The sequence below is a fragment of the Quercus lobata genome, chromosome 10 (assembly GCF_001633185.2).
Source record: "Quercus lobata isolate SW786 chromosome 10, ValleyOak3.0 Primary Assembly, whole genome shotgun sequence".
In the NCBI taxonomy this organism is placed as follows: Eukaryota; Viridiplantae; Streptophyta; class Magnoliopsida; order Fagales; family Fagaceae; genus Quercus; species Quercus lobata.
The window spans coordinates 16,757,976-16,830,064 of record NC_044913.1 but is presented as its reverse complement, the minus strand read 5'-3'; the positions used below and the strand labels follow the sequence as shown (position 1 = coordinate 16,830,064).

Below are 72,089 nucleotides of genomic sequence, written 5' to 3'. Positions count from 1 at the left end.
CATATTAGGATGAAAGATATATTAAAAAAAGAAAGAAAAAAGAAAGAAAGAAAGAAAGCAAAGAACAAAAGAAATTACATATATTTATTTTGATTGATGGTATAATGACTTAAAAATGAATGAAAATATGTAATTTAATTCAAAGTAAAACTGAATCGATCATTCCCCTAATTATGTCGTGCAAACCTAATCCCTAAATATTCCTGATTCTTCGTAATCACATTAACATCCACTCCTTTTCTTCCAAGTGAAGGAACACATTACACAACTCTCTCCAGTCTCCAATATGGAGTATAAATGGACTGTACCATTTACATTATTGGCATTTATATTAGTGCTAGTGAATTGTGACAAACCTTCATTCGATGGAAAAAACCTTCCTTATGGTTTCCAACTTCCATATGTTCGGAATTCTTGTCCTAGCTGCAACACAAAGAAAAGTCGATGCTATATATTGATGAAGGAAGGCGAAGGAATATGCTGCAACGGGAATGTTAGTTAGAACATCCAGAATACCCAGTTTGACCGTATGAGTCTGTATGATCGTGCTAGGAAAACTTATAAGCCGTCATCTTGGTCAAAAGAAAAAATCATCAACCCAAAATAACTTATAATTGTAATAATGACTTCAAGAGTACATGGAGGCCCCAATAATTGATTGGCTGAATGAAAATAATGTCTTTAACATCAAAATAACAAAACCAACCCTCGTTAACAAGTGACAATCCCTCATTTTTAAAAGTTTAAGGACTGTCAATTCTCATTGTGAAATTATAGTTTCAAATACGTGATTAGGTTCAGCTTGACAAAAAAAAAAGCATTAACGTCCATAACATGCATGCGCATCTGGAATTCGTACATTTTGATCTTTTCATGGTGTCTAATAGTTTTGGATTCTTAAATGCTACGGACCCAAAGTTAGATTTCTGTTCTAACTAAACAGCTACATATGGACCATAGGGCATTGTGAAATGTTTGCCAATGCACATTCTTCACAAGAATCGTGAAAGATTTATATGGACCAATATTGTGTGTCAAATCAAACAGAAAATGTGTTTAATTTGTGTATTTCCGAGGAACACGAATGACAATGCATCTTATCAACACTGTATCATACTCTTTCTGTCCTACTTTTTTTGTCCTATTTGAAAAATCAATTTTTTTAAGAAAATATCATTTATTGTCTTGTCTACCTTCTAAAAATGTATAAGTTTCCAAAATTACCCTTAAAAAAATTGATCAAAAAATTAAATTAGTAAATTAATAGGGGTATAATAGAAATATTAGTAAATTAATGACTTTTATTTTTAGAAACAGGACAATATTTTGGGACATCTCAAAATGGAATAGGGGACAAAAAAAAGTGAGATAGAGGGAGTACTTTATTTTAGTTGTAGATCTAAATCGCTTTACTTGTGCTGATGAGATCATTGCTCTATGGTCATTCATTGGTACAACCATGAAGGTCAGTGTTATGGGTCGTGGTCGCTTTAACGGTTTAACCTGAAAACGATAATGTTATCCATAGTTGTCAAAACGTGAATCGTATCGTGAATCGATTTTTGATTTTTCCGTATCGTGTATCGTATCGTATCGTGTATCGTAAGATACACAAACACTTAATAAAATTTATAAAAAACTATAGATATACATTTATAAATGGTATATTCATTATAAATTTTAAATATATTCAACTTATGACTAATTTATTCATCACTTATGTAATAATATTTAACAAACTAACTAAATAAATCAACCTAACATGTGTTTATAACATACACATTCAAATGGTTTAAATTTAAAAGTAATAATATATTACAAATGATCAAAAAATAATAATTTATTTTCATCATATTGCCTAATAAACCACATCTAAGTCAATGCTATCATCATATTTATCATTTTGCAAACTAATTTCTTCATTAAAATTTTCTTCATCGTCATTTACATTTACTATCTCTCCTTGTTCTTTTTATTTTAATAATTAAAAAAAAATCTTCTTGGTGTTTAGTTTCTTGGATTTATAACAATAATGACAAAAATAAAAAAATAATTATATTGTCAATTAATATCTTATTCATAGTACAAAAAATAAATTTGCAAATATTAAAGTGAAGTGTAAGTGCGTACTGTGTAGTCTAAATTTTATAGGAAAAAAAGAGGGGAAAAAAACTTATGAATATATTATTTTATTAGGCCAAATTAAGTAAACTAATAATTTTGTGTTAAAAACAAGTCTAACAACTTGTTAGATTCAAATAAAAGTACAAATTTTAACAAAAAATTCTTATTTTAAAGCATTTTTCTATGTATCGTACGATACGTATGATTTTACGATACGATACGATTCATACGATATGCACACTGTATCATACGATTCATGAGCACTTACGATACGCCGATACAATAAAAAACTTTTTACACACGATACGATACGTATCGTACGATACTGACAACTATGATGTTACCTTTTTATTATTTCCTTTTTCCTTTGATAAACATCAATCAAAAGCCTTGTGTAAAGAGATAAATTATTACCATATTCACATACTAAATGATGGTAAGATGAATTATTAAAATTGAATTTGTCATACAAATCTTTGCCTAGACGTTTAAGCATCTCTCCAATTGATTTTTTAGGGATATTATGATTGATCCCTCATAATTAATCTGGAACTAAGTCTTTGTTTCTACAATGCTACTATTGTTGTTGTATTGGGATTTGATCAGGGGGTTTCACTTTTTCATTGGAATTTAAAGTTTAAACTCCCTTAATTTTATATATTTATTGTAATTTACCAATTTCAAAAGTTGGGACTTACCTTTTATTTTAAAATACGTGTTTATTACACATGAACTATTTGTTTTAAAGGAGTACCTAATGAGTATTCATATTTGACAAAAGAATATTGTGAATTTAATTTGTGCAAAGAAAAAAATTCATACATGAAAAAAACAAAAACAAAAAAAGAAAAGGAAAAGGATATGTAAGGATGATGGGAATCGAGAAGTATGTTCGGCCCCATTTTTAGAGAGCAAAAATACAATTTTAACCAAAAATGTAAAAAATGTTGTGTTTGGGTCCACTAGATTTTACTATTTTAGAGAAACTGCATCTTCAAAACACCCCAAAATTACATTTTAAAATAGGGAAGTATTTGTTGCACACAAACTATTTTACATAATTTTACACAACTAAAAAAACAACTAAAGTCACAATTTCCAATTAGTTTCCTATCTCTCACATTTCTGGTAAATTTCACTAATTAAATTCATGGTAGGGTTTATCATAAATATAAGAGAAAGGAATACCATGTTACCATACTTCAAGAGTATCTAACAATTTTCCATTAAACACCTACCACATTTAAGAAGTAATACTTCTAACGCACAAATTTCCCTTTTATGCATTTGCGCAACATTATATTCTATCATTTACGGGTGCTAGAGGTAGATTTTGTAGTGTTTTTTTTCATAGTGCATATTTTTATATTGTCTTGCTTTTCCTTAAGCACTATTATGAGGCATCCCTTTTGTGGTTCAATTTCTTAAATTGACATCATGTCTAGTTTTATTTCAAGTAATCTTCCAGCCCCAGTAATCTTTTGTGATAATAAGATACCTAAAACAATAAATATTACTAATAGAACTTTCAACTTCCATTTTATAGTCCTTTCAACTTCCATTCCATATATAGAGAGCTTTCCTTAAAATTTGCGTATTGCGTTTCAATTCTGATGGAAACATTACTTGGGAGTTGGGAGTTAGGAGAATATATAGGACAAGGGTTGGTTTTATTTTGGTTTTAAAATAAAAACTACTCGGAAACCCGTGCAACGCACGGGATCTTACCTATTTATAATAGACTAAAATAATTTTATAAAATTTTAAATTGATTATGAAACTATACTACTGCGTGAATTGCTCCTATTTTTTTGAGTTACAATTTGATGAATAAGTCATTGTTTGAATATGCAATGGGTTGCAAAAAATCTAGCTAACAAATTTAGATATTGAAAAAAAATAACTAAAAAATTCTAATGTTAAAACGTCCGAAAGGGAAAAAAAAAAATATATATATATATATATTTATGACTACCAAATAGAGAAAATATAAGAAAAAGATAGGTTACCTTCAAGAGAATAATCCATAGTTATAACAGTTGAAATTTGCTAAACTGTTTCAAATATTGCAAAAAATTAAACCCAAAAATTTAGATGGTCAAACTTTTAAAAGAAAATAAAATTTAAAATCAAAAGATTCAGAACCTACAAATTATAAAAACAAAACAAAAACAAAAAGTCATTATTGCGAGACAATTTCAGTAAGGATGGAAAGTTTTTCTAAGTTTTTTTTATTCAATTCTTCCTAATTGATGAAAAATTTGGTTCAAACATTGTCAAACACTTTGAAGGTGCAAATAATATAGGCTTCCAACATAATCTTTAATTTATAAACAAAGAAGCATGACACCATAAGAGAAAACATAAGATAACATATAGTGCGTATACCTTACTCCATAGCTGTGAAAAAATATCAACTCAAAAGGAATTGAAAACTTGTACAACAAATGCAATAAGCTACTTTTGATGTGAGACAACCTAACATACGTCTCTATAAGGTAAAGCTTAAGGTTATATAATCTAAAATAATATAGAATATAGCATCTTTGAACCACACAAAAAGTTAGCAAACTTACCACAATACTTGCAGTTATACTATATATTGTAAAGTACTACTCCATCGCCAATGAAAGTTATGTAAAATCTCATGGGGCCTAGAAGAACAGACAGCCGCAAGATCACCTCCACCAAACACAAAACAAAAGCAAAAAAAACTTATTTACAAAAAAGAGAAAAAGCAATAGCAAGCATACCAAAGAAATTGAAGTTTAGGGTTTTCTCTCTTAGTGGAGACGAATAGAGGATATTGCTTTAGGGTTTTCAAAGATTTTGTCTCTTTTATATATATATATATATATATATATATATATATATATATAAGAGACTCCTGTTAGGACTCTCTCACTATTTAGTTTTAAAAATTAAAATTTTTTTAAATTAAAATGATGATGTGAAAAATTATGGGAGTTTCAAAGGTTTCGATTATATAAATATATATATATATATATATATTAGCGGACTCATCAATTGGATTGGGGTTTCCTTTAATCTATATATATATATATATATATAGATTAAAGGAAACCCCAATCCAATTGATGAGTCCGCTAACACACACCACATCTTTCATATTGGTATGGAAACCAATTCATGATGGAGACATTTTCTTTCATTTTATTTATTTTTTTAATCTTTCTCGTTTTCCTTCCTTTTTTGATTGTTAGTAGCATTCTTGGCTGAAACTCTTCACATTCCTTCCTCTTTCCAACTGTTTTAGCTTAATTGTTTGATAGACTGATGTCTCTCCCTTTTTATTGTGTGTGGAAGAAGTAGTTCAGATTAGATTTTTTTTTTTTCTCTTTTTTTGTATGGATAATTCAATAATTGAGGAAGAAAAATTTAAATCCTATGATAGGCCAAAAATGAATTGACCCCTTGTGAATAATTAATTGATTAGTTAGTCAAGTTTATTAATTAATCAAATTAATATGTAATTATATGTGGCAGCACAAACAAATCACCAATTAACTAAAGTATATATGCAGTGGAAAATAAATTGACATGGTGATTTGTTTACGAATGGGGAAAACTTACACAGCAAAAACCCCACCGAGTGATTTTAAGGTCACCACTCCCGAGAATCCACTATGATCAAAACAAGCGGTTACAAGTAAAGGAATCTCAGTACCTTATATCAATCTACAGTTGAACCCTTACCCCAATATCCAATTGGACTTGTTCTGTAGTGACAATTTCTCTGATAGGCCAAAAACGAATTGACCCCTTGTGATAAATTAATTGATTAATTAGCCAAGTTTGTTAATTAATCAAATTAACATGCAAGATGCGTGATGGCACAAACAAATCACCAATTAAACCAAGTATGCAATGGAAAATAAATTGACACGGTAATTTGTTTACGAATGGGGAAAACCTATATAGCAAAAACCCCACTGGGTGATTTTAAGGTCACCACTCTCGAGAATCCACTATTATCAAAACAAGCAGTTACAAGTAAAGGAATCTCAGTACCTTATACCAACCTACAGTTGAACCATTACCCCAATACCCAATTGGACTTGTTCTATAATGATAATCTCTCATTTTAATGCACGACTCGTAGTACATGACTAACTAATTGCGCGGATCCCAGTACGCAACTTCAATCACCAAATAGAAAAGGTTGTTGGTTGTAAAGTTCTTTAGTTCATCAAACGATGAAGATTGAGAAGTTTCTTGGTTACAAAACCCTATGGTGCACAAACATAGTAGCTTCTTCACAAGAAAGATGAACTAGGGCAAATTCTGTCTCCGGTCACTATTTGCTTGAACAAACTTTGCTCAAAACTTGTGCAACTTGTGTCACCTTTGACGGCCTTTAAAATAATCATTTTATATGTCTAGGGTTGTGAGAAAAGAAAACCCAAATATACAATCACGGATTAAATGAAAAACAGTCTTGAAAAACTGAACTTCATAAACCTCGATAGATACCAGTCTGTAAAGCAGCTGTCGAGCCACGGGCTAAAACAGCTCTTTAAGGCTCTATAGATGCTAGCTGTTGAGCTAGCTATCGAGCTTTAATGAATAACACTTTTCACACTTGAATCTTGGACAGACTAGCATAGCTTTAACACTTGAACTTGAAATCTTGTTTCTTGGAGTATTAAACACATCTTAGATCTGGCCAAATACAAGTAAAGTGCATTTTGTCAAAAGATTAGCCAATTACATAAAATATTGACATATGTTCCTGACATGTGAAACACATATGTCCTAACACTCTCCTTCTCAATGCACGGTTTCCAGTACGTGACTAACCATTGCGCGGATCCTAGTACGCAACTTCAATTACCAACTAGAGAAGGATGTTGGCTGCAAAGTTCTTCAGTTCATCCAGACGATGAAGATCATGAAGTTGCTTTGTCACAAAACCCTATGGTGTACAAACACAGTAGCTTCTTCAAGAATTAGGGTAAACTAGGTTTCCAATCACACTCTTCTTCACTCTTGTGAAATTTTCTCTTATACAACTTGTGTCACTTTTTACAGCCCTTAAAATAATCTTTATATATGTTTAGAGTTGTGAGAAAAGAAAGCCCAAACATACATTCACGGATTGAATGAAAAACAATCTTGAAAAACTGAACTTCATAAACCTCGACAGATACCTATATGTCGAGAAGCTGTCGAGCCATAGGATTCAGACTGCTCTCTAAGCCTCAATAGATGCTAACTGTCGAGATTTAATAAGCAGCACTTTCATACATGATTCTTGGATAGACTTGCATGGCTTTAACACTTGAACTTGAAACCTTATTTCTTGAAACATTAAACACATCCTAGATCTACCCAAATACAAGTAAAGTGCATTTTGTCAAAAGATTAGCCAATTACATAAAATATTGACATATGTTCCTGACATGTGAAACACATATGTCCTAACACTCTCCTTCTTAATGCACGGTTTCCAGTACGTGACTAACCAATTGCGCGGATCCTAGTACGCAACTTCAATCACCAACTAGAGAAGGATGTTGGCTGCAAAGTTTTTCAGTTCATCCAGACGATGAAGATCATGAAGTTGCTTGGTCACAAAACCCTATGGTGTACAAAGACAGTAGCTTCTTCAAGAATTAGGGTAAACTAGGTTTCCAATCACACTCTTCTTCACTCTTGTGAAATTTGCTCTTATACAACTTGTGTCACTTTTTACAGCCCTTAAAATAATCTTTATATATGTTTAGAGTTGTGAGAAAAGAAAGCCCAAACATACATTCACGGATTGAATGAAAAACAGTCTTGAAAAACTGAACTTCATAAACCTCGACAGATACCTATATGTCGAGAAGCTGTCAAGCCATAGGATTCAGACTACTCTCTAAGCCTCAATAGATGCTAGCTGTCGAGATTTAATAAGCAGCACTTTCATACATGATTCTTGGATAGACTTGCATGGCTTTAACACTTGAACTTGAAACCTTATTTCTTGAAACATTAAACACATTCTAGATCTACCAAAATACAAGTAAAGTGTATTTTGTCAAATGATTAGTCAATTACATAAAATAGTGACATATGTTCCTAACATGTGAAACACATATGTCTTAACAATCTCCCCCTTTAGTAATCCATGACAAAACCACTACAAACAAATGAACATATGAGAGAAGTCATAAATCACTCAACTCATACTCACTTGTTGAATACAATAAAATCTATCCTAACACAAACTCTTGAAAAATTTTGCAAGAAGAGAGTTTATGGTAAATAGACTTTGACAACTTGTATTTTTGAAACACTTTAAATAAAACTCATCACGGCATCTTAGTGTGAAACAGAAATAAAAGATTGCATACAATTAATAAGAAACTTGTGCATAAAGAGAAAAAAGAAACAACACATGTAAAGATAGGTGAAAGAACATACATCAATATATAAAGAATATAAGTACAATGTATGTCAAAATGGTCACAAGACCCATGTACAAGAGATAAATGTATCTAAAGTAGAAAAAAAAAAAAAAAAAAAAAGATACATGAAATCCTCACTACATCCCTCAAAATCAACACTCCCCCTAACAAAAATCTCCTATACTAACCATCCCTCTACAAGTATAACTACTCTCATATCCAAAACTATTTCCCCTTTTTGTCATGAGTGACAAAGGGTAAGAGTATCAAGTAGACATCTCGTCAACACTAGAAGAGCTAGCATCTCCAACCTCATCATCATCATTGTCGTCGGAGTCATCATCGTCCTCGGATGCCTTGTTGTCCTCGGGTGCCTCGAGAGGAGGAGAGGGAGACTCCACAAAGCCACCAAGGCGAGCCTACTGTTTGGTAAAATGGTCGACACGGGTGTTCACCTGATACATCTCAGTAGTGAGTGTATCAAGGCGAGCATCCATGCACTGAAGCTGTGCCATGATCACATCAAGAGTCACACCTCTTACAGAAGAAGAGGGAGCGGAGATGGATAGAGCTGAAGGAGTGGGAGAAGCTACCGATTTGGACCGCCTTGAACAAAATTGCACCTCTCTCCATTTCATGGTAGCGGCATCTATAGCACCCATAACATGGAAGTGGTCGGACATAGGAAAGGGAATAGAAAAAGGGCGTAAAATCCTCATGATAGCCGAGGGGAATATGAGCTTATCACGGGTCGCTAAATCCCTATGTACATCTATGATAGAAAGAAAGAAATGAGAGGAAAAATCTATAGAGAGATGCTCTAAAAGTGAAAGAAAAAATCGAGCACAAGGCTCTGTAATAGAGTTATAGTGAGATAAAGGATGTAAAACAAAAGTCATGACCATGTTAAGAAACCTAAGACCTTTAGTAAAGGCCGTACAAGAGGTGAACTGATGATCAACCCAATCAGAGGGACGCTCACAAAAGGAGGAAATGAGCTCGTCTTTGGACACAGTCCTCAGACGATCACAACTGAGATAGTCAGGATCTCTACCTTTGGGACACGGAGCACATCGGATACAATATCCGATGTGACCATAATGCGTGTACCTCGAACACGAGTAATAAAAAAAGGGTACTGAATAATCAAATCCATGCATGTTAGAGTAAAACTCCTAGATAAGCACAGATGGACAAGTGATCGGGACGTCACATAGTGATCCCCAACCCTTACTATGAATGACAGTGGGTAGGTCAGTGTCGAAGAAATCCGACAAAATGACTTGGCGTTCCAAATGAACGCCTCATCTAGAGAAGTTCTCAAAGAAGTCCGATTTGGCCTTCTCATCACTGAACCGAACAAAAAAGGTGTAGGATCAGAAGAAGTGGAAGCCCCGAAATGAAAAGGGTTCCAGGACGGAGTAGACTTGCGTTTGGGTGCCATAGAAGCAAACTAACGCAAATGGAAGAGAGAGAGGGAGAAAGAGACTATCAGAAAAGTCCCAAGCAGCAAAAATATATCAACATGTATTGAATAGAAAGTACGTATGCATGGGATTGCATGAACATGTGACATGCAAAAGTAATTGCATCATAGGCTCAGCCCAATCCAATCCTACCAGTACACAAGTTTGCAACAAGGTAAACACACATCTAAGAATGCATGAAACATTGTTATAATGCAAATGAAATGTAATGCATGAAGTTTTAAGATCAAAAATACAAAACCCATCCCAAAAATTTTGCAAAAACCTCTTTGATTTTGAAATACCCCAAAAGTTAGGTCATAAAAGATGAAATTCATGAAAAAGAAGGATTAGGACCCTTACCAAGTAAAGAAAAACTTGATCTAGGTCGAAAAATCCTTGAGGAAGAGGTTCGGAGTGAGTGAGAGAGGTTTTAGGAAGTGAAGAGTCAAGAGAGATCGAGCGAAATGAGTTTGAGATCATGAGGACCCTTTATATACAAGCTTAGTAATTCTTGACAGATTGAGAGGTGTTGAGCTTTAAAGGGTTCGACAGATGCAGCTATCGAGCAGGTGTCTAAGGCAAAAAGAAGTTCGATGGATCGAGGATCTGTTGAGGAGTTATCAAGGGGATATAAACTTTCTCGATCGATTGACCTAGCTATCGAGAGGTGTCGAGATTGAGATAAAAAGCAACTGAAGAGCTCGATAAATAAGCTAGGTATCGAGAGGTGTTGAGGAGCTGTCGAGATTGCTTAAAAACAGTTTTTCAAAGAAGAGAAAAAAACAGACATGAATGCAATCAAATATGCAACTCAACCAAGGGTCCAAACAACATTTTGAACTCTCAAAATCATCTTTCAACCAAAAAAAAAAAAATGTTAAGCACATAGATTTCAAAACACACACACACACACTAAACAAGTCTAACCAATTTTATATTTCAAAAACAAGACAAGACAGTTTAGTGAGCATACATTAACACAAGTATTCCTTGTGATGGCCAAATCACATTGCACCTGTACATGTATCAAAAGTAGCAGAGAATATTGCGTGTTGTGTGTGAAAAACATCGCAAGATTACATAAGCATCTACATGTTATGACGATTTGAGATATGAGAAAATCACTTTAACTCACACACAATCATAACTGTTTGATGGGGACTATCACCTTCGAGGTACATCCTATAACTCCCACATCTCCTAGAATACACGCTTGTAATCGTATATAAAGCATTTTTATTCTTTTTGCTTTTATTTTCTTTGCATATTTTTTCTTTTAAGCAAACCATGCATGGGCATATAAGAGAGAGAAAAAAAATACCCAATTATGTTAAGCATTTTGACATTCCACTTTTACTATGCCGAAACATACAAATTTCATTTCATGATTGGCGGGCAACAGTAATGAGATGGTTATTTATGCCTTTCTCTTAAGATTTTCTAGTCCTTCCTGTCAAAAAGAATGATACGAGTGTTAAGTAAAAGATATTACTTAATCTTACTCATTAAAAACACGAGCCACAAAACTCATTTGCTTAGTTGTGCGGGGAGATGCTCATCTAAACTAAAAAGTTACAAAATTTAAAAAACTTTGTTTCAATGGCCATCCAAGGTACACAAAACACACATTGTTTTTGTATTTTTCTGATTTTTCAATTTTTTAAAAATTTTTATATGAAAAAAAATAAACAAAATCGAAAACAAACAAAAACATATTAAACAAAGCAAAGCATAAAATTGGACTGACTCAAAACTTGAAAGCAAAACACGCAAATAATGCAAACACAAAAACAAGAAGAGAGAAAGAAAAGTGATAGAATCACTTGGAGCCATTTTCCTTCCACACCTTGGAAGAACCTTTTCTTTGAGTGAACCCTTGAACCGGCAATGAAGGGGAAGAATTGAAATCGTTCAAGTTCGAAAGGAACATGAGGGTTTTGAGAAGATCTCCAAGGGGAGCAAAAGAGGATGGAAGCTGATTCTGGTTTCCCGATGCTATCAAGTTGTTGCTTTGTTAAGTGGCTAACCACTTATAGCAATTAGGTCGAGTATGACTAGCTACTTCACAGTGATGACAGAGATGCTGCTTTTTCTGTTTAAGCTTTTGAGAGTTAGCCTTCTTAGCCCTAGGGTTTTTAATCTCTTTCTTATCAAGTTTAGGGGGTGCTCTTAAGATAATTTACCATTTTCTATGTTCTCACTAGCTAATTCATTTTTAACAACATTGTTTTCAGTTTCAATATTATTTGCAAGGGGAACAAAAATTGTAGCACTAGTAGAAGCAATACTAGGAGAAGAGAAATCATACCCTAAACTGATTCGATTGTAAGCAGATTTCTAAAGACTGAGCATCTCATTGAGCTTAGCACTTGAAGTTCTTTCCAGCTGAGCTCTGACTTGGAACAATTCTGCCTCAAGCTTCTTGATCTTCTCAGCCAAGAAATTATTCTCAAACCTTAATGCTCCAATAGTCTGATTTGCTTCATCAAACTTTGTAGATATTTCTTCTCGCTCAAGCTCCACATCACTAAACCTCTTGGTGGCCAACCTATACATCTTCTCATGCTTTTCTGAGACCTTGTATAACTTTGCATAGGCTGTGTGGATGTCATCTTGTTCATCCATCTTCTCAAACTTAGACTCCACCAATTCCTCTTCTTCATCCACATCTTCAACAATCCCCTTAGTAGGATTGACAGTCGCAGTAAAGGCATTTATGATTCCATTATCCTTATTATCAGAATCATCCTCAGGCTCAGTGTCACTCAACGTAGTTGCAAGTGCCTTGCTCTTCCAAATGGTCTTGAGATACGTAGGGAACTCTTGTTTCATATGTCCAAAGCCTTGGCACTCGAAGCACTTTGGTCCTGAGAGAACAGTGTACTGACTGCCATTCCTAACATCCTTCTTTCCTTTGTCTTGGCTCTTGAACTGTGAGGAGCTAGATTGCCTACGATCCTTGTCGAAGCTCTTCCCATTGGCATTCTTCATGAACTTCTTGAATTTCCTTATAATATAAGACTTCATCATAGAATATTCATCGTCTGAAGACTCATGATCAGTATCACTACTCTTGGCCTTCAATGCCATGTTCTTGCTCTTACTTGATTTCCTGATTCTTGTCAAACCCAACTCATAGGTTTGTAGATTTCCAACCAACTTTGTCAAAAGAATTTTGTCAATATCCTTTGATTCCTCAATCGCGGTGATCTTGGCATGGAATCTCTCGAGTAGAGATCTGAGCACTTTTCTCACAATCTTGGGTTCAGGAATGGTTTCCCCAATATTGAAAGTTGAGTTCACTATGTCCTTGAGCTTGGCATAGAACTCATCGAACGACTCATCCTCCTCCATTTTGATCTCTTCAAAGCTAGTAGTGAGCCTTTGAAGTTTCGAGTCCTTGACAGCCTTTGTTCCCTCGTAGGTTGTTTAGAGAATAGTCCATGCTTCCTTCGTAGTTTCAGTGGAGGATATCTTCTTGAATTCCTCATTTGTGACCGCACTGAATAAGGTATTCAATGCCCTGTTGTTAAAGTTTGCTGCCTTGATCTTAGCATCATCCCAATCGGCCGGCGCTTCTGTAGGCTTAGTTCAACCTATCTCCACAGCTTACCACACTTTCTCATCTAAAGACTACAAGAAAGTTCTCATGCGTACTTTCCAGGATGCATAGTTAGTACCATCAAATAGAGGAGGTATAATAAGAGACTATCCTCTATCCATGACAAATAGGGGTCAATAGATTGCATAGCAAATATTAATCCTAATCAGAGTGTGCCTGCTCTGATACCACTTGATAGGTTAAAAACGAATTGACCCCTTGTGATGAATTAATTGACTAATTAACCAAATTTATTAATTAATCAAATTAACATGCAATTATATGTAGCAGCACAAAAAAAAAAAAAAAAAAAAAATCACTAATTAACTAAAGTATGCAGTGGAAAATAAATTGACACGGTGATTTGTTTACGAATGGGAAAAACCTACACGGCAAAAACTCCATCGGGTGATTTTAAGGTCACCACTCTCAAGAATCCACTATTATCAAAACAAGCGGTTACAAGTAAAGGAATCCAAATACCTTATACCAACCTATAGTTGAACCCTTACCCCAATACCCAATTGGACTTGTTCTCTAATGACAATTTGTCATTTTCAATGCACGGCTCCTAGTACGTGACTAACCAATTGCGCAGATCCCAGTACGCGACTTCAATCACCAATTAGAGAAGGATGTTGGCTACAAAGTTCTTTAGCTCATCCAGACGATGAAGATCATGAAATTGCTTGGTCATAAAACCCTATGATGTACTAGGGTTTTCGGTCACACTCTTCTTCACTCTTGTGAAATTTGCTCTTATGCAACTTGTGTCACCTTTTACGGCCCTTAAAATAATCCTTATATATATATTTAGGGTTGTGAGAAAAGAAAGCTCAAACATACATTCACGGATTGGATGAAAAACAGTCCTGAAAAACTGAACTTCATAAACCTCGAAAGATACCTATCTGTCGAGAAGTTGTCGGGCCATGGGATTCAGATAGCTCTCTATGCCTCAATAGATGCTAGCTGTCGAGTTTTAATGAGCAACACTTTCACACTTGATTTTTGGACAAATTCGCATGGCTTTAACACTTGAACTTGAAACTTTATTTCTTAAAGCATTAAACACATCCTAGATCTACCCAAATACAAGTAAAGTGCGTTTTTTCAAAAGATTAGCCAATTACATAAAATAGTGATATATGTTCCTAACATGTGAAACACATATGTCCTAACATCCTGGATGTCTCTGTTGAATGTACCAAGAAATGTCAACCAGTTGAGTTACAACTAGTTAAAATCATTTATAAATAATTGCTAAAAAAAGAGAGAAAAGGGGAGGAAAAAGAATTGAGTGAATATAGGAAGAAAAGTGGGAAGAATAACAGGCAAACATGACAAAGATAGCTAGACAACTTCAAGTATGAGAATGATCAAGATTATTGTACAATATAATTGTTTTTATTGCTAAATTAGATTTATCATCAAAGTAAGTGCCTAAAATTTGTTATTTGGTGCATAAGAGAACAAGAAAGATCAATTGAAAATGAGTAATATTATATAGACAAATTAGAGGATAATATATATGTGTGTGTGTTCTACAATCCTGTGTAGTGAATCCAAAATAAGTAATTCTTGCTAGAAATATAAGCGCAATAAATTCAACTTTTGTAAGTGTTGACATTTATCTCTACATGAGAAAGATTATAATAACATGAAGAATTGAATGAATTAAGCACATATCATGTAAAAGCCAATTAGGCAATACGATATTCAACTCAAAATAAACTTACCATAAGAATCAATTAATCATCATGCCCATAAAATATCTTTCATCAACATGATTTGTTAACATAAAATCCATGTCAATATAGGATTCTAAAATTCTCACAAATATTTCTAGGCATGCATCATTATGATAATGAACAAATTAAATTGTGAAATTATAAATTCTTAGGGAGCAATTGAGTGAATGAGGAGTGTCACATGTAATAGTTGTTCATATTGAAGAGCAGAAGCACAACTTTTACTATTAACTTGTTGTAAAGTGAAAGAAATAGCTAGTATAGATAGAAAATTTCAAAGATACAGAAACTAGTTCTTTCATGTATTCTATATTATTCATTCCTTTTATGGGCATAGAGTTATAATGATTGTACTTTAAAGGTGAGAAATTTAACCTAGGAAAAGTTAATGGATGCCTTAAGGGTATCAATTTAAAAAGTATTTTTAGAAATTTTTATAAGAAAAGAAAAAGGTAATAAAAAAATTTTGATAATTTTTTGTATTTTTCATAAAACTGGTTTCAATGTTTTCTTAAAATGGTCAATTAACAAATACTCTAATAACATTTTTTAACCGAACCTTTTAACTAAAACCAAACCTAAGACAAGAGGTAGAAACTGAAGTGATGGAAACCAAAGCGATTGAAACTCAAATCGACGTTCACTACCATTATATTAATTGAAAGGTTGTCACCTATCAGTTGTCACCCAAGGTTGTTCTGGTTGGGCCACTCTGCTAAGAACCCACGTTTCATTCTTTCATCTTCCCTCTCCTTTATATTTTACTTGTTCATGGTAGAGAAGGGCTGGACCCTTAGTGATCTTCTTGATCCTAAAGTATTATTTAGCTTGAAAAGAAATGTAGGATTTTATTTTATTTTATTTTTTTAATTCAATAGTTAGAAATGAGAGATTTTGAACCCTCCTTTAGAAATATCAAAGAGTGCCATTTGAATTACAAAATTCTCAGTAGATTACAGAGTAAAAAACTTGGAAGACCCAATTATATTTTTCAGCCATTAATGCTACTCTCTATATGAGAAAGGAATATCACACAATATCTTGCAGAAGGTTGACAAAAACATGGTACAAGTTCATGAAAATTGCATTGCCATATTTTAGTTTGAATTTGGAGAAAGGAATTCAATTCACCTGTTAAAAGGTACAGAAATCACACTCCTAATGGATTACTTTTCTTTCTGCTTCACATTCTACCTACTTTCTTTCAATAAATTGTAAATTGCACAAAGTCAAAGCTTCAAGTAATATCTCATACCCACTTGAGAGATGACACAAGAAAGTGTACCATTGTTTTGCAGGCACCTCTTAAGATATCGTTTAATGTAACTATCTGGTTAGTGGTTGTATCAAGTCAGGTTGAACAAGTTAATCTCATTTACAGCTGACTAGTAATACTGACTAAGTCAGAAATTTTTTTTAGTCAAGGGTCGAGTTCAAGTTACCCTTAATGTAACTCTAAGTAATGTTATAATACTCAATGACTTGTTATAGAATTCATATTTTGAAAATCACACCATTAAATCACATTTTTTATATGTTCTTAACATTCATGCCAATTTTCATGTCAATTGGCAATTATTTATTATTAGATCCATAAACTCATCTTTTATGCATTATTTTAAACTATAGAAACTTGAATTTAAACAATTAATTGATGGCATGGCTATTAATTTTTGATCATCTTGAAATTTTGTAAACATGAAGAATATACAAAAATAATGTAATCTAACGGTAGATTGGCAAAATTCGCATCCAATTAAAAAGTATTGAATGGTATAACATTGATTAGAGTTACATCATGTGTAACTTGAACCCAACCCCCTCCTCCCCCTCCCCCCCACACACACACACACACACATAACACGCATATAGTGTGTGTATATATATGTATTATATATATTTTTTATAAGTATATTATATTTATTTATTGCTTGTACACAAGAATGTTTGTAATTTTCATTTATCATATGATATTTTCTTACATAAATAAAAATATTTACATCAAGTGAGTCTATCTTTGCGCACCAAAAAAAAAAAAGAGCAATTCTTGATATGTTTAAAAATATACAAGTCAATTTAATAAGAATAAAACACAATTAAATTATGTATGGTATACATTGAATACACTTTGATATATATATATATACACACACACTTTGATTTAATGAGCCATGTATGATATAGGAGTAATTAGGGGGAACAAAAATGCATTAGACAACTATATAAATGCATTACATGTTTTTAGTAAAAATACGGAGGGACATTATTTAAATTTCATGTCCAAATCATATATATATTTTTCCAAAAATACAAAAGAGATGGAGAATTTTTGAAAAGTGAAGGAGGCCATGGCCCCCCACAGCCCTACTTCCACTGCCGCTGGTAATACATATGCAGTGTTTAATATGGAGTATGGACACTCTTATACGGATGCCAAACTAGTGATGTTTGTTTCATAACCAGATTGACAACCTTGGCACTAGGGTGTTCCATAAATACAAATGGATGTGAATTCTACCATTGGCCAAGTTCTTAGTGACATTTCCTACTTCAAAAGAGTTCCCAGGAAAGACTTCATTCATTATCATTTGCACCTGGAGCAATGGAATGCACTAGCAGCTTAGAATATTATTATTCTTGTTTGTAGAGTTCTCAAAAAATACATCAAATCCATGACATCACATTAGAGAGGGTAATACATTGTTCATAATATGCACATTTGTGTACAAGCTTTTCGCTAGGAGTATAAAACTATAAATTGCGGCCCCACATAATTGTGAACCTTTTTGTCTTTGTTGTTGTGGTGGGGGGTTTGGGAGAGAGAGATTATACCAATTTTAAAAGTTGGATTTAAAATTCTCCTGCAAAAACTTGTAAAGCTCCTCAGCAACCATGGCAGGATACTCCTCTTGTGGAAGAAGAGCACCTGGAACCTCAACAAACTTGCTCACTCCTTTGGCTCCCTTTAAAGCTTCCATCTCCGCTTTTGACCTTTTTGGAGATCCTTTGGCGGACACAACCAGCACAGGTGTCTTTCCCTCCAAATTTGCAAAGAGTTCAAGAAACTCCTCCCGAGATTGGACAGAGTCAAGTACACCAGTTAAGAAAGCAGCAGGCAAATAACGAGCACCCTTCCGTTTTGTTAGTGCATATCTGCTTTCAATGATGCCTGGAGTAACATTGTCAGGATTGGCATAAACATGGGATTTGTACTGGGATTCAATCGCCTTTTCATTGCTGACAAGCATATTATACATCATCCATCCCACAGCAGGAGTCCTTAAGGTGCCCCTAAGCAACCCGTACCTGTTAAGTGAATAAGAAAGCGAGTTAAAAAAAGAAAGAAAAAAAGAGAGAGACCAAGTAGGTCACATTTTAATTAACAAAATTAATTAGATTTTCAAATTTTTGGTTTTGGTTTAACGTAAAATATTCTAAGGATTCAACATCATTTGGTGGATAACATTCAGAATACTCACTGCTATCTCCAAGTGATAGGACAAAAACACAGAGAAATGAGGCTGTACAACCTAGCACCAAATCCATTACCATCAATAGATTCAACAGCATTTGCTGGATAATATTCACACTACTATCAACAAGTGATGGGACAAAAAACACCTAGAAAGCACAGGTGCAGATTTGGGTTCGGGTGCGGGTGCAGGTGTGGGTGCAGTGTGGCTACTCGACCATTTTTGAAAAAGTAGAGAGCGGATGTGGCGGGATACATTTATTAATAAAATATTGAATATATTTATATTTATATTTTCTATATATTCCTAAACATATTTTTTCATATAATGGTAAACATATATTAAGAGTAATAGTAGATAATAAAATGAATACACAACAATAGAGAAATATTATGTCCACAATATTTTCACAACATATTCAAAGTGATAGGTTATTATGAGTTGATATTGATGGGCAAAAAATTAATTTCAGTGGTAGGTTCAAATTAGAACAAATAAAAATCTTCAACTTATAATTTGTTGTAAAAATATTATAAATAATTACCTCTCCTAATAATAATATTAATACCTCTTTTTTTAGTATAAATAAACATTAATATATATTATATACCATTGTACGTGCTACCTAGTCTGACACTTGCTTAGATATATATTTTTTAAATGTTTCTTTGTCATTTCCAAAGCTACTAAAGTGTGGTCTCAGTAAAAGACTAACAAAAGTTGAAACTTAAGAAGATTACTCTAAAAGACAGAAAGTCAGAAACATAAATTAAAGGAGGAAAAGACCGGTGCAAAACAAAGAAACGGAGAAGAAGATGAAATGGAGGAAAAAAAAGAAGAAGATGAAATGGAGAAAAAAAAAAGAAGAAGAATGGCGGCCGGCAACATGGTGGCTACTTGGGTTTGTAGTTTTTTTTTTTTTTTTTTTAGACGTATTTCGGCCTGTTTCAGCCTCTTTTGCCCCCCCCCCCCCCCAAAAAAAAAAAAAAAAAAAAGACAAAGACGAACGCACGGACACACGTGCAGTTGCATCGACGGCCACACGGCGCATCCATGCTTCCTAGACACGCACAGCCTGGGGCTGCACCCGTGCTTCCTAGAAAAACACACAAAAACTTTACCAAATCTAGCACTAAATCCTTTACTATCAATATCATGACTATGAGGAGGATCCACATATCTCAAGTTTTGCACTAAAAGAGATAGAATGACAGAGAGGCAAACAAGCAACTAAAATAGGGTGAGTTTTCCAGCAAATGTGTGGTTCTTCACTTCTGCTTTGTCTTTTCAGTGTTAGAAAATAAAAGGCATAAATGCACTTTTAGTCCCCCTACATTTTGCACTTTTTCCATTTTTGTTCCTACATTTTGTTTTTACCACTTTTAGTCCCTAAACCAATTAATGTCTGACATTTAGGTCATTTCCGTCACCCAACTAACGGTAAAAGCTAACGTGGCTGACGGTGGAATAAAAAAAATAATATAATCACACACATTTATTAATTAAATTAAAAACAAACATAAAAAAATAAAAAAAAAATAAAAAAAAAATCATTAGTTTTGGGGAAAAACATGGCTGTTTATATTCTTCATCTTCTTCCCTAAACATATTTGATTGTCCAGAAATTTAAAATATCGAAGATTTAAAATAACTCTCCACCATTTAAAAAAACCTACTTTGTATAAATTTCTGATTTTTCATTTTCTTCTTCCATTTCAATTCCAGATCCTCTCTCTTTCTCTTTCTCACGGTGCATGTTTGTGTTTGTATCTTTCTTTTTCTTCTTCCTTTGTTCAAGCTCTCGATCCCTCACTCTCTCTTAAATTTTAATCTCTGACTTTCTCTCTCTCTCTCTCTCTCTAAACCCGACTCTCTCTCCCTCTTTGTTGTTTGATCGATGATGGTGGTATATGTTTGATCGGCAATGGTGGAGTGGGTTTGATCGGGTTTTTCTGGATTTTCATGGGGTTGGGTTTTTCCAGCTTGATCGGTGATGGTTGTGTGGGTTTGATCTGGTTGTTCTGGGTTTCCGTGGGGCTGGGTATTTCCAGCTTGATCTGCGATGGTGGTGTGGGTTTGGTCTGGTTTTTCTAGGTTTCCGGGGCTGGGTTTGATCAGGTTTTTCTGGGTTTTTGGGGTTGGGTTTGATCGACAATAATGGTGTGGGTTTGATCAGTTTTTTATGGGTTTCCATAGGGCTGGGTTTTTCGGGTGACGGTGGTGGTGTTTGCTGCTTTGGGAAATGGGTTTGATCAGCAGGGTGGTGTTGTTGACGGTGGATTTGGGTCAAGGATGGTGAGTTTGGTTTTGTATTTACAAGTTGTGGGTCTTGGATTTATGAACCTTGTATGGATGAACGTGAAAGAGTATTTGGTTATGGGTTTATGGGTCTATTCCTTGGATTTATGGATTTGATTTACTAGAGGTTTCAATGTTGAATGTGTTAGAATTTTCTGTGTTGAGATTGATTATGAATGTTGGCCAGTTGGGTTTGTCTTGATTTGGTGAAGAACATGAAGTTCATGTTTTGAAGAAGAAGAAGAACATGAAGATTATTAACAGCTAATTCTTCCCAAAAACTAATGAGTTTTTTTTATAATTTTTTTTAATTTAATTAATTAATGTGTGTGATTATATTATTTTTTTTATTCCACCGTCAACCACGTCAGCTTTTGTTCTTAGTTGGGTGACGGAAATGACCTAAATGTTAGGCGTTAATTGGTTTAGGGACTAAAAGTGATAAAAACAAAATGTAGGGACCAAAATGGAAAAAGTGCAAAATGTAGAGACTAAAAGTGCATTTACGCCAAAATAAAATGGTACTTCTAAACAATCTATCAATTCTCATCATATTGGAGATATCGAGGTTAAGCATACCTTGTTTCCATGCTGGAATCTCGACCAAACACAATAGGAAGGGGACCAGCCCAAGTGGGTGCCACAGCAGCTATGGCCACAGGTTTGACCAAACCCTTTTTAGCAGCACGGACTGTAATTGTTGCTGCATGCCCTCCTCCAAAGACCACCAAATTATTCTCTAGTTTAATAACAGAAAATTATTAGCAAAAGAAACTCCAGATGATCAAACAAATAATTTCCTGGGAATATTCAAAGAGGCAAGAAAATCCTTGAGATGCAGAACAATATTAAACAATATGTAAGGAAAACATGTTCCCTGGAATGACTCCACCCCCCCCTTCTCTAGTGGTAGGGGAGGAAGAAGCATGATAACATTTACAAAAGGAAAGTTCTGATACGGCTAATATAATATACACGTGCTAGAACTAGAGCACAATGAATTTGTTATGAAGATAAAATGACAGACCAAGGAAAAACAACCAAAATGCATTTCCTGGATCACACATTTATAAACCAACCAAAATACATCGTTTTATCACTGTAAGAGACCAGCCAAAGCCAACCATCCCAACAGATACAAAATCATCTCCATTTAGAGCTAGGAAAGACCAGCCAAAGCCAATGCTGCGATCATTCAACACTGTTGGCAAAGGTGTTATCAAATAGATTGAAGCTGGATATGTCAGGAAACATAATTTCTGAAAACCCAAAATGCATATGCTTGGGGGGGGTGGGGGGGAATGGGGGAGAGTGGCAAATATTAGATTAGGCACTTATTGCAAATTAATGCTTCGATAGTCAACTTAAAATTCATATTCTAGGACCGCTATGTAACCTGGATATTGAAAAGGCGTAAGGCCATCTTAATTGGGAGTATTTAATCTATTTGCTGGGAAGAATGGGATTTGGTGACTGATGTAGGCGTTAAATTCACTCCTGTACAACCACAGTTTGTTTCTTAATTCGGACTAAAGGCTCCCCATCAGGTTTCTTCAACTGTTATAGGGGATTAAGGCAATGTTACCTTCTATTTTTTGTTGGGGAGGTATTAAGTAGAATACTGATGAGAACCATGGAACGCGGGGGGGGGGGGGGGGGGGGGAAGGGTGTGGGTGGGGAGGTGGTTGTGTTTCCATCAGGCTTTTGAGTTGGGAATGGCTCTAATGACAGCTTGGTGGTTTCCCATATTCTTTTTGCAGATAACACAATATTATTATGTGACAGCTTGGTGCTTTCCCTTAGAAGTCTGGGACAACTCCTTTATATCAGTTTGTATTGCTAAACTTTGAAGTTATGTCAAGCCCAAAAGTCCATTTGGGCAAGAAAGACTGTTCCCGTAGGACATGATGGGTTAATTGATGAATTGGCTGGTCACTTTTGTTGCAAAGTTGGTAACTAACTTGCCATGAATCACTTAGGCATGCCCTTAGGATCGTCATTCAAGGCAAGAACAATATGAAATTTAATTCTATAGATTATTATATTTTGATAAGTAAAATGGAGTGTAGATTATTGGGATGGAAGAGATTATATTTGTCAAGAACAAATGCTGGCTCTCTTAAAAAGTATGTTATCCTGTGGACCAACTTATTGCTTTTTGTTATTCGCCATTCCTACATTTGTGGCTAACAGATTAAAGAGATTTCAAAGAAATTTTTTTGTGGGGTGATTTGAGTGATGAATTCAAATTCCATTCTGTAGAATGAAATATGATATGTTCTCCCAAAAATGGGGGGTTTGAGAGTGTGCAAACTGAATGCTTTCAATCAATCTTTGTTGTGTTGGGGAAGAAGTAAATCATTAATGGAGATGAGTGGTTGGTTTGAAAGATAGGAAAATTCAGGTCAATGGATATCAAGGGTGATCACAAGTATGCATGATGTAGCTTCTACACTCGTATTAGGGCTGGTTGGGATAGTTTTGTAAGTTATGTTCAGTTTGAGACTGGGGATGGCTTGAGGTTTTGGCATAACCTATGGTGTGGGAATCAATCATTGAAAGAGCTTTACATGAAATTATATGCACTTGCAATTAACAAGCATCTCAGTTAGTTCTTACTCAGGTAATCAGAATGAATGGGGTTCTTGCTCTTGGAATATCAGGTTTATTTGTGCTTATAATGATTTCAAGTTGGAATCAGTAGACATTTTGTTTGATACTCTGTACTCCAACATTCCAAGTGGAGCATGAGATGGAGGCTGCATGGTAACATGTTTGATGTCCATTCATATTTAGAGGATTTAGGAGGCTAGTGTGGTGTGTCTTTTCCTTGAAAGGCCATTTGGTGCACTAAGGCACCAAGAAAAGTTACATTCTTTGCGTGAATGTCAACATGGGAAAATCTTAACAACTGCAACAAAAACAACAACAATCAAGTCTTCATCTCAGGTTTTTGAGGTCGGTTATAGATTCTTAATAGATTAGTTAGGTCAGCCCCATCTATTTTTTTCCTTAAGGGAAAATCTTAATAACTTTGGTAGATTGATGTTGTATGTGTTAAAGTGGATGGTGAAATTGTGGATCATATATTGATGCATTGTGATGTGGCCCATGAGTTGTGGTTTTTTGTATTAGCATTGTTTAGGTTTCGTTGGGTAATGCCTAACTCTCTGTTTGGATTGAGGGGGAGGGAGGGGAAGTAGAGAAGGGTAGAGTAGAGTTGGCCCAAAATTAGCCTATTTTTAGCAAACTGTACTCTACTCCCCTCTACTCCCCCTCCCTCCCCACTCAATCCAAACGGGCCCTAAGAGTGTAGTGGTTTACATTTTGGATGGAGAAATAGTTTTGGTAACTAGAAAGGTCCTTTGTTTGGTATATAGCCACTTTATGTTTAGTGTGGGTAATATGGAGGGAGAGAAACAAACGAATATTTAATGGAGTGGGTTTGATTGATGGAGTGGAGGTCTCCATTATTGATATGGAATTTTTATTTTTGTGATCATTGTTTGAATGGTCATGTGTTCTTGGCTCTAATGAGAATCGCATGCATTGTAGAATTTTTAGACTGTCTGTTTCATATTGTAATCCTCGAACAATGTAAAGAGAACTTCCTGCACACACCCTGTGTACACTAGGATCTCCTCCCTATCAATAAAACTTAAAAAATACTATAAATCATGATCTTTGTAATATTTACAGTTATAAGGTGTATTATTCAACCTTCTAAGATTAAAAATCTATTGAAAATAAATGCCAAGCCCCTCAGAAACTGAGAAATGTTTTAAGAAAAGTAAAACATCAGGTGATGATTATCTTCAAAACAGCCGTACCAACCTGAATCACTAACTGGGCCATTGGGAGCGTTGATTAAGTCAACAAGGAATTTCTCTAGAACATCGGCATTGTATTCTATCTTCGGCCTATCCGAGTATCCCAGACCAGGCCAATCAACAATAGTGGCTCGCCAATTGACTTCACCGACTCGTTCAACAATGTCTCTAGCCACTGATCTCCATTCTTCAACAGTACTAACATCAGAAATGGTTGGCATCATAAGGATATTTTTTGGAGGATCAGAGTTTTCCCGGTTCACATGTTCCTCATAATATATGTTAATATAATTGTCCTTGAATTTCCACTGCCAATTACTAGTCTGAAACAGAAACACATAATTTGTGATACAAACAGATGGGTAGGACTAGTAGAACTCCTATATTTGTTACAAGCAATGGCAAACAAGAGCAACACTGTTAAATAAGTTTCACTAACAAAGTGAACATATATTCAAAGATAAATACTTTCATTCCCCAATGGTTTCCACAAATTGTCTAAAACGATAAATTTAAATTCAATCAGCATTATAAACAACTAAATTGGACCCTCGTATATATAACACTTTGAGAAAACTAAGAAACAAAGAGAAAACCAATTTCAATTACAGTAAAAGGCATAGCTTGGCCTCACCTTTGATGGGCTAGGAGTCTTTTCTCCAACAGAGACCTTGGAGTAATCCAAGGTGGTTGAAGCCTTAACTGTCAAGGGTTTAAGAAAATAAACACTCTGAGAGTAAAATGGTTTGTGCGATTTGCAAGGAAGAGTGAGGGAAGGTGATGAAGATGTGAAGAATGCTGCAGAGATCGCCATGGATTGCGCAGAAATGGAGGGAGGTAAAGGGTGTGTGTAACTGTGTCTTGTGTTAGTATTGTAATGTACTATTGACTGACTCCAATGGTTTGTGTCTCACAGTTCCCACAGTTCACACGGTCATACAATGTATCTGTGAAAGCAAACTGAACCGTCGTCGTTTTTGTCTTCCCACGTAGAAAATCTAGGACCACCACTTTTTTGGCCAAAAAAAAAATCTAGTAACACGTAATTTTGTGAGTTCCAAACCGTTCTAAAGGTCAAAAAATTGTGAGTTTATAAGAAAGTGATAAATATAGTATGTAATATATGATGGTTATTTAGAAACATGTATCTTTGTGTCCCAAACATCAGAAAGTCGTAAGTCTATGTGAAAGTGATATATATAGTGTGTGTTTGGATACCATTTTTTTTGTTGAAAACTGAAAATTTATTGCAGAAAATAATAAAAAAATAATTTTTGGGTTACTGTACACTGCTGAAAACAATGTTCAGTACTGTAACAGTGCAAGAGGCGCTAGTCCAAAAAAAAAAAAAAAAAAAAAAAAAAAAAAAAAAAAAAAAGGCAAAACGTAGAAACACAAATGCCAAAACGTGATCCAAACGAAACTATAGTTTGCAACATATGATAGTTGTAGAAAAGTGTGTGGTCCTAAAATTACTTATTTTTTTCCATAACTTTGATGTGAAAAATTGTGAATGATAAAGAAAAAATATAAATTTATATGAAAGTGATAAGAAATTATTCAAAATCTACCATATTATCACAGCAGAGCCATGTACATTGGTGGGGGGCTATGGCCCCCCAAATTTTGAAAAAATTTTCAATATATATATATATAATTATTTTAATATTTTTAAAATTTAGTCTACAAAAATAAGAGTTGACCCCTTAGATATTTGAATTAATCCAGTAATGCTCTTAAAAAAAAAAAAAAAATTGGTCTAATAGTTATAGAAACATAACTTTATTTTTCGCAATTTTATTTTTTATTGTAAAATGTGCTCTTATATCTGTTAAATATTTAATAAAGTTTGGCACCATACATGTTTGAATCTATCTTTTTCAATCCGTTATGTGGCGGTTAACAGGTCATTAACTCATTAAAAAAAAATTGTCACTAAAATTACACATGAAATGTCTCTTTAGTTGCCACATAATGGGTTAGAATAAAATAGTTTCAAATGTATTTGGAGCATAACTTATTACTCCAAGTTTTGGATCATTTATGTTTTTGAAAATTTCATTAGTTCAATTGAATGATTTTTTACTTACTTTAATATAAAATTTGATAATTTGTATTAAAAATAAAACTTTTTAAGAATTTCACTATGAAAATGGTAAAAAATGAATTTTAATTCATGAGAAATTGCCATCAAACATAATTTTGATTGAAAATACTAAGCTTTTTTTTTTTTGGTGCGTGTATATATATAACTTATCAAATAAAAAAGTGTGTGTATATATAATAAAAAAGTGTGTATGTGTGAGGGGTTGTCTTGATAAATATATTAGTGCTGAAACTTGGAACCCCCCAGACAAAAATTTCTGGTTCTGCCCTTGCATAACATAATGGTGGCAAAGTTGTAGCCCTATAACTCCTTGTCTTCCCCATTACCATGATTATCATCACACAAGAAGGTTTTTAATTTTTATTTTTATTATAGAGGTAGCTTCACATTGAAGTCAGGGTGGTCACAAGACTACCATGACTTTGAAAAATAATTATTATTATATATAAAATTTTAAAATTTATGATTTTTTTACCCTTACAAAAATTTGTGACCACCCTAAATTTTTTAGGACCAACATAATTAAACTTTGAATAATGTTTAACAACAAATTTGATTGTAGATTAAGGTTATAACTCCACTTAATATATATATATATATATATATATATTTTATTGGATGTGAATTTTGACAAATCCATACAATTGGATTATATATTTTTCTTATATTCTTCATGCTTGTAAAATTTTAAGAAGATCAAAGATGAATATCTATATCATCCCCTTTTCCTCTCCCTTGTGTGTGAGTGTGTGTTTGTTTCTAAATATATAATTAAAAAAAAAAGTAATGCCATCAATCAAATATTTAAATTTCGAGTTTTTGTTATCTAAAATTATACATGAAAAATAAGTTTATGGACCAAATAATAAATGACATCCGATTGACATGAAAATTGACATATGTTTTAAAAACATAAAGAACATGCAATCAACGGTTAGCTTCTCAAAATATGTAGCCATGTTAAACGATTTAGTGAGAGTTGTAGCCTTAGGCTACAACTAAGTTTGTAATCAAATTTTTTCCTTAAACTTTGGTTCGCTTAACAATATATTATGCCCTTACAAACAAAAAGAAAAGGCCAAGAAAATTTTTATTTAACTAAAATTTTAAAAGAGATATAGCCTACAACAATTTCAAACTAAGAAAACTCAGAAAAATTGTAAGACCTTTATGTATTGTGTGTGTGTGTGTGTGTGTGTGTGTTTTTTTTTTTTTTTTTTTTTTTTTTTTTGGGTCAATATATGAAGTTCTCTTTTTATTAGATTTTTTTTTTAATAACAAAATCTAATAAAATCTCACTAACATCCTTATTTTGAGTTCTAGTAGGACCTGATATAGCATTCTTTTTATTCTATTTCATTTTATTCTAACCAATAATAGGCTTGTCACCTTAACTTGGTACAAAAATATTGTGAGATTTTAGTGTGCCAATGAAAGAGCTCTATTAAATAAAATTAGTATTCCAATCTTTTAATCATATTATTCAACTTCCTGCCCATGGGGTCATGAGTCACCTCGAAAATCTCATGAACTAGATTAACCTTGAGTCCTCCAAATTTAGGTTAGATGCTAAGAAGTAACGTAACAACCACGCGCGATACCACCTATATATTGATTATATTCCTCATGTGAGGATACAAAAAGTCATTTTATTAGAGTCTTACAAATTTTGATGTTGTTGAGGTGACAAAATAAGTCTCGACCTAACACCTTTTTTTTTTTTTGGGTAAATTCCGTTAACCTCCCCTGAGGTTTGGACAAATACCACTCAGGTCCAAGATATTTTTAAATTAACCAATTAAGACCCTAAAAGACAACTTAATTCCTAACACCCCAAACTCCGTAACCCCCTCTGTTACTCATTTTTCTTACCCGGTCTCTTCTCTCTCTAACTCTCTCTAGTCTCTTCTCTCTTGTTCCTCTCCCTCAAACCACTCTTCACTCATCTCTGTCTCTAACCTTAAATTTGCTCCAATTTTACCCGTACCCAATCCCAACCAAACCCACAACAACAAAACCCAAATCTTACAACAAAACTCAAATCCAAAAAATTCAAAAAAATCCCAGCCAAACCCACAACGAAACCCAAATCTTATAACAAAACTCAAATCCAAAAAAAACTCAAAACAAACCAACCACCACATCAGAAGCCACAACCACCCCCACTCCAAATCCACCCATATTGGAAGTGGCTCCGATTCAATTGATCCGAACCCAAATATAAAAGCTTTCAAACCAAGATTTGCCTAAAAATGTTTCAAGTTGGCTTCAATTCGAACCCAAATCTAACGATTTTGAACCCATATTTAGTTTGTGTTGGCTCTGATTTGGTTCATAATATTGAGAAAACCGCCACCATATGGGCTAAAAAACCAACCTCAGGTGGTCTTGATCAATGCTGGTCAAAGGAAAATCGCCCACAACGATTTAGTTGCGAAAGTGCCCAAAAATATTCCCGATTCAATTGATGAACAACCTTGAGAGAGTGGGTTGAGTTGGAGAGAGAGAGAGGGCCAAGAGAGAGAGAAACATATGGGGCAAGAGAGAGAAAAGAGATCTCAAAGAGAATGAGTGGAACGAGAGAGAAGAGACAAGTCTGAGTGAGGGAAAGAAAAATAGTAACGGAGGCAGTTATGGTGTTAGGGGTGTTAGGGATTAAGTTGTCTTTTAGGGACCTAATTAGTTAATTTTAAAATATCTTGGACCCGAGTGGTATTTGTCCAAACCTCAAGGGAGGTTAATGGAATTTACCTCTCTCTCTCTCTCTCTCTCCGGCATGATAAAGATGAATTGCGTTATATTAAAATACTGTAACATAGTTATAGTGGCTCCTTAAAACGTTTCAATGGACAAACGTGCAATGAAAACTGAAAAGAGAGTAGAAGCTTGTTAAGGCGAAAAATAGTTTCTTTTTGTATTGGGACACCACGGTTCAGAAAACAAATAAACCAAAAAAAAAATAAAAATGCTCACCACCACACCTTCAATGGCTATACTTTTGGTCTCAGTTGTTCACGTGATGTGATTTTAAATTTCAAGTTTAGGACAATTTTTTAGATGTATGTATTTGGTTGGACCTTAGTGCAATGACAAGTGCTTTCACCAAAAGCGACATGTCGTAAGTTCAAGTTCTAAAATCAATATCTTTAAGATAAATTAGAGATAGTAAGCATGCCTACTCCTAACTCTTCAAAAGTGGGAGCTTTGTAATAAGCAAATTAATGGTCACTACATTTACAGTTATACACTCTTCTCTATCACCTACCAGCACTACATCGAAGGCCTACCATCTACGAACTCAAGGTCATTTACCATCTACGAAAGGAATTCTAAAACTCACAATTTTTGTTCTTTATATGTAACTTAGAATTTTGTTCTTAATTTGTACATCTAAATTTTTATTATTGATTAGTAGTATGTAATTACAATTTAACTGGAATGTAAGCCAAATGCTGTGTTTTATTAATTCGCTCAATTACATGATTTGCAGATCAAAATTGTTGTTCTTAATCTATTCACAAGATTTTCCCCCTTATTTCAAGCTTATTTATTTTTGATGCATGAAGCAAATTTACGAGTGTAAATTCAAAAAATAAAATTTCTTGAATGGTTGAATGTGTACTTTTTCTTTTAATTTTTAACTCATTGATTTGGAGGGTGAAATTTGAATTCCAAAATGATACGTTGTAAAGTGTGAGGAAAAAAAAAGTGCTTGGAACACTATGTTTGGAATTGTTATGCACATACAACAAGAGAGAGAGAGAGAACTCTCTGTTATCACTACTTTCTAGAATAAGGAGAACATTAAATGTTGGATGAGATATTATATAGAGATAGGCAATAAGATTTAGACATGTGTTTGATATTGATTTAAATGAAAATAATAATATAATTTAGATTATATGATGAACATTAAGTTTTACGTAAAGAGTAATGAGGAGTTTTATCATTTTAAGTATTATGTGATATGAGAGGCTTACCATATGTTACCTATTGCACACTGACTTGTCAGAGTTTAGGGAATTGGGGAAGACATGCCAAGCAACATGTTTCCTTTATCAACTTTGAACTGCTGGAGTTTTACTGAACATACTTCTTGGCCCTCCAAACCACAACTCTCAAAATTCCTCCGATGAAACTCATGAGCTTGGATTATGAGCTGAAAATAAGATGATGTGCCATGAGCTTGAACCATGGGCTTTGATGAAATAATATCGCCATGGGTTTTGGACCATAGACTTTGGTGTTGTTTTTTGTAAATATGGGCTATTTTGGGCTTTATAAGAGATTTTCTCAAAATCTATAATTTATTGATGTGGTGCAGGTGTACCGTGGGCCGAGATCACAAGCTTCACCTATGGTTAGTCTTGGAGGAAGGAAATTCACATGCCAGACATCAATGTAAGAAAAAAGTGGACTATCTACTAACAGAGCCTAACTGAACGCTTGCTAGGTGGAATATATAGGGTCAACACCAAGTATCAAATGAGATGCTCGGAGTTGTCCATCCTCGTGAACAAACATCTCTGACCTAAGTACAAAATTTTGGTCCTGAACGTGCACTACTCTAAGGTCTGGCTTAAACCTTTTACTCTCTACACAGAAATAACACAAAAACTGGTTAGTAACCAATTGATCAAAACAATCACAAGTACAATTAACAAAACGCAGTTAAGTAAATGTGCTCAGTACTGATCCATATCACACAGCGAGAATGCATAGGGGAGCTCATCGACAAACCAGTTGCCGCTCACCCGTACAAACTCTCCAGCCGAATTCCTATTTGAGTTAGGTAGGCACCAAATAAGCCATACACTCATGTCCCTGGTCTTTAAATAGTAATATGTTCTAATGTTTCCGCATAAACTATACATAAAATTGATGTCATGGTAATTCAGTTGCAACCCGAACAATTGGTTCAACCTATTGACACAACTCACCACTCAGTAAAAATTAGGGGGGAGTTGGTTGGGACATAGACCATAAAATCTAAGGGTGCTTATGATGAGAGGGTCAACGGGGAACCTAACCCCACCCTTAAGAATGGCCATCAAGGGAAAGAACGTTGTGTTTACACCACGACACCTTTGGATGTCGATATCTCCCTCATGACAATAGGCAATATCAACGTCCTTAGGGACGTTGTAGGCAACCCTAAAACTAGCCAACGAGGCTTCCGAAGATAAAAGATGAGAATAGCCCATTTTCAAAACCAGATTCCTAAACTACGATCAAGAGAGAACTAAATGAAATAGAAAGAATAAGAGGAAAGACAAAGGAAACTTACTTTGGGCTCTAGGAAAGTAGGGTGTTCTGGACTGAATGATGAACGCATAGAGAGGTATGCACAACAGAGAGGGAGTTTGGAGAATGAAAATGAAAAAGTGAAGTAGAGTTCCAGAAGGAACTATTTATAGGAGCCAAAAGGGGGAATAAATGATATTCAATAAATGAGAAGGAGGGAAACCCTACAAATCCCTACCTTAACTGTCACACGCATGCCGCCTCAGTTCATGAACCGTCAGACAATGATGACGGTTGAACCAACAGTCAGATATAACGCACCTTTTGAGGGCGCATTAATGGGTCTCTCAATCGTCCAATATCTACCTGTTAAGCTTCCTAGATGGTTACTGTCTCTTGGATTCCTTGATTCGTCCCCGGGGGCCGAGCACGAATCAAAAGGAAAAGTGAATAAACATAAGACAACCATAATAAAAAAGAAAACCTCAATTTATTGATTCAAAGTGAGAATTTATAATTGTCAAGATATAAAAAAGGAAAATACTTAGTTTTGTTCCTGGAATATACAAAAATACATGATTTTTATTTCCTAGTTACATTTTAAAAAAAATGAAAATACAAGAATAGTCCAAAACCAATGATCTAAAATTGGACGCAAAGCTATGGAGTAGTAAGGTGTTAAGCACCTAGCCATTATGTGAATGTGAAAAAAATACAGGTGAATCTAAACGAGATTAAACTAACTTGTAACCCAATTGTCCCAACCTGACAAACTAATCTTGATCTGACAAGATTAGTTTGTCAGGTTTGCTTAAAGAAAATTAAAAGAAACTCACTCTTCATTTCGCTCTGAAATTAATATATATTTCACCCGACTGACGAAATTCTAGCCAAAATACCAATTTAGGCTAATACGGGCCATAATTTAGGACAATACAGAACATGAGACACCTACACCGAATTATACACCAACACAAAAAACAGAAAGGTATTTAAACATTGCTTTTAAGCCTATAAATAAACCCCTCCACTCCATTCCAAACCATCTACACTCATTCAGAATTCCTTAGAGAAATTATATCCATCTACTATCACCCATATTATACCATTACATAATTTCCTTTATGCTTAGTTGATTTGGCTCTTTTCATGGTGGTTTCTTGGAATCGCCCTCTTGAAAACGAGCCTCTCACTCATGGGATTCAAATTACTATTCCTATCACCCTTATCTTCTTGATACTACTTTTTTTTTTTTTGAGTCTTGCTAGAACCAAGCACTCACTATTCCATTTGCACACAAAGTTGCAGAAGACAGTTAATCGAGGGACAAATCAAATTAAATTTCCAATAAATGAGTCATTTAATTTCCAATTTAGGCTTGTAGCCCATTGCACATGGAGTTCATAGTTGGTTTTTAGACCTATAATCAGGTGGTGGCTCCTATCTTCGCATAATCCAAAGCTATTCGTGTACACCCGGGACAATTTCTAGTATGGGCCCACACCAAACTGCCCGAGCCAGCTTCGCAGTTATCCGTCAATATGGAGATACCCCTTGGAACCGATGCAAGCCCCTCGGGGCGCTCACAAGATTCAAGATTAAAACTGGTTGAAAGAATAGCTTGATATCATTTGAAGATGTTGCTAATAGTGACAGATTATAGATGGTTGGGAATAAAGCTTTGTGACTTCTTGAGGGCTTAGTAATGAAAATTACAAGCAAAACTAGATTTGACCAATTTAGGTGTAGTCTCTCATCCACAAACACCATGTAATTACACACACAAAAATCTATTTTAGTGGCATTAAGATACTAGTTAGAAGTTTTGAACTCAAGATCTTATAAATCTCATAAACCTTGAGTACTACTAGACCAAGCACTTGGATTTAGTCTAAGTTTTCCATTGCTACTACATAGTTAGTGGAGTTATATATTATCACCAGAAAGAATGTAAATTTGCAAGCAAAATTTTTTGATATTGAAACTAAATTTATTAGACAAAAGTGGCCACATATGCCTTAGAACAACCAGAAAACCGGAAGAAGAGTAGAAAAACAACACAAAACTGGAAATAGTAAAGTGCTAGTAAAACCCAACAACCTATGCAGTTTCTTTGCTGCCACTTATTTGATGCACTTAATGGGCTATAGAGCTAAGAACCAACATCAATTTGTGAGGATCAAACTGATGCAGAGTTGAGAGCATTTTGTCTCATGAATTTGAGAGCTCCCACCACCTTTTCATGAGGGGGGAGTGCCCCTTTCACCACAGGTAACTCAAGTAGAACTTTCAACCTAGAAAATAGAAGTGGAGAAGTCTTCTCTGGGTCTATAAGCTTCAGACCAAGGACTTCTTCCTGAGCCTTATAGGAGCCAAATGTAGATACTATTACAATGTCCAGGAGTCCCACATTCTCTTGGTTAATGATTGGAATGCCCTCTGGAAAAATGCTCTTAATTCCCTCTTCAAGCAAGCTTAATTTCTCAGACACTTCCTTCACGGCTTTCTCTTGTGCTTCTCCATCTATTTTGAGTATTAAGACCATGTTCTCAAATACCTGCATGCCAGAACTTACAAGGTATTAGTCTGATTATGGCTTAGTTTTTTTTTTTAAACTAGTTGCGGACCCTGCGCGTTGCACGTGATAATATTTTTAAAGTAGTCTTATTAATAAATATAAATAATTTGGACTAATTTAAGAAATAGTAATGTAATTAACAGTCATATTTTCATTTATTATAATGAAAATCACATATGTAATGTATATAATTTCTATCATACAAAAATCAAAGCAATATAACTTTTCTTTAGAACATAAAAGGTAAGTTAACGAAAATATTAATTTTTTTAATAAAAGTTATTTATAATATTTTGTGCATCATTAAAAAGTATATAAAATTTGGAAGTTATTCTTTTAGTTTTAAACAAAATTTCCCAAACCCAATATTTCTACCATACAATCAAAAATACTAAGAAACGTATTTAAAAATTAATAAAACTAAAAAAAATTAAATTTAAAATAAATTAAAAAAAAAGGGAAAAATAAAAGATTGTAACTATTTTTTCTTTCAGAAAAAAAAGAGTACAATTCCAAAGGGGAAAAAGTAGAGAATTTTTTTTGAAAAAAGAGAAAGTATTGTGTTAATGTTGTCATAATCTAAACTAATCCAACATCTAATCCAACATGTGAAAAATTAATAGACTAATAAAATTGAATTTATTTTCTTAAAAATCTCAAAGAATACACTAATAAGATAAAGATGATGAAGAATAATATAAAATATTTGTAAACACTTAAAACAATTACTCAAGCATCTAAGAATGTCATATAACAAAGACATAACAATTTACTACAAATTTGTTAAACAAAATATTTTTAAATAGTGAAAGGAATATGCACGAAGACCATTGTTTTCAACTACATTAACTGTTTCTTCATCAGCTTATTTAAACTATCCTGTTGTTTTCCAAATAAACTAAAACCTTACAACAAATATGACATATTATAATATGATTTTTTCCCCAAATTAGAACTATTAGGTTCTAAAAGTTTAGAACAATTGGAAAATCGTGAACACAAACTTGTCTAGATATAGATCTTATAGTCTATAGGTATTATTAGACAATGCTCAAGGTGATTCAAGTCAAGATTTAAGAACAAGCAAGCTGTAGAAAAAAGAATTTAGAATTTGCCTGGTTCGATCGATCGAAAGACAGGCTCGACCGATCGAAACTCGTATCTACAGAATTTTAAGTTGGCCCAAATAGTAGTTCAAGCTCATTAAGGATTAAGGTTTCAGATCTACTTCTTATAGTATATAAAGGAAACCCTAAGCATATTTTTAGAAGGATTTTCAAAGAGAAAAGAGTGTGCCTCTTTTGTATCTAGGGTTTTGTACTCAAAAAGCTCTCTCATGTCTTCTACCGGTGTTATTCCTTGAAGTATCTCAAGATCTGGTGTTGTAGAAGTTGTTACCTTCTCTAGTCATCAAAGATGTTGATGATCTAAACTTTCAAGGGTGATCTTGGAGTCACAAACAGGAAAGTTTGTGTTTTTTATCACAAGTGTGGGTGCTTGTGTTGCAAAGTCCAAGGAAAGCAGTAATCCGTAGACTCGGAGCTATTATGAGGTCGTGGTAGTAAGTTTTCTACTTGAGATAGCAATAGAATGTTAGTAGTCTAAATTCTATTGTACAAATTAATTCTTTCATAGTGGATTTTCTTTTTACCTTGAGGATAGCTAAGTTAAATCCTCCTCAGGTTTTTTACCGGTTTGGTTTTCCTGGGTTATCATATCGTTTGTTCTTTATATTTCCGCATTATTTACATGATATGATTTGAATGTGTTAACTTATATCTGAATAATTTATCTAAGTAATCACTTGGCTAAATAACTAGATTGACAACTTGTGTTTTAAGGGGTCTAAAGACGTACAAGATCAACAAATAACACCATTCATTAAATGTATTTAGTGTTGTAAATAAAATGATAAAAAAAAATTGCATCAAGGAACACATATGAATTAGTCAATAATAGGATAATGATGGTACAAAACTCTAGTTGGAGATCCTTCTATAGGCAATTATCAAGTTGTATTTTTTCTACCATCAATAATTAGGCAAGACTTGTAAATACATTTTTAGTAATAAACAATCAAAAGTATAATTCTAAAAAAACAAAAATATTCATCAATTTAATGTAGAAATGCAAGAAAATAATAATAATAAATCCAACAAAAAATGAAAAAAAAAAATTGAGAGAGAGAGAACTTTTTTTGTATAGGAAAAATATGCATAGAATGGAAGAGTGACAAATTTATAGTAAGAGAATGAAAATAAGAAGATAGAAAATTAAATTTAAATAATATTTAAATTTAAAACCGCTCAAGAGTAATATATGTAGACAACACTTTTGTTTTGATTTTCCATTGATTTATTGTTTAGTTATAACATCAAAATTAAAATAGATGAATATGTAAAATTAAAACTGTCTAAAATGAATTTGTAAAGTCAATATATTTATATACTTAATATTGTAAAAAATTAAAGATAGAAAATAGATATGAAAAAGACTAATGATGTGGCGGATGAGGTGACTTAACTAAAGCGTAGTAGCAATAAATGTTACGCTTCACCTTTTAGATATATATAGATATAGATGATAGATTTTTTTTTTTTTTTTTTTTTTGAGAAACTAGATGATAGATTGTTTGGCGTGTGTTCTACACCGATTAGTATGTTCACATTTATAGGTCTAAAATAATATATTCTTAAACTATGTATTTCTGCCTATATATGTAGATGAAGTAGTCCAATTGCATTTATTGTCACCTCAATTTGTTTACATTTTGTAATAAAAATTGTATTAACTTTTTATGATAAGCAATGGTTATATATATACCGTATAAAATGGTGAGAATTTAAGCTAACAATTTCACTAACCTGTTGGTGGACAAAGCTAGCCCAGAAGCGAATTTGTGCTCTTTTATATGGATCTTCAGGTAGAAATCGAGGCCCATTCTTCCAGGTTTCATCAATATATTCGAGGATGATGAGTGACTCAACAATGGGTTTTCCATTATGAACAAGTACTGGAACCTTCTTATGGACAGGGTTGTACTTGAGCAACAGTGAGCTTTTGTTCTTCAGATCTTCTTCTACGTACTCGTAGGGTATCCCTTTAAATTTGAGGGCTAGTTCCACCCTCCTAACGTAAGGACTAGCAAAAAATCCATGCAGACTCACTTTGTTTTCTTCTGCCATCTTTCTCTATATGAAAGTTGCTATGTCTATGTCTAACACTCTAAATATCTCTCTCAAACTGATAGTGAGATTAAAAATGTAATGGAGGCTTTATATATAGTTGTTTGTCCTTCCCCAAGATAGCTACCTTCAACTTTCTTGTACAAAAAGACATTAAAATAAAAATAAAAATGGCTCGTCATGGATTACGTCAGTCAATAGTCAACAGCCTAATAGTTATACAACTTTTGTTTATTTTATACATAATAAGAAGAAAAAAACGAAATCTATACATGGTCATAAGGAACAGATTAGCGTAAGAGCAGCCCTATTAGAAAACCAAACATGTATTAGTATATTATATACTGACCTTCCACGAACTATATATGGTACTTGGTACTGTGGCCACAAGAGGGGAAGCACCATATTTATATTCTTCCAGATTAAAGCTAGAGACATCTTCTCATTGGCCAAAAGATGCATCTTGTTCTTCAAGAATTCTTGGAGAAAATGGGCAATTACCCTTTTTTGGGAAATTAAACATACGTTTGCCCTCTTTCTGAAACTAAACAGGGAACTGCCCCTGTTTTGTAACTCGACAATAGAGAAATCGAGTTTTAATGAATAACTCAATATTTGGATAGTCGAGTTAGTCTGACACTTCGAATTTTTCCCAATAAAAAAATGTTTGTGTAGACGGTCATAACTCGGGAAACTGGAAATCGAGTTCTTTTCAGCGGTTTGAATCAATAGGACCCTAACGTCTCACAACGCTATTCAGTCACTCGCTCTCCCTGTACACTCTCTTTCCCTCGCTCTCTGCCATCACTCTCTCTCCACACTCTGTCTCTCTCGCTCTGTGATCAGGCTTCCCCACTCTTCCTCGAGTCTCCATCAGTCGTCGTTGGTTCCCGCCGCCGCTGATTACAGGTACGGTCCTCTCCCTCTGAAATATTTACTGATGTTGGTTAATGTTAGGTTGCGTTTTGTGTGGGATTTTGATTATTTTGTTGAAACTTAAGGAAATAGTAAATTTACTTATGAAGATGAGAATTTCGTTGATTTTCTCATTAATGAGTTTAAATGTGCTTGGGGTTTTGATTAGGGGTTTTGGCAAATCGAGTGGTGTTATAACTTATATTTTCATAAATAGTTAATTAATAATTATCCTAAGCTTTAAGAAGTGATTTAAATAGTTCTGAAATAATTTTTTTTATGGTAAGTTCTTATTTATTTAAGAAGTGATGTTGAAAATCTTGTGCTCAAAATATAATGTCTTACTGAATCTATGCTTTTATTTTATATTAAATGTGGTTTACTTGTTAGAAAATTGCTAACAATGTATTTGCTGCCATGTCAGATATGCAGGCACTAGATAGAGTGCGGCCTGGACCCGATGTGGATACCCAGTTGTCCCAGCAGCCGAATCATCGGTCAAGTCCGCTTTGGAGGTGCGCCGCTGACGAGGTATGTAGTAGTATTATTAATACATGTTTGTTTTATAATTACCTCGTGTTTAATCTCCTAACACAATACTCGTCCGTGTGCAGGAGGCGCCTGGCATGATAAAGGTTCGACGCCGTAAATATGTATTGCCACAGGGTGGGTTAGATCCACGTATCATGCAACACATAGATGCAGCAGGGTTGACTGGTTTATTCAAGGTTCCTGATATGGAGGTCGACCACGCCTTGATCACGGCGTTGGTTGAGCGGTGGCGTCCGGAGACGCACACGTTCCACTTACCCCATGGAGAAATGGGTATCACCTTGCAAGATATGGAGGTGATGCTGGGGCTTCCGGTGGATGGGTTGCCTGTCACTGGGAAGACAGACTACATATGGAATGAGCTGTGCGAACAGTTGTTGGGCCATAAACCTCCACCCTCGATACCAAACTCAAACAAGTCTATCCTTGCTGGGGCGAGGATAAGATACACCTGGCTTGATGCACAGTTTGCCGATCCCTTAGTTGCGGACGCTGCTGACGAAGTCGTGCAGCAACATGCCCGCTACCACCTACTTGTACGGATGGGGGCCCTCTTGTTCATGGACAGGTCTGCGGACCGGGTCTCACTGCTGCCTTTGCAGTTGCTCAACCCAGTCAGCAATGCGAGACGGTATAGCTGGGGTAGTGCAGCATTGGCCTGGCTGTATAGGCAACTTTGTGGTGCATCGAAGAAGGATGCGATGCAGATTGGAGGAGCACTCTTGTTGGTGCAGCTATGGGCCTATTCAAGGTTCCCACAATTATGCCCTGTTGTGAGGCCGCCTCTACCGCCAGTGCACTTAGGGCCCCTTGCCATTAGGTACATTCATTGAGTTCTCGTTATTTGTCTCTTTCATATAATTAAAAATATGCCAAACTAACAAACGAAAGAAACTTATCAATGCTTAGTATATGGATGTGAAATATAAAAGCAAAGTTTGTTAAATGTAAGGTTCAGTAATGAGCATTTGTCGACACCTCATGTTTGGTAGGTGGAGCGGGCCAAAATGCACCGCAGAGCATGCCACACACGTCCTTGCTGCGTACCGGGCGTCACTGGCTACAGTACGGGCGGAGCAGGTATTCGGTTAATTTAGTTTGAATTCTTATGACCACGTTTCCCTCAATTCTTATGACTACGGGCTGAGCACGTTTCCCTCAAATGCACCGCACATGCTTTTATTTTCGTTTCCCTCAATTTTTATTTTATTTTGAATTCTTGGATTGTTGTAGGAATGAGTTGATTTCATAATACCATCCAATCATTTTGTTTGATACTTGGATTTCCATCCCATCATTTAACTCAATTGGAATGTCCATCGTGAAGTACTTCACATTAGAACTTCCATTTGTAGCACCTGCATGAATACTTGCTCGTCCTTACATAAAGTAAAACAAAAGAAAAAAATTCTTGAATGTTAAATCAAAGGGTTTTTTCCAAATTGGGTTGGATTGAAGGGTTTTTTCCAATGCAACCCAACTCACATGACTCAGGTTAAGTTGGGTTAAATCAATGGGTTATATATAAATTTAGTCATATATATATAAAGTAGAATTTGGCTATATTCTTCATTATGTACGGAAACGTTTGTGATTTACACCGAAAAAAAAAAAAAAAAACACAGAATAAATTGTCCCTTTTCCAAGATGTTTGAAGCATGTGCAACATGCGCAAAAGATTGAGCATGAAGTCTTGGTTTAGTGCAAGACAGTGAGTTCAAACTTGTGTTGCAACCAAAAAACAAAAACTCCACCAATTGTTACAAATGTCATTAAGCTGATGCAATGAAGAGAAGACGCACATATTGGATTATGTAATTGGTTATAATTCTTTTAGAGAGAGTTTGAATCTTTGATAGTTGTTATACTTCAATATTAAAGCTTTAAAATAGAAATTTTTTTTAGAACTGTTGAAGCTTATTAATATTTCACACCTTCTGGATTCGCTATAGTTTTGGTGGTTGACTTAGATATTACCACAATTATATTCCAGATTTTCGTTGAATTAAATTTGCTGAGTTAGAGCTTCTCTTCACTGTTGTAATATAGTTGGCTGTTAAATCTCATAAAATGATAAAATTCTTTAAATTTAGAACGTTGGGAAAGCTGCAAATGTTAAACTACGAAAATTTTATCTAATTATTGTGTAATCATGACATGAGAGCAAAAATATAATCCCAATTTGCATTTTTGGCCTAAGTACAGAAACCTGAAAGAATGATGACATTATTGATCATTGGCCCGTAAAACACATGATCACTTCTCTGGCTTTCATTGAAATTTGAAATTAAGCAAACTAAAGGATGGAGTTACTCTGCCTTGAATGTCATAGAGTGACCATAGGCTAAGCCATTGCCATAGCTTGTCCTTGTCCAATGCTGGATGGTTGTCATTGCTTGGGTCCACACTGTGAAATTTCCAAAATACAAAGCCATTAGTGCCCCCCCACTAGGAACTCGAGAGTCCAGGGTATAGGTTAAACCCTTTGTGAGATTTGGGGTTGTTTAGGATGCCAGAGTGAGCACCGAAGATAGTCTCAATTGTTGCTTTGCCTTCAAAAACTTACTAATGTTTGGAGTTTATGCATTTCACTACCCCTGTGACAGAACATAGCAATATTTAGTATTAAGTGACCATCTAAGGTTAATATAAACTTTTATGTTATCTAAACATCCGTTTGGGATGTTCTAGTTGATGGTGTTTTCATAGGTAGTCAATGTGAATCTAAGCTCTTTACAATTCATTGGTGCCACTGGTGCTGCAGGTGGTTTTAGTGTGTGAGCTCCATTTGGGCATAGATATAAGTTTCATAGGTACGATCGAACTCTCTTGGCTAGAAGTTTCATATGTACAATTGCACCAGATTACTATCACGCTCTACTTTAGTCGGTTGTTTTTGCATATAGTCTCAATATATGCTACAAATTTGATTAAACAAATAAAATTTAAGCTTGTACGGTTTGTAATTAAGCTTGTGAAATCACTTGTAATTAATTAATAAAATGTTATGAGCTTAAAACCATAGTTATTGCTCTGCCTAATAAGTAGACAATTTAGTATTTCTTCTTCTAACATAGGGGTATCCAAGATTACAAACATTGTTATTGTGATGCAAAAAACATTGTTACATTGTAAGTTATAAATTACCTTTGCTGAATTGAAGGTTATATTTTTACAGTCTAGTAGAATACTGTTTGACTTCGATTTACGTATTCAAGTGGTATATTTTGAATATGCACAGCCTCGATTGTCTTCTTGGAAAACAATGGCCTAAGTTTAAAGAAACAAATAATTGTTAATCAGTGATATATGAGAAAACATAAAGACGCTTGACACATTACCTCTTGTTGTTGACGTAAATGAAAAGTTAGTTCGTGCTCCTTGCACCAAAGTTGGAGAGCACAATTTAATTGCAGCATGCAACTCCTTAAGTTGTCCCCACTTTAGCTGCCTTAATAGTCCTAAAATTATTAAAAGCTATGGATTATTAACGAGTACTTTATTCATATAATTTTAGAAGCGTGCAAAATATGCTGCTCACCATATTCTTCAAGAGGAATGTAATTTTAGACATTGACATGATTAGTTTGAGATAAGTAAAAGGCTTACGTAATTTCCAACACTAAAATTTATAAGAAATATATATTTACATAGAAATATAATAACAGTATTTGATGAGGATTATACCATGTAATAATTTACATAGCTTCCATTTCTTGCAATATAAAGTGCTACTTGAAATGCAATGTCTTCAGTAGACCTTATAATAGTCATTTTGTTCTCATTCATTGAAACATTGTTAATGACTAATGCAATTAATGTAGCACAATATTTCTATTACGATAAAAAGATTTTGCGAAATCATCAACTTGGACACATCTTACAGCCATAAGGATGCTCTAGTACCCTCCTCTAAGTTTGGTTCAGATTGAAAACCCTAGTATTTGATGGTGTCAGTTAGCTTTGAACCCTGTCCAGCATGTGAACATGGGGCTGAAAATGGTGGACATGAACAACCTAGATCTTTTAATATTTTTTGCAGGTCAATTTTGTTGTTCTTTTACTTTCTGCCCAATAATCCCTGAAGATTTTGTGTACGACTAGAAGCAGACAGAAGATTCCATGCTTTGCATATTACATATCATAAACATAATGTTAAATTAGTATGATGTCTCACTATCACAAACATAATCTACTCATGCAGATTGTATGGGAGCCGTACACGCATACGCTAGGCTCCCTACCTGCGTATTGCACTGCTGGGCAGCATATTTGGAGGGCCGAGGTGCCGTTGATATTCTTTTGGATAGTGGAGTGGCATCATCCTGAGCGAGTCCTCCGTCAGTTTGGGATGAAGCAACCAGTTCCAAGTGTCGTGGATACGTCGACTACCCTTCACAAGATATCCCTTCAGGGTAAATGGGAGAAGAACTGGGAGGTAGAACATGATCCCTTTATTCGGCAATGGGCCAACCGAGTGAATGTAGTTCGCGGGTCCGATCTCCTAGACGATGATGATACGTATCTCGTTGAGTACATGATGTGGTACAATCGCCACACAAGGCGGTACATAACACCAGAGTCTGCGTATTGGGAACTCATGGTGAGGCAACAATTCCTATTTTATGGATGAAACCATTGTTGGATTAAATATCCTCAGCAGCTTTCTCTGTCATTTTGTTTTAAAGTCAAAAAATACTGCATGACATGTCATTATGTTTTAAAGTCAAAATACTGCATGATTTAAGTTGTTCATAACAAACTGAATTTGTCTTGATCCAATTTGTTTGCATGAGGAATGGTTAATGGGCAATGACTAATGATGACCACACCTTTGTTCATATAATTACATTTAACTTTTAAAAAGGGTGGGTTGGATTGGGTTTTATTGTATTTTATTTTATTTTTTGTTTATTATTATTTTTTTTTGTTTTTGGTTGGCTTGTACTTTACAATGGACGGTGCAACTCTGTGTAGTAGTGATAAATTCACATTTCATGATAGTTTAGATAGCCTTTCCTCCAGGACTGATTAATGTATTACATATTCCTTGATAGATATTACCTCTAGGATTGGGAAGTCCCTTACTAAACTGTTGGTAGAATGCAATTCCCAACAGCTTAAAGGTCATTTAAAATCTTGCAAGTATGCAGCAAGGAGATGTGCATTTATACTAGATTCAAGTATGATATATGTTCTAAGTTTTTGGTACTTCCCTTAATTGAAACTTGAAGCTTGCGTTTGATATTTTCAATGCATTTGATTTGGGCGTGTACGTTAGGAAATAATAACTTCAAAATATGTGTCCTGATTGCAATGTGATATTAATGGAGTTGTAAATCTGGTGAAGCCTAGATATAGAAGTGAAATTCTGATATTTTCACTTATGCTAAGATTGAACTTATGTACAACCAACTATACGTGTTTTTTAGGAGTATTATCTCAATGTTTAGATTGCATAGCGATAAACATAACAGGAAACTGAAAATTCCTGAGTGTTGGGTTGGAACTATAAAATTTTGCACAGGGGGGGCCAACCCCTATTTTTATACACTGTCTTTTTAAAGATGCTTCAGAATTATAAGTAATATAAGGATTTCATTAGCTATGTTTGCTACTTTTTCTTTTGATTTTGGAACAGATTTATCCAAGTTTTGCATCATACTTGCGTTCTTGCTTTTATGACGCCCTTGTTTTGTAGGTTCGGACGATGATTAGGTCTATACCGAGGTGCGATGAAGGTTCTGACATGCACACTGACCTTACATTTACACTAGAGCTTGTGGAGGAGCTAGGCCGACTTAAATTGGCGAATGCGCTTGCAGAAGCAGTTGACATTGATACACAGGCCCCAGTTCGTGGCGGGCAACGTGGTGGGTCTCGTGGGGGTGGACATCGTGGAGGTGGTCAAGCTGGTCGCAGCCGTACGACCGAGTCGGCTCCCATCTACGAGGAAGGGAATGAGGAGGGTGTAGAAGAGGCATGGCTTGGCACTGATTGGGTACTGTCTGATGACGACGGCAGGACACCGCGATGCACGCCTGGCGATGGTGCTGGGCCATCCCATACCGTCGATCATCAGGGCACTGTTCCAGCCCACACTACATCCCATGGTGCTAGCACGGACTTTGAGGGCCCTCCTCGTATGTCGCCCCCAGTTTTCAGTGGATCTGCCCATGATGGTGGATGCATATTTGTCCCCACACCAGGCATGCCCACCCCACCTCTAGTGCATGTGGACCCCACCATGTCAGCTCCATCTCAAACCCCCCACGGAGAGGCTGTACAGATTGAGCAGATACCGGCTGAGGACATTGAGCCGGTGGAGGCTTTGCGGAGATCGCGACGCCCGCGTGCGCATGCTCCCGATTGCGGGACCGGTGATGGTATGTACTTCGTCTACACTTCCCATCTTCTTGAGCTACTTGTACTGTGCATTTGATTGATTATGTTAATTTAATTATGCTGTTGTGTCTGATGAAACAGGTAAGATTAGACCTGTCAGGGCATATGGGCGGAAACGAAAAGATCATTAAATGCCTTAGTGTATGCTTATACTTCCTGCCTATAGGTGACTGCATAGTTACGTTTCACTTTTCTTCGAAAGTCGTATTTTTTTTTTAGACCTAACTGCAATGGTGGACACGAAAAGGCCATTGAGCTGGATTGTCCTTGTGTGCTTATTCTTCATGTGTATAGGTGACTGGAATAAGCATGCAAAATGTTCTACTAATTGGGGAGAATCTTGGTGGCTGTGCATCTATTTCTGGATCATTGCTTGGGGAGAATACTGGCTGTCAATGTGTTTGTTGTCAAGAAATTGATATTTTGGAGAAAACCCATAAGGCGTATTGTATTTATTGATGTATTAGGAAGTTTTTCTGCACTTGGAGTTTTGATTGCAATTTGACAAATGTCTGGATTGGTATTCATTTGAAGCCAAACTTTCTTGTGTTTTTGTATGTTGTTAGCTACAGTAAAGTGGGTTGTAAGAGAGTAATTTGTTTTTTTATTTTTGTTATTTTTGTGAGAAACAAATGTGTGGTATTGTTGATAAGCAAGAAGAAGTAATTTGATACTTTCTGTAAAAGAGTTTGATGACGAAGTTTATGCGGATCAATGGCAGAACCAACTCCTTTGTAGCAAATCATTTATCCGAGTCTCTACAATGCTTGGCTAGGTATGTGTCTCTCTCCTAATTTTCTGATTCGCCTTCCCTACAATTCCTAGATTGGTACATCCTCCTTCCCATTTTCTTATTTTTAATCTCCTTTAAATCCCCTCCTCTCTAGAATGATTAGATCTGTGTACATTTGATTACAAGTTCGTTAGTAGGAACTTTGGAGAATAGAATTTATATTTTTTTTTTCTGAGTTCTAGAGCAGCTCACAATATAACTTACCCAAAGCTGAAAACGGCAAAAATCTTAGTTATGTGTGCATGTTTTGTTCCTTTCGCTTCTTGGGGTTTGTAATTGTTATTTATCATTGTATATATTACCTTTTCATTTTGGTAGAAATTGGGAACCCAATGAGAAACATTTAATTGATTATTGATTTTTTCATCAATTAGCCTTCTTATTTTATGATTTTCAGTATATATATATATATATATATGTTGTGTGTGTCATTGGCCAATGAATCAAATCTTGTCCATCATTTGCTTTAATGAAATGATGGAGGCGTTAATGAAAAATTTGCATACTGTTTGAATGTTACTTTTATTGTTTGTGTATTGCCGTTTTTTGGGTTTGAATTATTATCTATGCTTACAAAGGTATATGCATTTTTCTCAATAATTTTCGGTTAGTATCTAATGTCTCCTTCACCACAGCACATTAAGACGTTGGAGAAGTGGCCAACCTTCAGAATCCTGGGAGGCTCATAAGGCAGCAATCCAAGCACTCATAAAGCTGCCTTCAGGCGAGCTTGTTACAGGTATAATATGATTCAGTAGATGACTGTTCTGCTAGATATTGTTTTAGATTTTGTTGGTAGTTGGAACTGGTTACATCAGATTGGAATGCATAGATCCAACTATGTCTTTCACTATGAACTTATGGGGTTCATTTTTATGCTACCACGATTTTAGGTTCAAGTGATACAACTTTAAAACTTTGGAGAGGAAGCAAATGTACACATACTTTTGTTGGGCATACAGGTATTTTTTTCCATTTATTTGCCTTCATTGTGCTTTATATATATATCCTTATCTGCAATGTGTTGAAATCATGTGGGAATGAAAATAATTGTAGATTTTGCAAACTAACGATGCTGTAAAATTTTCTTCTTACATGTCTGTTTGGTGATCATCAAACATATTTTCTTTGAGCTTCCTGTAAGTTAGAAGTGGAAGAAGCATTTAATAAGACTTCTGATCTATAAGTTGGCATTAATTGACCAAACTGTTGACATGGGTAATCCTCATATGTTTAGTGCTTTACATGGTTTGATTGCTAAAAAATTTAGACATGATGATCCCTCTTTGTCTCCTGTGGAGTATTTGATGGGAAAGGAGTGCTTGCACTTTTGACGGAAGTGAGATTGATTCTTGATTTGAAGTTGCTCTTCCGGACATTGTGATAGTGACATTGTATACATATTGTTCCTAAATATGTCGAGTTTTATATAGTAATGTATATAATAATTATTTTTGAGAATTCTTTTGGGAAATATGTATATAATCATTCTAAATAAGCGGACTAATGCTTTGGCATTCATTACCAATCTGACTGGTTTTGTATTTATCTTCACATGATTGAGAGTTGTGTTATTTGCTTCAAACTTGGCTTTATAATATGGCTTTATATATCATTGATAAAACAGATCAAATATAGGCTGATGCACTTGTTCTGAAGGGGATCAGTTGCACATTTGAGGAAGGGCACAAAATACGTATTGTTGGTAGAATTGGCAGTGGCAAGACCACTCTCATAGAGATGAACCTGTTTTGTCCGGTGGAGCTAGCTAGAGGGAAGATATAGTAATGTATTTATTGAAACCTGTAGTATTCCATGTAATGTTCACTTTTTACGTAACTTTTAAATTTTAAGTGTTCATTTTTTTCTAATTCAGAATAATATTACAAGGTACATCATAATTTTAGGGTTTTATTTACTGTGTTTGGGATTCAAGAACCTTTATATAGCTGTGTTATTTGTTTTTTTAGTTGGTTGGTGTCAATTTTTATTCATGGTCATTTTGTTCTGGACTTCCTATATTGTGGCTATTAAAATTTTCAGAATTGACTTGAAGAATTTAGATAATTTTCTAATGTTGGACGATTTACCATCCTTGAAAATGACCAACGATAATAAACACCCTGATGTTTAAGATTTTGTAAAGGTAAAGTCCACAATTAAACAGATATAACCAGGAGCTCAAGCCACCACCAACATCTACGGTATAACAGATGTGGTATTCAGACCAAATTGGGCCTTGCTTCAAACCGACAAGTCTTTGACCACGATGTTTGATCGAATAGTCGAGTAAGTAGGTATTCCCTCAAATGCAGTCTCACATCAATTGGCTACGATTACAAGAGAAATTTCAGTGTTTCAGCCTATGGCGCTACGTAATTTGTAAGAGTGATGGTTCTGAGACCAAAGTGATGCTTTTAACCTGTAAATGTTTAATGACCAAAGATAATGAACACCGTCATATTTACACACCATGATGTTTACAGACATTCAAAATGACCAAATCACAGAAAACACTGTGATCTTCATAATTCATTTTGTGAAAGACCAAACATAATTAATAAATTAATATTGCGAACTTGCTGGTGAAAGACAAAACACAATTAATATAGCGAAGTTTGAAGGTGTCCAAGTTCCAACTCTAAACACACATCACCAGCCTGCTTCTGTAGCACCAACTGTAGTCATATCAAACTCCTTCAATCGTAGCACATGCGCCAACAGACGCTGCTGCTTAGTCAAGTCATGTTCGGTGCTCTACACGATGTGGATACCCAGGTCGACACTGTTTCACACCCACACTCACGTGAATACAGAATTGTGAAATTGGATGCACAGATGTCTCATTTACATCTACTGTTGCAACTACTGCCCACCTTTGATGTGACATTAGGAACATTTAAAATCCTGTTCATATAGCGTTTTTCCGGAAGGGTTTGACATGACAGGCCCTAATAAGTGAAACTGTAATGCCTGGACCGTGAAATGAGGTTATAAATGTACTAGTGATATAATGTTAACTTTCTACCCCGCTAACTTCGTAGATTGATTAAGCTATGAGTCGCAATGCCTCAACATCAAATCGTACAATGCGAAACAAGTTTAGACCTACTTCAACAAATGCATCATCACAAGTTCCAACAGATCAACAACTACATACATACACAGACCACTATGGAGGAAAATGGGTTGGAAAGAAGAGAGATTTCGTTAATATGCCAATATACACGTATGAGAGTCTTGGAAGCGTCGGACACATCATGGTCGGCAAACCTACAAAATTAAGTACAGATACCACCGCAATAGAGTTCACTATAGCAGAACCACCATGGTCAACCCTATACGAGAAGAGGTGTGAGTTAGAGGTGTATTGTCGATGGCACGGGTTACGAGTTCCTAAGGCACGCTCTGCCGAGTTACCTAGAGATGAACCTGCCAACATACTTGCTCGTCTTGAACAAGAGAACAATCAAATGCAAAGGCGACTAGATCGTTTTCACGCAATCCAAAAAGCTAGGAAGCATCTAAAGGGGAAGGCGCAAGAGCAAACCATGAAGTCTATTAATGAAATTACTGCGTTAGATGATGAAACAGATATTTCAGACTTCTCAGATTCAAGCAATGATGATTTCCAAAAATTTCTACCTACGAACATTAGACGTTGTTGTTAATGTCTACACATTATGTGCAATACATGATGTTATTGTTAATGTGTGACAAATGATGATTATGTATGTTCAACTTTTGCAACTCTAAAGATTAACTGTTTATTACTTTTGGCTAAGTTTATGTGAAATCACTTTCTCATTTTTTTCATACGTGTTCTTTGTTGCTACATTCAAGTAATGTGGGTCATGGACGAACAATGTCCTTTGCTTTGTAATGTAGGGAAAACCTTAGGAAGTGAAATGCCTCCAAATTATATTTATTGCACATTACTTGTAGGAAAATTTAATAGATTCAATACTTACAGACTGATCCAAACCACATAGACCAACCGCGCATATGATTCAATAATACGAATAATTCTTTTATATGAGTTGTTTGAGTCACGATATAATATGCACGTATCTGTGTATCTTAGTTGTAATAGTGTCCTACTTTATATAGATACATTACATAAAGACTCGTCCAAACCAGACTAACCACTCACTCACTGAAAATCCATATGGCTCACCCAACACACTCTCACAACAATATTTGGTTTGCTTAAAAATAGGGTAAAGGCCTAAAAGCCTGATCAGCCTTTCAAATGTTTCATTCAAGTTATTGGTTTGTTGTAGCATTGCTTGGAAGCTCCCTAATATTGCAATTGTGATGATCGGAAGTCATTGATGTAAAACTTGGAAGCATAGTTTTCTTCATGTAATTTTACATTGATGTTGAGAAAATGTAACTACATTTTCTACCTGCAAAGACTCCCTGAAAAGTTTATACGGAAACAGGGGGATAAAACTCTCTACTGTTGCTACACTCACTGCTCGTAATACTAGCATTTGACAAGTGAGGTTGGAAAAGGCTAACACAGCTCGGCACTGTTCGGCGAAGTCATGTTCGCCACTATTGAACCCTGTCCAGTCATATCATCCATGCTCACGTGAATAAACAGATATGCAACATTTTGCAATGCACTATTTTCAAGGATGCAGAGGACCCTTCAAAAGTGTAAGCAAATTTTTGGGGGTAAGCTGTCCATCATTGCTACACTTGATTGATGTAGTTCTGCATGTGATACTCAACATCTCGAAACTATTGAACCCTGACCACACGTACCCATCCCCACTCACGTGAATACACATATGTGCAACCCTTTGCAATGCACCATTTTCGAAGAGGCAGAGCATCCCTGAATTGGCTATGCATCAATTTTGGGTGTGAGCTGTCCACCATTGGTACACAGATGTTGTTCGTAGTGCTACATGTGCTGTTTAACAGCTTCGCACTGTTCAACCCTGTCCAGTCAATACACAGATATGCCTTCTTTTGCAATGCACCATTTTCAAGGATGCAGAGCATGGCTGAAAAGTTCATGATACATTGAACACAGCTCAGTATTGTCTCAACAAGTCATGTCAGATAAAGCACAGGAATTCTGAATAGTTTTGAACAAGACATACCAAACTGGTCAGAGAAAAGTCTTAAAACCACATCCATCAGAAATAAACCATAGTAGTGATCAAAGTCCCTAATTAAATATAAGCATAAACATCACTAGTTTAAATTTTAAACAAGTTATCCTTGTCCAAACTCTGATGGTCAACCAAGTGAAATATTGAGACACTAATCACAACAGGAGTCCTTTCATCACCTCATTGGCAGTGACATCTCATTTTTTCTAAATTATTGTCTTTCGAAAATGCAACCCAGCCTTCCCCGAATCTCATTACTTAATATGTTTTGATGGAGGGTAATAGCACAAGACATTGATGTGTGACAAATTGCTTCCCAATAATATACTTGCTTCCCATATATGTTTCCAAGCCATATTTAAGAGAACATCATAATCACATTATGTATAAAGGCTCACCATATTATGTGGCCACGAGATACCCATGAAAGAAGGATTTTTAGGCTTCAATTTTTTGCCTGCTTGGATTGCTCTCTCTCTCTCTTCCTCTGGACATAATCGGTAATTTTTTAAGAACAAACTTTTCTCTGACTTCATGTTTTATGGGTTTGTACATTAAGGAAGAAATGTTTGTATCATCTTCATCTAAGTTTTTGATATTTTTACCTGATGATCTTCCAATTTACAATTCTTCCTACGTGGATATTGAATCTCAATGGCAGTCTTATAAAATATAACAATATGGAAGCTTGAATTTCCTTCATATCTGAAGACTAAAAAATAACCATAACAGATAGAATGGTATTCAGCGAAATCCTGCCAACCATTACAAAACCTAATGTTGTTATCAGCTTTCTTCAATCACACTTGCCAAATTCCACCATAGGGAGCAATGACTGTAGCTACGGTGGATAGCTCAGTATTGTTGAACCCTGACCAGAAGTACCCATCCACACTCACGTCAATACACATAGCAACGCATAAAATTTTGTGCATCAATTTCGAGTGTTATTGGTCCTATTGCTACATTGATGTTCGTAGTGCTGCTCAATAGCTTTGCACTGTTGAACCCTATCCAGTCATATCACCTACACGCACGTCAATACACAGCTATGCATCCTTTTGCAATACAGCATTTTTAAAGGATGTACCTATAGCATCCCTGAGAAGTTTATGATACATTTAACATGGGCTGAACTTTGTCTCGTCAAATCATGTCAGATGAAGCACATCAATGTTGAATAGTCTTCACGTGAATAAATACGCAACCTCTTTTGCAGTACACATCACCAGCCCGCTACTGTAGCACAAGCTATACCCATATGAAACAGCTACCTCAACAAATCACATGCACCAACAGACACCACTGAACAATATACTGTCAACTCATATCATCTTTATTCACGTGAATACTTATAGTCACATCCACCTGAATACTTGCCCTTGCAAAACCCCTATATAAAGTCTCATTTACATCTACCCTTGCAAAACATCTACACATACCGAAGTCCCATTTACATACATCTACCCTTGCAAAACTTCTACACATACCGATCTAAACTCACATTTTCCAATGTCAATGCGTAATTGGATGCTACCTCGTTTTCCAAATAACTATACAACGCAAAGAGATTCTGACGAGAGGGAATACTATGCCGGATTGCAACAGGAGTGGGACTTTCGCGTGAACGAGTCCAACGCTCTGCACAATGATCTCCTGCAAATCAGAGCGCCTCTTGTCGAGCGTAGCTCGCTCACACTGCCACGACAAAACATGCACCAATATGAGCGTGCAGTGACGAAAATAAAAAAAGAGAACAATCTTATGATACTTCGTAGGTCCAGGTATCATATGCTACAATTGGCGGAGGAGCAAGCCGTTGCAACAAACAGGCAACTCACTCCGGCAGAACGTAACAATGTCCTCAACTACGAGGACTACCTATCAGAATGAATGCCACTGTGTGTGTTATGTCTATGGTTAAGTTAATAATGTTAGTGTAAGTTATTTTATGTTTTCTGTGTTATGTCGTACGTGCTTATTGAAAAACATCATGTGTGAGAATATTTGACTTTTATGACTTATGTGAGAATAATCTACATTACGAATAACATGCATGCTTCTCATAATCAATAATAAGGTTTACATAGTACAAATGCAACCATACATATAACACATAGTTAAGCAAAATAGTTCTCCAACAAAATCTAATTACACCACGACACGACACGATTACTCTTCATCTGACATCTCCACGTCTGACTGATAAATGGGATCAGCAAGAATTGATTGCATGAACTGTGCATGCTCGTACCACCCTTCCTGCACTGACTCTCGAATCTCGACTTGGGTTCGATATCGATTAAGACGTATCTTCATTCGATTATTTTCTTCTCTTATGCGGTTCAATGCTTTACGAAGTTCGTCGATGCTGTCTCTGGGCATTTGTGATGCGAGTCGCCGAGGCACTGGCAACTTCAAACCAACCAACTCATCATAAAACATTTGTTGTTCACGAAATAACCAAGCCCACTCCTGTCTCATGGTATTGTGAACGTAAGCACTATTTCGCAAATTCGGATTGATTGGATAGCTGAACTCATCTTCCAATACCCAACAACGACCCATAGCAGTGAACACATCATGAGGCCTATAGAGTTGTGGGTTGCCAGAACCAGACATTGACACTGAATACAATAACACCAAATGATCAAGTTAACAGTGTGTATCAACTGTTGCTAAATAATGTAATCCTGCATAGAATGGTACACAGCAAAGACATTGATAAAATTGTGTACTATTGCATGCTAAAAATGAAATACTAACACTAACACCAACATTTGACCATAAACAATAGACATTGTTGGTAATGTCTACACATTGTCTTCAACACTAAATGTTGTTGTAAATGTCTGACCAATGATGATTATGTGCAATACAAAATGTTGCTATAGTAAAGAAATTATTTCATTCTCTTCTCACCAACGTTTACTACAACAAATAACCAAAATCACACCAATGTACTTACTTCACATTCATTCAACCCAAAAAATCAAAATTTAATACAATATCAAATGAAAATAACATTGCCCTAAAATTGTGATGTGAATTTTTTACCTGAGGTGATACAAATTTCAATTGAGTTTGAAGAAAGCCGCTGTTGATCCGTGGAGGAGTTCCAACTCAGTTCAGCAAAAACCGTCCTCAGTTGAGCAGAGAGCAAGGCACACTGAGTGGGAGAAGGTGTGCAGAAATTATAAGAGAATAACTCGACTCTACGGATATCAAGTATACTTTATAACTCGATATTACATGAATCGAGTTACATTGAAACACTCCACCTGACACAAAGACAGTACGAAATCAGGGCTTATAACAGTATAACTAACTCGATTATTTAAAAATCGAGTTACGTAGAGATTCAAAAAAAAGAAATGCCAGCAGTGCGGGAAAAACCTGTATATAACTCAATTATCGGAGTATCGAGTATTTCATATAACTCGATTTTAGGATTATCGAGTTACAAAAGAGGGGCATTTCCCTATTTAGTTTCAGAATGAGGGCACAAAGATGTTTAATTTCCGAAAAAAGGGCATTTGCCCATTTTGGCCAAGAATTCTTTGATCAACCACTTTCCCTTTTCTTCACTTATAAAAATTAAAAAGTAGAGAGAGTCTAACACGGCACCTTAATTTTATGAAATTAAATTGAATGCCAGGATCTACTAAATCATAGCCTAATGAGAATAATAAAAGTTAAATTTAAACTTTCAAAAGTGTTCCATCCACAACATTTTCACAACAAATCATAGATAATATGTCTAGCACTTTAAATTACTTTTTTATCCACTAATAATAGCGAATATGAATAATAACCTACCACTAAAGTTTGTTGTAAAAATGTTGTGAACATAACATTTCTTGTAAAATTTTAGGCAAATTTCACTTCCTCACCCCCTAATTATAGGAAACTCATTTATTAATTCCCTCTGTTACTACTATTAGTTTAAGGAAAAATTCCATTGTTTCTTATAATCTGTCAGTAACTATAATCAATTGACCTTAATAGCCTCTCCCACTACAAGAAAATCGAGTTATTGCGGCGGTTGTGAAAATTGCGCTATATGTCACATATTGTGGCGCTTTTTTGGCTCACCATTATAAATGAGATATATTGCAACGTTTTATTGGACCACCGCAATATACGTGTTTTAGTGGCGTTATACTTAGTTATAGTGGCGCTCCATAAACCCACCGCAATAAATATACCCTTTTGTGGCATACTGTAGCAACAGAATATAAAACCGCCGCAACATATAAGTTTTAGTGGCATTTTTGTTACTTATAGCGGCAGGTTGGATAACCGCCACAATAAATACTTTTTTGCAGTGCTTTTTCTTAGTTATAGTGGTGGTTTGGACCGCCATAATAGACCTTTCTAATTTGCGGTGCTTTTTCTTAGTTATAGCGACGGTTTGGACCACCGCAATAGACATTTCTAATTGCCTACATCCAGTCCAATGTATCCCTCTATTGCTTTGGCCTAAGCGCCAATTTGGCTTTTCATTTCCCTCCTCTTTTCATTTTCCAGTGTATCCCTCTATTGTTAGCTCTAAGAAAAAACCTCTCTCTCTCTCTAAGCATTTTCATCACCAGTCCTTTACCATCGGTCACCACTAACGTCCTTTGCCGGCACCACTAAAAAGATTTCCCGACCGTCATCAGCTGCCATCACCACCACTGATAATAACCAAAAATAAGTATTTTAAAATTCTCATTGGTCCAATTTTTTCCCTTTATTTTTTTTTTCCTTTCCCTTGCCTAAACCAATCACTTTAGCGTCCAGGAAACACCAAAACACTAAAACATCTCAAATCCAAAACACCAAAACCCATTGAAACCAAAACCAAGCAATCAACAAACCCAACCCACAACTCACCACCTAACTGACTACCACTTCCACAACCATGACTCACCATCGGACCTAACTAACCACCACTTCCACAAACACTAACCGTTACCACCATAGAGGGATGAGGTAGAAAGAGAGAGACCCACTAAAAGAGAGACATTGATTTGAGCAAAAGATAGAGTGAAGCACAAATCTTTGAGAGAGAGACATCGATTTAAACGAGAGAGAGAGAGAGAGAGAGACAGACCCACCAGTTTGAGAGAGAGAAACTGGCTTGAGAGAGGAGTTTGAGACATGTGGGTCTGATTTTGAGCAAAATTGAGATATAGAGAGAGTGGATCGATGGCCGATAAGCGATGAGCAAAGATGGTAGTGCTCGGTCATGGAGTTAGAGAGAGATCCAATGGTGGCGGTGTGATGAGCAAAGATGGCAATGCTTAGTCATGGAGTTAGAGAGAAATCTGATATTTTTGGAAAAGAGAGAGAGAGGAAGGATTGAGAATGTCCTAGAAGAGTTAGAGAACTGGTTTGAGAAGGAGGTTTTGGGGCTGAAGTTTTTCTTTTAGTGTGTGATTGTGTGAGAAAATGCTTTGTAAAATGTTATTTTGATTAATTGTTATTGATCTAAGAATATGAGTTATATTTTGGGAAGAACATAAACATGTTCGTCCAAAAAATTAATAATAATTAAAGGAATTAAAAAATTAATTTAATTATCTTATTTTATTTTTAAAAATTTTAGAAATTGGAAAAAAATTTTAATTTTTATGTGATTTATTATTTATTTAAATGTTGACGTGAAATTTTTCCTAGGCTATAGTGATATTTTTCTAACCCACTGCAATAGTTATTAGAGAAAACATTTTTTTATCCTAAAAGTTAAGTTTTCCCAATATTTTTTTTATCCTTCACACAAAATTTCCCACATGCATAAACTTTTTTTTCCCAAAATTTTCATTCGAAGCTCTTGCTCCTTTGACTTGTACATTGCCATGGCCTTTAGATCCTTCAACTTGTACCCCCTAAAATTCATTATTTTATTACTTAAGATTTATTATTATTATTATTATTATTATTATTATTATTAAAGAAAACTCTAATTATATAGCCTTATAAAAATTTAAAAAAAATTAAAAATATATATATAGGACAAGCTTTCCCCCCAGATTTTTTTTTCTTCCTGCAAAAATTTTCCCCCAATTTTTCATTTCCCACTTTTTTTTTATTTTTATTTAGTGTGTTTCTTTTCCTTCTTTCTTTTCATTTCCCACTTCTCTCTCCCCTCACACTGCCACCCTTAGTCACCGATTTGCTCTTTCTCTCGTCACGCCGAAGTCACAATCCCCAGCCACTTCTGCTCAAATCACAGTCATCAGAGACATCGTGAGCTCTCTCTCTCTCTCTCTCTCTCTCTCTCTCTCTCTCATTTCTTTTTATGTAAATTTTGAAACCCTAGCTCCGTGCCAAATAATAGTTTTTTTTTTTTTGGAATGAAAATTTGGGTTTTTGAAGTATAATGATTGGAATCTACAAGAAGATACAAAGGCACTTCAATTTCTTCAGGTATCTCTCTCCCACTCTCTTTTTACTTTGAAAAATGTATTTATTTCTTTCTGCAATCTGTTTTTTTTTTTTTTTAATTGTTGAAATTAAACCAACCTAAAAACAGTATTTGTTAAATTGTTGGGTTTGTAATGTTTAGTAATGGAACAAAGATCCTAGCTTTGTTCCAAGGATGTATTGGGTTAACATTGAAACCTTGGTTAGAGTTTTATATAGGGAGAAAAAATTGAATGGTAATTTAGTAAGGATTTATTCTATTTAACACTTTTTTTTGTTAATATATAATCTGAGTACTGAAAATTGCATGAACAACTTGCTGAGCAACTATGTAGATGGATTTTTTTTTCTTATTCTTAAGAATATTATCTTTTTTTGTTTGATGTTTCGAGTGCCCACATGTTGTTTGTCAAAAGTTTTGTGAATAAACCTATGCCATTTACTTTCAAAATGTTTGTTAAAGTTTCTGATTAGTGGTGTTTCAACTTGGCTCTCTCAATTTGAGTGTGGATTTTGGAAGTGATTTCTTGCTGTGATTCTACCTTTAATTCGATCACATGCCTCATGTTCACACCTCACCATCACAAAGAGTTAGAAGGTTCCCCTCTTTCTGGGGATATAGTTGACTGGCCTGAATTTATGAGTTCTAAGCTAGTTCAATAAAATTAGGCTATAAATATTTCACCCCATTTCCCATGGAAACTTCACAAACATGGGATCAACTGTATGGAGCTTCCCCTTATTTAGCATACACAAGGACCTGATCTAGATAGGCTTTCTTTGTATTATATAGTAAGATCACATGCTTTTTGTTTTAGTAAGATCACATGCCATCTTTGGATTTAAGTGCTTATGATTGTTCACTTGAAGTTTGGCTTTGTCTTTTGTTCTTTTTGTTTTTGTTGATAATGTAGGAAATTGGAAAACTTAATCTTTCAAGTGCGATTAGATATCAAATGAAGCTTGGTTTTTGTGTTTCCTACCTTATCTTTTTGTCGAGAAATAGAGAAGTAACAAAACACATTAAAAAAATAAAAAAAATAAAAAAAAAAAACTTATTTTTGGAACAGCCAATTTACATATATTATATATAAATTATAATTTTTTTTTTCATTTGTTCAAATGCAACTTTTTTTCATTATTATTTATTATTATCATGGTCCAATATATGTAGCTTCGTGCTTCTTAAAATAGTTCAATGGGGTTATATATTAGGTCTTACTAATACAAGATTGCTACTAATCAATTTGTTATTACAGTTGATCTACTCTGGTTACAGTTGTGCTCAAGGTTGGTTCATCACTCCTTGCTCGAGCAATCCAAGTTTAAGGTCAGATATCTCTCTAATATAATTGATTATATTTATTTTGATGGTTGTCTCTGCTTGTTAATTCGTCTCAAAGCAAATGGACAATTTATTATTCTAAGTAGAATTTCTTTTCAATTTGATTGTAGTGTTGAAAGGAACAATAGAGGAAGTGACTTTTGAGTGTTGTGTAGAAAGGAACATGTTATTAGAACTGTAATTAAACGGAAGTACTTGTCTAGATTAAGAAGAATATATGTCAAGCTATGGATTGGCAAGCCTAGATTAATTTGGGCCGATAAATATGAAATGAACTTAATTCTATGATTGTGTATTGAAATATATATATTGAGGAGAGTTAAAAGTAGGAACATAATCTAGTATTCTATTTAAAAAGTTTTGTTCCTTCTTCAATAGGATCATCAAAACTACTTATTAATCAATGTCGAGTTCATGATAGAGTTCTGTTGATAATGATTATATATGTGCAAAGTAGCAATATAGATACAACTAATTGTTGACAAAGTAAGCGAAGTTGGATCATCAAAACTACTTATTAATCAATGTCGAGTTCATGATAGAGTTCTGTTGATAATGATTATATATGTGCAAAGTAGCAATATAGATACAACTAATTGTTGACAAAGTAAGCGAAGTTGGTGAAATAATTAAGGTATTCTGTGTGTGTGTGTGTGTGTGTGTGTGTGTGTGTGTGTGTGTGTGTGTGTGTGTGTGTGTGTGTGTGTGTGTGTGTGTGTGTGTGTGTGTGTGTGTGTGTGTGTGGTAGGTTGTTGAATTGGGGCAAGCAGGTGGCTTGCATGGAATAAAAAGGTGGTTTTAGCCGATATTATGTATTGATAACTTCGCTATGTATTTAAATTCATTGTTTTCTTAGGAACATAGCTAAAAGTAAATGATTAAAGATTATGTGTTTCTTAAATTAAAGTGAAATTGTGTAAATGAAATATGTGTTAACCCTTGCTTTGTGCTTTCATGAAATCACATTATAGGTATTTCTTGCAAACCGCTTTATAGCAATGGATAGGAGTTGGATGAAAATTATGAATAGAAGGTCGCGAGAATATTTAGATGGAGTCCAACAGTTTCTAAATTTTGTATCTAACCATGCACACCCGGATGGAACGATTTCATGTTCATGTAGAAAATGTGTGCATACAAATTCATGGCCTATAGATATCGTACAGGCTCACTTAGTGTCAAAAGGGATTTGTAGGGGTTATAACCCTTGGGTTTTTAATGGGGAATCATCATCTACATAGACTTCTTCTGAAATTCCTAATTTGATAGAGTATGCTGATCTTCATGACATGTTGCATGACATGTTTCCCATACAAGATATGGCATCTGGGCCAACAACCCACAAAAGGTCATGCAGAATGTCCTAATGAAGATGCATTTCGGTTTATGAAATTGTTTGAAGATGCTAATCAACCTTGTTATGAAGGTTGTAAGCATTTTAGCAAATTTTCAGCCATTGTGCATTTGTATCACATGAAGTGTCTTCATGGTTGGACCAACAAATCATTTACCATATTGCTGCAATTTTTGCTTAATTTTCTTCCTTTAAAAACTAAGTTTCCAAAAGATTGTTATGAGGCTAAGAAGATTATTAAGGATTTGGGCTTGAGCTATGAGGAAGATTCATGCTTATCCTAAAGATTGTATTTTATATTGGAAGAAGAATGCCAATCTTGTAGCTTGTCCAAACTGTAACCAATCAAGATGGGAAATTAATGAGTCTAAAGGTCAACAAAGTACTAATGCTTCCTCCAAGAAAAGAAAGAAGAAAGCTGCAAAGATCCTACGATGGTTCCCCTTAAAGCCAAGATTGCAGCGACTATTTATGTCTCTTGAAACAGCCAATCATATGAAGTGGCATGCTAATAGTCGTGTGAATGACAGGTTACTAAGGCATCCTGCTAATTCTGAATCTTGGAAATCATTTGACTCAAAATACATAGAGTTCTCATCCAAGCCTCTTAATATGAGGCTTGGATTAGCAACCAATGGATTTAACCCGTATGGAAATATGAGTAGTACTCATATTGCATGGCCTGTCATTTTGATCTCATACAATCTCCCTCCATGGATGTGCATGAAAAGGTCTTCTTTCATGCTATCATTATTGATTCTTGGTCCAACCTCACTCGAAAACGATATAAACGTGTACTTACAACCCTTAGTAGAAGAACTGAAGGACTTATAGGATGTTGGAGTGAAAACGTTTGAAGTGTCTTCCAAAAAATCATTCCAAATGCATTCTGCATTATTGTGGACCATAAATGATTTTCCAGCATATGGTGATATCTCAGGTTAAAGCACCAAATGTGCTCTTACATGTCCCCCTTTTAACTATGATATGGAAAGAAATTTAGTTACATTGGACATAGGCAATTCTTGGATAGTGATCATAAATTCCGTAAGCAGAAAAATTCATTTGATAGGCATGTTGATACGAGATCAGCTCCTATTACAGTATTCAAAGGGGAAATCATGTTACAAACAAATGATGTAGCCGATCATGTGTTTGGAAAGAAAACAGTTAATTTGCCCAATAAAAGAAAAAGAGGGGAGGAAGCCTTAATTGTGTGAAAGAAGAGAAGTATATTTTTTACCTTGCCTTATTGGGAGCACTATGTGTTGCGTCACAATCTTGACGTGATGTATATTGAAAAGAATGTAGTTGATAATATAATTGGCACATTGTTGAACTTGGATGGCAAGACAAATGATAACTTGAAGGCACGTCAAGACTTAAAGGATATGGGTATAAAAAGTGAGCTTCACTTGGAAAAGGTTGGGAATGTTCAGACACGTATGCCATATGCCTGCTACCATATGAATGCTAGTGATAAGAATGGTTTTCTGCAAGTTTTGAAGGATGTAAGAGTGTTAAATGGATATTCTTCAAACATCTCACGTTACGTTAAACTCAAAGAATGCAAGATTAGTGGGATGAAGAGCCATGATAATCACATTTTAATGCAGCAATTTTTTCCGATAGCAATACGCGGATATTTGCCCCCTGAAGTGAGTAGGCATTTAATTGATTTATCCTTTTTCTTTAGGGAGATATGTTCCAACGTACTAAATATGGAGGAACTTAGGGCTCTTGAGAAAAGAATTGCACTGACATTGTATGAATTGGAAAGGATATTCCCTTCCTCATTCTTTATAGTGATGGTATATCTAGTCGTGCATTTGGCTAGCAAAGCCAAAGTTAGTGGCCCAATTCATTATCATTGGATGTATCCCATAGAGAGGTAACACATATGGTAACTTGCTCTATTTGGTTTTGTTTAACTTATCAATTTCCCGTTGTTGATCTTATGTTTTTCAATAAGTACTTGTCAAGACTTAAGTCTTATGTACATGATAAAACTTATCCAGAAGGCTCCATTGCAGAAGGGTATATAGTAAAGAAACGCTTAGCATTCTGCTCACGCTATTTTAAATCTGTTGAAACTGCATTCAATCGGCCTGTAAGGAATGTCGAGGAATCCATGGGTGCAGTAGTGAGCATTACACTAGATTCAAATTCATGGATCCAAGCACATCGTTATGTGCTATTCAATTGTGAAGAAATCACCCCATTTTGCGAGTAAGTAATATTTCATTATGTATCCTTTCATGGCATTCGAGTACAATACTCTAACTTAACACTAACACGTTTGACTACATAGTATACACATAGCGGAGATCAAGGTTAATTTCCCTCTTCATGTAACCGATAATGTTATTCAAAAGCAGCACATGGAGAAATTCTGCAACTGGTTTAGGAACTATGTAAGTAAAGTATATATATAAAAATTTATTGTCTATAATAGGTGATATCAATGTCTATATATAAAACTTGGTTGTAATACTTTAGATAGCATACTTATAATAAACGTCATTGTCTATAATAGGTGATGTCAATGGATGCATCTGAGAAAAAGAAACTCTTTGATAAAGTCATATGGCTTGCTTGATATCTAGATAATGAAGCAAAACAATTCAAGTTTTACGTTATAAATGGTTTGAAGTTTCGCACCAAAGACTCTGAGGCAACTAGGAAAACTCAAAATAGTGGAATTTGTGTTGTTACTAAAGGTGGTGCTACTTATTATGGCGCACTCTAACAAGTATCGATATGTTCTATTCAAATATCAATAGGTTGACGTTGTTAGTGGGAGTGGATGCAAAAAAGATGAATTTGGATTTCTCATTGTCAATTTTTCATGATTGATACACACGGGTGATTGATTGATTAATGAGCCTTATGTATTAGCATCTCAAGCTTTACAAGTGTTTTATGTGGAAGATGTGAGATATAAAGATTGGGCGGTGGTGGTCAAAACAAAACCTAGGGAGGTGTTTGATATTGGTATTAATGCTTCACATGATGATGATGATGATGATGTGGGTACCTATATTGAGAATGTATCTTATAATATAATTATTGATGATGCATGTGATAATGCAAATGACAGCCATGCTTGGGCTCGAGTTAATGAAGAAGGAACCATTTATGATACACTGTTGATTAGTGAGAATGAATTGCTTAAACAAGACTTTATCGATGATGAATAGCTTAGCGATGATATTTATGAGTCTAATAATGATGAGTCCAATGATGATGAGTCTAGTGATGATGAGTGTAGTTAATACTTTTGTTATCACTCATTATATTTTGCCTTAATGATTAGAGTTTCAAAACCTCTCTCTAGTTAGTTTCTTCTCCTTAAAATTATATCTCAATGTTTGTGTGAAATTTCTTAAAGAATTCATTATGTTCTAATACAATTATTTGAGACTTGGCTGTGTTAAGATTGGACTAATTGTTTGTATTATTGGTGCATGTCATGTCAACTATTACATGATTGGCTTACCAAGAAGACTAGGCCATTAGGAGAAGGCTTACCAAGCACCAGGTATGTCTAGCTGTGAGTTTGATTCATATATGCATTTTTTTATGCTTGTGACTTTTTACTTTATTGGGTATGCTATTTGCAATTTTGGTTCATATATTGTTGGGTTTTTTTTTTTTTTAAGTTTTGTGTGTTTATTTATGTTATTAAATATGGGGTAATTGAAAAATGTTAAATTGGAATTGCTATAAAGTTTTGGAACATTTTGGGTGAATTATTGTAGGACTAATGTTGTATAGGTTTTTCACCTTTTAGTTGTTCATAGCTTGTTGAGAAAATAAGAAGGGTTTACATTTTGCGTTGTGTACTTGTATAGTCTTATCCCATTAGCATGTTTATATTTGTGCTTGGGGTGTCTAGCTTGGCTATTGCCTGATTTGTTTTACTTTCTTTTTGTTTGCATAATCCTCATTGAAGATTGAACGGGAGAAGAAGAAGGAGATGTATTTCCCCATGAGGAAGTATGCTATCAAGGTGTAAGGTGTAGGGCCTTTAGTTTATGTGATCTTTCTACCTTGCTACCATAAATCCATTTGGTTTGCAAATTTTGCCATTTGTTTACTTAATCTTAATTTCATATTGGTGGGACTTGATCGATTGTTTAAATACTTTGGAACTTTGATTGTGGTATTAGCTTGGAATTTTGATGATGGTTATAGACAATGTTATGTATTTGATAATATATTTCTATGTTAATATAATGTTAGTTTTGAGACATTTGTGATAATGTCTTAGTGGAGCTAAAATTATTACAGTTTATATGTAATAAAAATGTGGTTTTAGAACCCAAGAGGAAAAAAAAAAAACCTATAGTGTCAGGCGAAAACCGCCGTTGAAGGACTAAAATTATGAAATAATTGAAGACCTATAGTGGCATTTATAGCCCACTGCTAAAGCTTCACACATATAGCAGTGGGCTTAACCGTCGCTAAAAGGTGTGTAGAGTCTGTTGTTTAATAATCCCTATAGCAGCACTTATTGCCCGCTGCTAAAAGGTGCGTAGGGTCTGTTGTTTAATAAGCTCTATAGCGGTACTTATTGCCTGCCACTAAAGGTTGTCACCTATAATGGCATGCCTATCCCTCCGCTAAAAGATCACTTGGTAACCTTATATGGCGGCGGTTTTTAGCCAGCCACAATAGACCAAAAGCGCTGCTAAATGGCCGATCTATTGTGGTGCTTTTTATTACCACCGCAATAGATCTATAGTGGCACCACAACAGTGGTAGGTAGAACCACCGCAATTACACCTGTCGCTAAAGGTCAAATGGACCTTTAGCAGCGGTTTTTTAGGCTTTTGCAGTGGTTTTGGCCCGCCGCAATAGTACAGCTTTTTTGTAGTGTCCATTGTATGAAAAATCATAAGTCAGGTACTAATGGTTTTATAGCAGTCAGGTTAGACATGAGCAATGCTTATGACCATGTAGAATGGGACTTCTTGGAAAGTTTGATGAGAAAAATGGGTTTTTGCATGAGATGGATTAATCTTATGATGGAGTGTATAAAAACAGTTTCTTATTCTATTCTGGTGAATAGGGAACCTAATGGTTTGATCCAACCATCTAGAGGGATACAACGGGGAGATCCACTATCTCCCTTCCTCTTCCTCTTATGCACTGAAGGGCTACATGGGCTTATATAGAAAGCCGCTAGAGTGGGTGATAGTAGAGGCTTTTCCCTACGTAAAAGAGAACCTAAACTAACTCATTTGTTTTTTGCAAATGATAATCTTCTTTTTTGTTGGGCAATTCCGAAGGAGTGTGACAAGGTCCTAAAAACTCTCTCTGATTATGAAGCCTCCTCTGGTCAAAAAAGTAATAAAGATAAAAACAACTCTTTTCTTTAGCAAATCAACTATCAAAGGAATGCTCGGAGTACAAGAAATCAAGTTCTATGAGAAATACCTCGGCCTCCCTTCTCTTGTAGGGAGAGGAAAGAAGACTAGTTTCAATTACATAAAAGAGTGCATTTGGAGGAATTTACAAGAATAGGAAGGTAAACTATTATCTCAATCCAGAAGAGAAGTTCTTATTAAAGCTATGATCCAAGCCACCACCTATGCTATGGGTTGTTTCAAACTATCGTTGGGTCTTATTCATTAAATTGAAGTAATGATAAAAATAAATAAATAAAAAATAAAAAAAGTTTTGGTGGGGGCAAAGAGGAGATAGAAGAAAAATACATTGGCTATGGTAAAAGGAGATGACAAAAGCCAAAGCAATGGGTGGGATGGGATTTAGAGATTTAACTTTTTTCAATGATTCTTTGTTGGCCAAACAAGCATGGAGGTTGCTGCATGATAAAGATTCCCATTTCTATCGAGTCTTTAAAGCCGGATTTTTTCCTCATTGCTCTATTTTGGAGGCTAAAGACTCAACCACTAGCTCATATGCTTGGTGGAGCATTTTACAAGGGAGAGATGTCATACTAAAAGGGTCTTGCTGGCAGGTAGGCAATGGAAAATCTATTAAGGTTTGGCAGCACCACTGACTCCCAATTAAACACCCAACTGTGATTCAATCCCTAATGCTAGAATCGATTGGAGAAGTAACAGTGGACTCTTTGATTAATGCTGAGACTAGAAGTTGGGACACAAACATGGTTGATGGCATTTTCTCCCCCACAGGAGGCTTCGGCAATCAAAAAAATCCCTTTGAGCCATATGGAATCAAAGGACAAGATTGTTTGGGCAATGTCGAAGGATGGGAAGTACACATGCAAGTTAGGATACAAATTTTTGGAGGAACCAGAGTTGGATAGACAAGAGTTTAACCAAGACCATGACAAAGACCTGTGGAAAGGAGTTTGGGCTTTGCAAACTCCAAATAAACTCAGAAATTTTGTTTGGAGGGATTGTAGAAACACTTTACCATCAAAGAAAAATTTGGTTCGATGTACCATCATCACAAACCCCACATGTGACCGGTGTTCCTTGGCTATCTGGAAGATCCTCTGCATGCTTTATGAACTTGCACCAAATTGGATGTTGTCTAGGCTGATTCTAAACTATGGGATTTTAGAAACCAAACTCATTTCCAAGATTTCAAGCAGCTCACAGCATGGGTGCTCAAGCAAGCCAAGAATCCAAATTTGTTTGCCACAATTACTTGAGCCATCTGGAATCAACGAAACCATATTCGACTACACCAAGTGCTGCACCACAGACCAACTATCCTAGGTATCCAAGGATCACTATGAGGAATTCAAGGCCATTTCTCCAGCACATACACCTAAGCCATGGCAAACTTGAGTCACCTGAAAACCACCTCCACTGGATTCTTTCAAAATAAATTATGATGGAGCCGTTTTTGTAGAGAACAATAAATCTAGGATCGGTGTTATCAATTAGCAATAATTAGGGGATGGTAATTATTGCTCTAGCCCAACAATTACCTCAAGCATATCAGGTAGCAGAGATTCAAGCAATGGCCGCAATAAGAGCTTTAGAGTTCGGGACAGAATTGGGTGTAGGCAATGTCATTGTGAAGGGTGATTTTGAGTTAGTGGTGAAGGCTTTGAAACATGATAACCCAAGTTTGGCTTCGCATGAGTTGTTGTTAAAGGATGCTGGTCTTTTTACTAGTTTTTTCTCTAAATTGCTCTACTCTCACACAAAGAGAGATGGCAACGAAGTTGCTCATAGTTTGGCTAAATTAGCTTTAAATTTTCTAGGCTGTGTAGTGTGGATGGAGGATGTTCTACCACCTATTTTTTCTGTACTTCAAGCCAATATGTCTATTCAGTTTCAATAAAATGAATGTCTTCTTTTCTCAAAAAAAAAAAAAAATTGTAGCAAATTACACATAACTTGTGGGGTGGTGGTCATCTCACAAGTACTTGTGTGAAAGGGAAGGGAGGATAGGGTATGTTAGGATGTCTAACTTAGCTTTAAAAAAAGTGGCAAATTACAAGTCATAATATATGTGTGTGTGTGTATAAAGGTTTCCCAGCACTTACCTTTCTACAAAGTCCCAACACAATTGTGGTGGACAGCAATCCTATATTTTATATATTTTCTTTTTTATTATTGACTTCTTGTTTGAGTAGTACATTTTTTATTTGATCATGATACCTTTTATATATATACTAGTCTGGGCGTCATGTACAAGGCATGTGTTGCCCTTTGATTGAGAAAATTAAGATAAAATTTTTATTTGAAAAAGTATGAAACCATGTATTTCAACTTAGAGTAACTATTTAAAATATGAATATTAATTTGGCATGATAGTTTTTTAGAACCTATTTGCTAAAAGTAATAAACACTCACTAAAAGGGATTATTTGCTCAGTTTTAAAGTTTATGAGGGGGAATGAAATTACCCCCAAACATAAAGGGGCCCTTTTTTTTGGTGTAAAGTTATGTGTTTTTTAATTTAAACCTTGCCGGGGGGGGGGGGGGGAATAAAAAGCTAACCCAAAAAAACTATGCATGAAATAGTAAATTTTGGCTCCAAAATTTGACTAAATCAAAAAAGAAGTCTAGTAACACAACAAAATATCACAACATTTTCACAATACCTTTATTTTCGATTGTGGTGGATCTCATCTAATATTTTATTATTTTGTTTTATTTCAACCTATAACTATAAGAAACTTACACCTTAGTAGTTGTGAAAATATTGTGATAATAACAAAACTTTACAACATTTTCACAATAAAATATACTTATTTTCAGTTGTAGCGGATCCTAGTATGATATTTTATAATTTTATCTTATTTTGATTTATAAGGAACTAACCTATGTCAAAACATTTTCACAATATTTTTATTTTCAATTGTGGTTGGTCCCGACCTTATATATATAAATATATATATATATATATATATTTTTTTTTTAATTTTAACATATAAGGAATTGATACTTCAACAATTGTGAAAATATTGTGACATTTTTTTTTTGTATCATAATAATAACTCCTAAACCAAAATACGCATATAAATATTTAAATTATATATATATATATATCAAGAAAAAACAAAAAACAAAACAAAAACAAAAACACGTAGCTCAAACCAAGCTAGTGTACTAATAAAAAAATTAGAAAGAAATATGCTAGCTCACCAAATTGATGTGGTGCATTTTTCCATTGACAAAACAAAAGCTTCTATAGATAGAGCCATTGGCTCTCTTTTTTTTCTTTCTTTTTTTTTTCCCACTCTAGCCATATATTCCTATTCTGTTAGAACTAGCTAAGTGACCCACACCAAACAACACACCAAGACAAAAACTTCTGGCCATTTCGGCCAAAATAGAATGGTATTTAAACATTGCTTTTAAGCCTAAAAATAAGGGGAAATTACACTTTACCACCCTAAACTATTCGAATGCACACTTTGCACCCTAAATTATCACACTTTGCACCCTGGTCTTACTTTTGCTATTATATTTAACGAAATCCTATTGCACATGACAAGCACATGCATTTTGTTTAGGTGGAACAAACTTAAAAGACTGAAACACCCTTTTTCAAAATCAATTAAAACAAAAGCCAATTTTTTTCCACATCTCCCTCCCTGGCTCATGTGCGTGCTAGCCTTTTCCCCAAACTCAAATTCTTGTAAACCCTAAATCCCCAATCACAAATAGACCAACAGATAAGAGGTTGTCAAAAGCCAGCAACTTGTCCTTATTAATACCCATTACACTCTGAGCTACCAACATACAAGTAAAGACATTTGACTTCCATCGATGCAAAAACCATACAAATGAAAGAATAAATGCACCACTCCAAGTCTGTCCAAGGTACAATGATGCCATAGTGGTTGGTGCGACCATTACAACCCTGAACATCAAAGTCATCATGACTTTGGCATAGCATACTTGTGAAATCTCCTCAAAAGCCTAGGCATAAACAACCAAGCCAATATAGTACTAGCAAGAGTACTACCATTTGGAAAAATTACATCTTTCAGATAGGGATGTGAATAAAGTAATTGATGAGTATAGGGATCAGTTCATTAAAAGCTTCTTTAGCCTTTTACATAGTATAAGTTCCTGCATCAACTGTAGTCTAGCAAGCATCTTTAACATTATCAACAAATCACTTCCAAAAACATCATTATCACTACCATCCCCAATTTGGGAGAGAGGGTTTACAAGGTCTGAGTTTGGAGAAGAGGCTGGTATGCACATGCGACAGGGAGGGAGATGTGGAAAAAAATTGGCTTTTGTTTTAATTGACTTTGAAAAAGGGTGTTTTAGTCTTTTAAGTTTGTTCCACCTAAACAAAATGCATGTGCTTGTCATGTGTAGTAGGATTCCGTTAAATATAAGAGTAAAAGTAACACCAGGGTGCAAAGTGTGATAAGGATGATAGTTTAGGGTGCAAAGTGTGCGTTCGAATAGTTTAGGGTGCAAAGTGTAATCTGATGCATAGTTTAGGGTGGTAAAGTGTAATTCTCTTTTTTTTATAATTAGCATTTAATTCCCTCTTTTTCTACTTTTTGACTATTGGCGTGGTGATCACCTCACAAGTACTTGTGGAAAGGAAGGAGGGATGATCACAAATTCAAGCTTTAGGGGGAGCATTATAGGTATATTAGGATGTCTAACTTAGCTAAAAAAAATTTATGGTGATTTACAAGTTTTTTTTTTTTTTTTGGGCGCACGCGCGCGCGGGGGGGTGTTCCAGCCCTTACCATTCTCCCAAGTCACTCCCAACACCATTGGAGTAAATTCTAAATAACAATACTGTATTTTTATATTTTTTATTTTTTATTATTGAGTTCTTGTTTGAGTAGTACACCATTGCCAAGAACAGGTTTGGTTTTATAGATGGTTCTTTAACCATTTCTTCACCATTGGTGGATTCTCCTTCAGCTGTTCAAGCCTGGATCCGAGCTCACAATATGGTTGGAACTTGGATCATCAATTCAGTTTCTCCCAAGATTCAAGCAAGTATCATATAAAGGGACACATCCCCAGAGATTTAGACTGATCTCAAAGACACTTTCTGTCAAGGAAATGGACCTAAGGTGTTCAATATTCAAAAGCAAATTGTTGAGCTTCATCAAGGGGAACAGTCAATTACTGACTATTTCACTCAGTTGAAGGTGTTGTGGGATCAACTACAAAATTTCAGTCCATTCGCTTTGTGCATGTGGAAAGTGTTTTTGTGGCATCAATCAGAGACTTGCAAATCTTCAAGCAAAGGAGGTAGTGATGAAGTTCCTTATGGGACTCAGTGAATCTTTTTCTCAAGTCAAGACTTAAATCCTTCTAATGGATCCACTCCCTTCAATCAACAAAGCATACTCCTTGTTCATTCAAGAAGAGATGCAAAGGTCTGTTGGGAATTCAATCAGGGTTGAATCAACTGCTTTAGCCACCAAGTCACAGAATTTTGCTACTTCTGGTCACACTGCCAAAGGAAAGTAGAGACCTTTGTGCACTCATTGTGGAAAATTGGGTCATACAGTGGACAAATGTTACAAATTTCATGATTTTCCTCCAGGTTTTAAGTTTAAGAACAACAAGAATGCCTCAGCTCATTAGGTTTCATCAAATCATAAGATACTCCAAGGCAATCTTCCTCCTGCCACTACAGATTTCACTACAACTGTTGTTGCTTCTCA

At 35.1% G+C, this 72,089-nt stretch overlaps 5 protein-coding genes and 1 long non-coding RNA gene across 8 annotated transcripts; 3 read left to right on the top strand and 3 right to left on the bottom strand.

Annotated features, from left to right (window-relative positions):
• Positions 1 to 17,955: 17,955 nt before the first annotated feature.
• Positions 17,956 to 25,885, bottom strand: LOC115965614. The gene is made up of 4 exons (XM_031084876.1): positions 25,594 to 25,885; positions 24,964 to 25,282; positions 21,709 to 21,868; positions 17,956 to 18,664 (listed from the first exon to the last, which is right to left on the bottom strand). Exons 1-4 carry the CDS (start codon positions 25,771 to 25,773, stop codon positions 18,196 to 18,198), a joined length of 1,128 nt encoding a protein of 375 aa, XP_030940736.1. The 5' UTR covers positions 25,774 to 25,885; the 3' UTR covers positions 17,956 to 18,195.
• An 8,405-nt stretch (positions 25,886 to 34,290) lies between these two features.
• LOC115962820 (glutathione S-transferase U9) lies at positions 34,291 to 38,133 on the bottom strand. The gene is made up of 2 exons (XM_031081692.1): positions 37,753 to 38,133; positions 34,291 to 34,867 (listed from the first exon to the last, which is right to left on the bottom strand). The coding sequence occupies exons 1-2, from the start codon at positions 38,071 to 38,073 to the stop codon at positions 34,490 to 34,492; spliced, it is 699 nt and encodes a 232-aa protein (XP_030937552.1). The 5' UTR covers positions 38,074 to 38,133; the 3' UTR covers positions 34,291 to 34,489.
• A 341-nt stretch (positions 38,134 to 38,474) lies between these two features.
• LOC115963139 lies at positions 38,475 to 39,634 on the top strand. The gene is made up of 3 exons (XR_004085718.1): positions 38,475 to 38,982; positions 39,413 to 39,519; positions 39,603 to 39,634. It is a non-coding gene; the product is annotated as an uncharacterized LOC115963139 (long non-coding RNA).
• A 40-nt stretch (positions 39,635 to 39,674) lies between these two features.
• Positions 39,675 to 46,555, top strand: LOC115964423 (serine/threonine-protein phosphatase 7 long form homolog). The gene is made up of 6 exons (XM_031083734.1): positions 39,675 to 40,360; positions 40,533 to 40,620; positions 43,745 to 44,143; positions 45,242 to 45,926; positions 46,027 to 46,111; positions 46,193 to 46,555. Exons 1-5 carry the CDS (start codon positions 39,675 to 39,677, stop codon positions 46,074 to 46,076), a joined length of 1,908 nt encoding a protein of 635 aa, XP_030939594.1. The 3' UTR covers positions 46,077 to 46,111; positions 46,193 to 46,555.
• Positions 46,556 to 53,904: 7,349 nt separating this feature from the next.
• LOC115965408 lies at positions 53,905 to 55,194 on the bottom strand. Its single transcript, XM_031084620.1, has 2 exons — positions 54,925 to 55,194; positions 53,905 to 54,494 (listed from the first exon to the last, which is right to left on the bottom strand). Exon 2 carries the CDS (start codon positions 54,487 to 54,489, stop codon positions 54,040 to 54,042), a length of 450 nt encoding a protein of 149 aa, XP_030940480.1. The 5' UTR covers positions 54,490 to 54,494; positions 54,925 to 55,194; the 3' UTR covers positions 53,905 to 54,039.
• Positions 55,195 to 57,999: 2,805 nt separating this feature from the next.
• Positions 58,000 to 65,162, top strand: LOC115963218. 3 transcript variants are annotated; one of them, XR_004085749.1, is made up of 5 exons: positions 58,000 to 58,101; positions 58,231 to 58,281; positions 59,538 to 59,608; positions 64,484 to 64,518; positions 64,933 to 65,162. XR_004085749.1 is itself a non-coding variant. In XM_031082148.1 (4 exons), the coding sequence occupies exons 1-4, from the start codon at positions 62,878 to 62,880 to the stop codon at positions 64,970 to 64,972; spliced, it is 510 nt and encodes a 169-aa protein (XP_030938008.1). In that variant the 5' UTR covers positions 60,332 to 62,877; the 3' UTR covers positions 64,973 to 65,162. The 3 variants fall into 3 exon arrangements, 1 of the variants encoding a protein (XP_030938008.1); XR_004085748.1 differs by having other exon boundaries at positions 64,481 to 64,518; XM_031082148.1 differs by lacking the exons at positions 58,000 to 58,101; positions 58,231 to 58,281; positions 59,538 to 59,608 and adding exons at positions 60,332 to 63,206; positions 63,289 to 63,391 and having other exon boundaries at positions 64,481 to 64,518.
• The last annotated feature ends 6,927 nt before the right edge of the window (positions 65,163 to 72,089 follow it).

Excerpts from the sequence above, each read along its gene's own strand:
- LOC115965614 (XM_031084876.1), bottom strand. The coding sequence starts at position 25,773 with ATGGCGATCTCTGCAGCATTCTTCACATCTTCATCACCTTCCCTCACT. Across the intron at positions 25,283-25,593 it reads AGACTCCTAGCCCATCAAAG|ACTAGTAATTGGCAGTGGAA; the intron begins GTGAGGCCAAGC and ends TTTCTGTTTCAG. Across the intron at positions 21,869-24,963 it reads TGGCCCAGTTAGTGATTCAG|AGAATAATTTGGTGGTCTTT; the intron begins GTTGGTACGGCT and ends TTATTAAACTAG.
- LOC115962820 (XM_031081692.1), bottom strand. The coding sequence starts at position 38,073 with ATGGCAGAAGAAAACAAAGTGAGTCTGCATGGATTTTTTGCTAGTCCT. Across the intron at positions 34,868-37,752 it reads CTAGCTTTGTCCACCAACAG|GTATTTGAGAACATGGTCTT; the intron begins GTTAGTGAAATT and ends TCTGGCATGCAG.
- LOC115964423 (XM_031083734.1), top strand. The coding sequence starts at position 39,675 with ATGCAACACATAGATGCAGCAGGGTTGACTGGTTTATTCAAGGTTCCT. Across the intron at positions 40,621-43,744 it reads CTACAGTACGGGCGGAGCAG|ATTGTATGGGAGCCGTACAC; the intron begins GTATTCGGTTAA and ends CTACTCATGCAG. Across the intron at positions 45,927-46,026 it reads CGATTGCGGGACCGGTGATG|GTAAGATTAGACCTGTCAGG; the intron begins GTATGTACTTCG and ends CTGATGAAACAG.
- LOC115965408 (XM_031084620.1), bottom strand. The coding sequence starts at position 54,489 with ATGTCTGGTTCTGGCAACCCACAACTCTATAGGCCTCATGATGTGTTC.
- LOC115963218 (XM_031082148.1), top strand. The coding sequence starts at position 62,878 with ATGGTAACTTGCTCTATTTGGTTTTGTTTAACTTATCAATTTCCCGTT. Across the intron at positions 63,392-64,480 it reads GCAACTGGTTTAGGAACTAT|AAGACTAGGCCATTAGGAGA; the intron begins GTAAGTAAAGTA and ends TGGCTTACCAAG. Across the intron at positions 64,519-64,932 it reads GAAGGCTTACCAAGCACCAG|ATTGAACGGGAGAAGAAGAA; the intron begins GTATGTCTAGCT and ends TCCTCATTGAAG.